Below are 72,089 nucleotides of genomic sequence, written 5' to 3' on the forward strand. Positions count from 1 at the left end.
AGATGAGAGCCTGCTCCAGGTTCCTTGTCCCTCCACTAGAGGTTTCTAGATGAGTTATAATAGTGAAAACATTAGTAAAGAAGAGTTACCATTTAATGAGCATCAAAACAGATCACAGTTTCAATGCACGTCATGCTCTAGTCCATTCTGGAAGCCCAACAGGGTCAAGTTGCCACGGACCCTACAACCAGGGTTAGAGCCAAGGTCCACCTGCTTCCATCTCCCTGGGGAATTCTGGGCATTTTTTCAGGAATCCTGGATGCTGGATGTCACTCAGACCCTCTTCCGGACGCAGACCCAGCAGCTGGACAGGTGGCTGCCCACGGCTTATAGCTGAGGCTTTCTGGGACTGCCTTCAGGACAGAGGAGCTGCCTTGCTCAAGGCCAGGCCTCTCTCTGTGGGAGTCCTGCATGCCCTGCCTCCTGGAGGCAGAGTTCGAGGCCGGGGCCCTTTGCCTCCATGGAAGGCACAGGATCCTGTGTCGGCTGAGGCCTCAGTGCCAAAGTATCACAGTCCAGTGTCTCCCTCCTCCTGCTTCCTGCTTCTCTCACATCATTTTTTACCTCCCCAGAATATGATTTAAATTCTGATTTACTTTGGACCTAAATGAGGGCCTGGTGGTGGTTTTGTGGTTTCCATTTCATTATGATTCTTCCTTCACAGGATAGGGGATAGATATGAGGTTCTGTCAGCTAGAGTATACTCAACATCGTCCCTCATTCTGGGGTCAGGGAAGTGGCTGCAGCTAGCGGGCCCTGTGTGGGGTGAGCTTCAATAGGGTATCCACTTGTCACCTGACCTCCATGAGCCTCCCCTCCAATCAGAGGGACGTGATAACATCTCAGGTCTCGGATGGGCAACAGTCCTTAAAACACCAGCACACAGTGCGGACGGACTGCAGGGGTAGTCACACCTATGCCGGGGAGGCTCTGCAGATCCTCCCTCAAGGGGCCTGTCCTTCCCATAGCCATGCTGGACTCGGTCTGCGAACTGATCACTAAGGAAACACTGAGTTAATTTCCATTCTATCCCCTGTGAGCTGTCACCACAGATCTTTGCTGGTCAGCATACCTGGTTGTCTTTCTGGCTTCGCTGCCCGTTATGGTAAATCATTCCCTACTCACTTCTGGCCTTGGCTACTCCACAAATCCTTCCACTGGCCCTCAGCAGTGTCTCTCTCCATTGACCCCAGCCTCCGAGGACAGCCAGTGCCACGCCAGTGTCTGCTCTCGGGCTCCCCTGCTGCTCAGTGGAGGGAGTGCTCTCTGGGCTTCCCTGGGAGTCTAAAGCCTTCCTCATTTCCATGCCAGCGCAGTTTCGAAACCTCTGCATCATACCCGTGCATGTCCTGGTGCCTGAGATTCAATGAGCTGTCCAAGCATGGGGCCAGGACTAACTCCAACGTCCCTGACTGAAGTTCAGTTCCAGTCCATGGGTGAGGACTGCATATTGACAAGTCCTCCCCTCTCCACTGCCACACAAGGAGAGGCTGTTCCCTTCCGTCAGAGCTGTGGACTTCATCTACCTAAATGAAGGATTCAGGGAGCTCTAGAGATCAGATTTCCAGGCTCATTCACATCAAGTTTTTATTCTGTGTTTCCAGTTCCCATTCATCTCTGCGAGGGCCCCGACCTTTACCCCAGGAAAAATATGGGGGTGTGTACCTTGCAGCTTCAGGGGATGAGCCCTCAGTCCTTCAGACATGCCTGGAGTTGACAGTTGGGGTATCTGAGCCTACCTCTTCCAAGGCTCCTCATTCAGCTTCAAAAAGCCAACTGACTACCCAAATTTTACCTTTACCACTACCCCACACTGCTTACCCACCCTCCTAACAAGCAAACCCGTTGCTCTGAACCTTCACTCTGCACCTCATGTCAATCAGCCACAGCCTTACTAAATAATGCTGCCTGTGCCAAAGTTATCACAGCCAATAACTACAAGCAGGATCCTTAGTGATGCCTGGGTAGTGACTTACCCAGCCTTAAAAACTAATCCCAAGACTGCTCTCCAGGGACACACCCGGTACTAACTGCCTGAGCTTATGATTCCCCAAAAGCAATGTCTGGGACAAAGGCTTATGTGTGAATAGTTTATCTGGAAGTGTGACCTTAGAATGGAGTGTCAGAAGTATTGGCCATGACTCGTCATGCACGGGGTAACTACTACTGTGGGTGGATGGTGCCAAATCTCTTTCTCAGGACAGCCTTCCAAGAGAAGGCAAGGAAAAAGATTTTCCATTGCTTTTGCTCCCCATTGCTCAAGGGTTACTTCATCATGTGTTAACTCCCTGTGGTAGATTTTATTTTCTAAAAGTGACACAGCAAAATTTCTGGGTCCACTCGCTCTTTCGAAACCTTGCTACTCCCCATCAAGATGCGGGGCCTATGTTCCCTCCCTCAAAACTCGGTGGGACGTTGTGGCTGCTTTGACCAATAGAATGCTGTGGAAATGATGCGCATGGCTTGTGAGGCCAGTTCATAAAAGGTGTATGTCTTCCTCTCTTTCTCTCCCCACCCTGGGAACCCAGCTGCCATGCTGTGAGGAAGCCCAACCATGCTCAGGTGCAGGTGTTCTGAGAGGCATCCCCAGCTGAGGTCCCAGCCGACTGCTGCATCAGCTGCTAGACTTCAGGCTCTTAAACATAATGAACATGGTTATTTTAAGCTACTATGCTTTGAGATAATTGTTACACAGCTGTAGTGACTGGAACACACCCCAGCACTTCTGCATTGCACGTGCTGAGGGTCTAGTGGGCGTCCTGTACATCCTGTACATTCCATGCAGCTGGGTCAGAGAATCTGGGGACTGAGGGAGGAAGTGAGAGGCACTTGACCCAGCTCAAGCCTGCACCTGGGTCGTCAGTTGAAGATTGTGGTCACGTGAGCAGCAGCTGAGGCAAGAAGTAATGCTGAGAAGATTGAAGAATGTCTGAGGCAACATGACCACTGAAACCAGGGGAACCAGTCACACTCTCTGAGCAGCTGTGTTTGTTTCCTCTGTGAAGGACCATGGCTGTGGCTCCAGGGCTGTGACAAGTGCTCTAGAATGTCTGGGAATTGTTCTTAAAATCCTGGATCAGGTAAAACTTCGGGAAAATACTAGTTCTCTTCTAGTCTTTATCCAGGCGATCACCAACAAATAAAAAAGAGGTGTGTGTACATTTTCAGGAAGCTTCACAGCAGCACAGTTCACAAGTGTGCTCTGAAATTGATCTTTACGTCAAGATGGCTGGATCTGGTGAAACTGATGGCTGGGCTTAAGAACCAATGCCTATACAGAATCAGGTTTTCGGGAAGAAGACTCTGGCCAGACAGCAACTGTGCTTGTGTGGGGAACAAATTTACTCTCAGGGGCAAAGAATCACACCCAGCAGTCTAGACTTGGTTTTTGGGGCTGGCTGGAGTTTGACAAGAACGGTGGGGTTTTCTTGGGTGCAGGGCTGGGTGCAGATTAATTTAGATTGTCCAGAAATAGGCTCTAGAAAGTTTGGTAAATTCTCAAGGAACATGAACTATGGAGGAAAAGGAAGTGAAACAAAAGCAAGAGATAGGAAAGGCTGAGCCCATCAGGTGAATCTGCTCTGAGGTGCATGAGCAAAGAAACAATGCTTTCCAGCAGCTGCACTCCCTATGGTGACCGAGGAGCAAGATCAAGAGAACCTTTGGTGCAATATAGGAGCCAGCTCCAGGCTTCAGATCGTAGCAGGGAAGGGCTGGGAGATGGCCAGTCCTGGCTGCTAGTCAGCACGTAGTCTGACTTGGACAGATGGGAGGGGACACTGGGTGAAGGGCTGGGGTGCCAGGGTTTCATTTTTGTTTTTGCTCTTGATGAATAGGGACCAGAGTTTGCTTGTCTTCATTTAACTGCTGTCGTATTGTCCCTACTGTACCAAGTGTGAGGTGGCATGAGCTACAGTATATGTCTCTCCTCCCCTTCTTCAGCAGGAAATGACCACTTCAAAATTCCATTCAGGGTAGGGAATCATTTCACCCAGACATCATTATTGTTTTTGTTGTTTTTATTGTTACTATTTCCTATATATGTGATTTCTAACACTTGGATGGGTAGCACTTTTCCAAATAGATATCAAAGAGTGTTGGAAAGACAATTTTCAAAAGCAAAATAAATAAACTAAGAAACAATTGGGAATGTTATTCTTTTGAAAAAATGGGGCCAAATGTATTTATACTGAGTAGCACAAATAAAAAAACATGACATGTTCTCACTCAGCATGGCTCCACTTAAGATATCACAAACTCAATGTACTGCTCTTTGAAGAAGCATCTATCTTCCTGGCTTTTTCTTTCTCACATTCTTGTACAATTTTTGTGTGAGCTCATTGAGGTACCTGGTTACTTGCTGTCTTGGGTTTTCCGTCTTCAAATGCTCCAGGACTTTCTTCTTTTCTTACCCAGACTATACTGAATTGTCAGTCATTTAAATTAATAAATCATAAGCACTTTTGATTCCCTTTGTACTATTTTCCTTCTGCCCCTAAAAAATTCCTACCCTGGGTTATGGTCACTAATTTTGGAGAAAACCCCCATAACTGTACAAATTAGAGCCACAAAATCACCCCCAACTTCAGCTAGGCCTCTAAAGCTATCTGTTAATTTTTCTGTCTTTTCTTATGCAGATTTCTCTTTTATTTTTAAATATTTATTTTTATCCCTCTAGCCTCCTACTAACTAGGCTCAATTAATTCTTAGTGGTCAACTCTGACTCTTAATTCGCTATGGAGTCGAGACACCCATGCATTAACTTCTTCAACCTCCAGCCCCCGACCTGAAGCCTCACCGCCAGTCCTTCCCTCCTCACCTCTTTTCCCTTGTCTTGGGCAATGGGGGTTCCCTGCTTTTCTGATTATCAATCAATACCATGTCCTTGCTGTTGGCCTGTTCTGACACACTCTGTTTCCAACACAGCAAAGGTCCAAGGCCACCTGAAAGGGTTCAAACAAGAGCTGATTGGCCAGCCTCCTGGCAGATAGTTCTAGAGAGGCTGCAAAAATCCGGGGGTTGGCAGGAGTTCCAATTTCCTTTCTAACTCCAAGACTCCATGATTAAGCTCTGTGGGCCAAAATTACAAAGTCACTGCATCACTGGGTGAGGCAGAATTCCATAACCCTGTGTTATACAAGTTGCTGGCAGCCAAGTGTTCCCATCTACACAGATACCACTTCCATTCCTAACCTCCTTCTCTCATGCTTTCCCCATCTCACCTTTGGAAAACACTGTCTAGTCTTGCCCTGAAGTTCTCAAGGAAATGAGTTCAATGCAAGTCAGTGTAGTGGGGTGACCCTCCTCACCCGCCTCAGTAGGGGAGGAAGAATATCTAATTGTCACCTGTCATGCACCTGACTCTCAAGGTAAAATAATGCTTTATACACTTCAGCAGAAGAGGACTGCCCAAAATCAAGAACAAAAACAAAAACAAGAAACATAAATAGCAATGACATGGCAAGTAATATAATTAGTGATTTATAAAAAGCAATCTTCTTTGTAGAAAACAAGTTAATGGACTCTGAGGCCTGACTTAGATGCTTGAAGAGCAAACTCATTCAGAGAAAATATTCCCAGAGATAGTTTTTAAGAAGGGTAAAAAATGAGGTTCCTCAAAATCCTAATCTAAGCTTTCATCATTGCAAAGAAAAAACATCCTGAAATTGCCAGGAGGGTGGGTTATAAATAACAGATACTAACTTTTTTAGAAAAAATAAAAAGGATGGCCCCAGAAGAGCAGAAAATCTGGAAGGTGGAGATAAAAAGACACTGAAAATATATCTGAGCAGAGCTAAGAGCTGGATAATTGAGCAGGTAAAGAACAGGCCTGTGGGACTAATCGGGGCAGGAAGGATGTGAGGCTGTAATGATAATAAGATAATTGCTGAGGCGTGAAATGCTGCTCAGGAGCTGCAAGCGCACACTGAAGAGGGAAGTTGGGCAGAGAATCTGCATATATTCATCATGATCAATAAAGTGTAATAAACTTGTATTGATGATGCTGAAACTGCCTTATGATTGTGTACTTAGTTGTTTTCATTTTTATTTTGAGAGATGGGGGAAGTCTTACTACATTGCCCAAGCTGACCTTAAACTCATGGGCTTAAGAGATCCTCCCACCTCAGCCTCCCAAGTAGCTGGGACTCCTACAGCGCCTGGCTTGCTGTATTGTAAGAACACAACAGACAGAAATAAATGTAGTGATATGGATGTATGGAGTGGAAGGATGGCTAGATTGGGAGTCAAGAGACTTCACATCAGCTCACTGACTGGGTGGTGTGGGCAGGCTCTTCTCCAACCCAGGCCTCAGTTTACCCATCTGTGTACTGAGCGGTTGGACTAGAGTCAGGGGAGTCAAGCAAAGGAACACCTCTGCTTGGATCTAAATGTTCCAAAAACACCCTGAAATTGTAGGCAATATTGTACGCATCACCAGTTTTCCAGGGGTGGGTCTGTAGCTTTCCTTAAATTTCCAAAGGGATATGAGGCTCAAACAAGATTAAACGTCACTAAACTAGATTATGTCTAGGAAACATTCTAGCTCTATGATACTATGTGTAATGGAGGACCATGGAAATAGGGACTTTTAATGTCTTTATAGACATCAGGACCTATGACAATTGGCTATTTAAATGCAAGTCAGCTATAGGGTAGTCACACACAATTTTAATATCATAACCAGATTATGTTTTATGTAGATAAATGTCTTAATTTGAATTCACCCAAAAGCAGACACCAGGATGTATAAGCAGATAGTTTCTTGGTGGTGAGGGTGAGGGGGTTGGGGGTCGGGGAATCCGGGAGTGAGGGGTGGGGAGAGTGAGAAGGGAAGGCTGTGTTGGTGAACCTGTTACTGCTATGGGCAATGAGGCCCAACCCTGCTGGGACCTCTGAGGAACCACATAAGATGCAGCTCAAAATCGTCCCAACAAGATGGGGAAGCTGTGTTGATTTACCCAAGGACTCCCGCTTATCCTCAGTTGAAGGTTGTCCCTGGCACGTAAAATCCAGGTGCTTTGCACATGTGCAGAGGAGGCTCCCTGACAGAAAGGCAGACAGGCAAGTGCAGCGGGTGGGGGGTGGTCAGCAGAGAGGGGTTGGTCCATCCCAGCTTCCTGTGGATGCTGCTGGCTGAGGGTTGGAGGTGGGGCAGAAACAGACTGCACCTGGCACACTGGCCGGATCCCCTCAAGCCCCTCCATGGTGAGTTCCCCCATGAGCCATTAGCCCTCAAGGCCTGAGATGTGTGTGTGGTGGGAGGTTGCCTGGGACACCAGCCCGCACTCACAGCCTTGCTCTGTCCTGCTGCATCCTGGGATGTCCTATGAGGGGGAGGCAGTGAGCACAAGACTGACCTCAGGGGCTGGGGCACTCAAAGGGACTAGCATGTGTGCCAGGCTCAGAGGAGGCCCACACAGGAGAACAGTCCTGGCCACTATCACTCTTACTATTGCTGTTGCCATTTTGTTTAGTCTTACTTGAACACCCTCCAAGCTAAGTCTTCACTTGCAAAACTACCGAACTGTCCTTTGAAGGTCGTATGTGGGGACGAAAGTGAAGGCTTTTCATGGCAGGAATCTGGGTTCAGCAGGGCTTGATGGTTCTCTGAACATTATTGGAAGAAAACTGTAGAAGAAGGCTAGTCACCTTTTTAAGAAGGCTGGCTTCTTCTTATCTCAGGGTGGGCTGGCTGATGTTTGTGACTTAGGGAAGAGGAGAGGGAAGCTGTCAGGATGCTGCCATGGGGGTAGTGCTGGTCCAGAGCGCACTCTCTGAGGAGGACTGTCCTGGGCTAACCAGTAAGCCCATCCCAGACCATGTCCCTCTGGCCCACAAGCCATCTCTCCTGGAATTGAGCCCAGGTAAGGATTGGCCCCTGGCACTTGTGGGTCTGGTGGGTTCTGCATCAATCACCACCTGCTCCCATCTTCAACAATCTGCTCTCTCTTGGCCAAGTCTAGAAAGACTTCCCAAGAAGGTCAACTTCACTTCCACTGCCTTGGTGAGGAAGAAGCTGAGCAGACAAGATCCGGATCCAAATCTACCTGCAGGATCCCCAAAGCAAAGCAGGATTAACACAATTGACAGGAGAATTCAGACAACAGGTGTTGTGCATTCACAGGCTGTCGGAGTAATCCTGCTTGGGAAAGACCTGAGTGTGCTTGCAGGAGAAATGCTGGGGCCAGCAGATGTGTGCAGCTGGCAGGAGAAGCTCCCAGCACAAATCTGCCATGGGGGAGTGCCAAGGAGGAGGGCAGCCCAGGAGACTGTGGGGAGCCACACCCCAGGACATGGCCCTGCCCTCACAGTTCTCGAGTGGGGTGGGAGGGAGCTCAGAGTCCGGTGATGGAGGCAAATGGGAGGGAGGTTTTGTGAGGTGCTCTTGGGACAGCCTACAGTGTATTGCGCTGACACCTAAACCCAGGGTGTGAGAGGATGTTTGTTTTAAACTTCCCGCTTTACTTTGTCAGGCAGGAACTGGTATTGATCCCATTTTAAAGCTGTGAAAACTGAGGGGGAAAAAAATGAAGTGACTTGCTTGAGGTCCCAGAGCTAGTGGCAAAAAGGAGCAATAAAGTCCATGATGGCCTGAGACTGCTGGATGTCAAGACCCTCAGTTCCAACGATTCGACCTCATTCAGCATCGTCTGCTGTGCCAATGTCCAGGGGCCAGAGCAGTTATTGCAAAGGAAGATTTCTCTAAGGCTCTTCCTATTTTTCTGTTTGTATTTTCATTCAAAGTTTGTAAACTTTTATTAGGATAGCAGTAAATTGCAGAGCAGTGACAATATGTGAAAAAGGTCTTGCTTCACTCAGTTAAATATGTTCTGGACAGTTAAAGGTTTCATGTAGGAAAGAGTTTGCCTCCCCTTCAGTCTCCCAGCACCTACCCAAATATGTGGAATGGAGTGAATTTATGTATAATGCTGGCCATGTCTAATCTTGTAGGTGATGTTTATTGAAGCACCAAATGCCAGACAGCTGAAATTCCTGCTACATATGACCTCTCATTTGATCTTCAGGATGAAGTGAATGGGATGTGCACCACCCCCTGACAGGCAAAGAACCTGGGGAGGGATAGGGGAGATTTGCTCAGGGACACATGGCAGCCAGAGGTGGGGACAGGCTTTCCCACTCAGTGTCAGTCCCCAGACCAAAGACCTTGTGACTATAGTGTGCTGCTTGCTTCTCCAGTTGAAGGCTGGTGGATTTTAAATGCATGCCTGCTTGTATGAATGTTAATTTACAATTAATAAAATTTAAAAAGTAGTAATTATGAAATAGGAAAAAAAAATAGAAGGAAAGGTTAGAATATACACAACTCCCCCAGATGAATTCCAGGGATACCTCCTTATGAAACCCAGCAGAGTGGGATATCACTGATGAGGGTGTTCTCTGGGGTTAGGAAGAAGAGAGGTGATGGGATTTATGCTTTAGGGAGAGACATTTTATCTTGAGACTTAGAACCTAAGTGACCTTAAAAAGTGTGAGAGAACTTCATGATTTGAATGGGAAAGAAAAAGATAAAAATCAAGACTAAATCTTTGTGGAAACTTTATTGGTTCCAGTGCAGGCAGGAGGGTGGCTCCGTCTGCAGGAGGATGGCCTGTTCAGGCACCAATGCTGACAGCAACAGGAGGCAGTCAAATGCCTAGGCAAACGGGTGGTTCCCTGGTGAAACCTCACCTTCAAGCCAAAACACCCTGGACTGCTGGTTCCAGATGAAACCCATGACCCAGAGTGAGAACTTCTGTTCCTGTTTGCCTACACTTCCCCAGTTGGTTCTTTCTGAATAAAGCTTTTAACCAATTGAATGTTGACTTTCCCAATACTACATCATTTGGCCCATGCCTCCTCCATCCTGTGCCTATAAAAACCTCAGACTCAGCCACACTAGGGAAGACAACCTGACTTCGGGTGAGAGACCACCTTCCCGTTCCCTCTCTACTGATAACTGTTTCGTTGCTCAATAAAACTCTCCGTCCTCATCACCTTTCAATTGTCAGCATGACCTCATTCTTCTCGGATGAGGGACAAGAGCTCAGGACCCACCAAAGGCGGGTATCCAGAAAGACTGTAGCACTGTGTTCCCCTGCCCTCACAGTGGAGGGCAGCTGCCCCACACAGCAGAAACAGGAGTGGGGCCCAGCCAGTCCCAGAGCTGTGGGTCAGAGTGGGCCAAGGGGCTGACTGAGCTGCTAACACACTGCCGTTCATCAGGCTGTGGACAGCAGAACTAAAACAGCTAATTAGCACACTGTAATACCCCCTCTGAGGCTTAGGGGTCACAGGCACCCCTGACTTGGCACCACCATGTTCCCCTAGGGGTGACACACTTGGTCTGGTGTGGGCTTTGCACAGAGCCTGCTCCTGTGTCTGTGCTCAGAGTGGCTGGCCAGACCCTGTACTCACTCACTCACATGTTCCCACCAGCCAGAGGCTGAGCACACAGTCATGGCAGCATGAGATCCACACTAGAGGCTTGCCTTTAGGCATGGCTACGTGGACTGAGTTGATGGGGCATCTCCTACCAGGAGCCCAGCAGAGTGGCTGAGAAAAATCTTGCTTTAGTGCAATAGGGAGAACTGGCCTCGAGCTACTTGCTTGGGGCAGAGTTAGCTGCTACTCATCCTCACTGCGGAAGGACAGGACAAGAAAGAGGAACAGGCAGCCACACATCCTGGGACACCAGCAGCACCAAGTACAGGCATAGCGCCCTTCTTTCTGTGGGAACAGCCCTGGCCACCACCCTCTCCCTAAGGCACCTTGAGCCTGATCAGCTGCATGGCCCTCCATGGGTCCCTGCATTTCATAGGCTGACTCTAGGTGTTTTTTGCCCTAAAATTAATACAATAAAATAGATACCAACCACTACGTATGTGGAAGCACAAAGATGAGGTGTGCAGTTCACTCCTGCATGGCAGTTCTAGAAGGGAAGGCATCAAGTATACAGATGGCTGCAATGCAATGGCATGTGCTGGGATTTGGGGAGAGGTTCAGGAGCAAAGGGCAAGGACAACTGAATACTTGGGGACCTGGGGACAGGATATTGGGGTGGACATGTCTTAGGGGAAGATATTCAAGTAGTAATTGATTTGCACCCACTCCCATTCCCACAAGCCCCTCGTTTCTTTGCTCCCTGAGACTTTGTCCCTTGTCCCAAATGCTTGGCCCAAGGACCACATCCTTTGGACCTGGTCAAGGAGGGACAGCAGTTCCTATCCATGCCCTGCCCAGACCCTTCACTGTACTCTGCCAACTTACAGCTACCACTGGAAGCATTTCTATGCTAGGAAGCTCCTTCTAGAACCACAGAGGCCCTGCCCTGGGCCTGAGCCCAAAGGTGCCTGGAAATGAGCATCCCCTCAATAACAGCAGTCAACCAAGGACTGGGGAACCTGGGGATAGACAGCCCACCCTGCACAGCCCTCTGTAACAGAGTGCCACTCATGAGCAGCTTAAACAACAGAAACTTGCCTCTCTCAGTCTAGAGGCTGCAAGTCCACAAGCAAGGAGTTGCAGGGCCGTTCTCCCCCAAAGCCTCTGGGAGTTCCTTCCTTGCCTCTTCTAGCTCAGGATTGTGGCCCCATACATGGCTTGCTACCTTCTGTGTCTCTGTGTCTCCTCTTCCTATAAGGATACCAGTCCTTGGATTTGGCTTACTCTGGTGATGCCATCTAACTTGATTGCATCTGCAAAGACCCTGTTTCCAAATAAGTCACACCCACAGGTACTTGGGGCTAGAATGTAGACATGGCTTTTGTCTGGACATCATCTAACCCATAACACTGTCTGACGAGAGACTTCCCAGGCGCGGCAGAACCTATACCTTTCCTAGGTATCCCCGAGCGATTAAGCTCCAGGTGTCCATGGTAATTGGCTTATCAATACGCCCTCCTTCCAGGGACTATTCCCTCACCTCCTAAATAAACCACTTGACTTTGAACTCAACCTGAGACACAGGCTTCAAGTTCATGGCTTTGGTGAGGGGGAGGGAGAAGAGGGACAAACCATGGGGACTGGGGCCCAATCAGCCTCCAGGCTTCTTCCCAGAACCTTTTGGGGTTGGCCACCTCCAGGTCCTAACCAGGGAGTGACCTGGAAGCCAGATGGTAACATCACATGGGGGCCAGCAGACCTGGGCCTTTTAGGGAGCAGCACTGGGTGCACAGTCCTCTTCTCAGCAGCAGCCAGCATAGCCTCCCGGGCCATCCAGCAGAACTGGGGGCCTCTGTGACCTGGGATTCTGCTCAGCCCCATCCTGTCCACCCCGTGTGGGTGCCCTGTTCCAGTAGCACAGAACCTTTGGAGCCCCTTACTGCAGGTCAGACCAGGGAAGCCCCACTCTGGCCCCAGCAAAGGAAGGCATGGCCAGTGCCCAAGGTCCCCTCAGTGGACACACCTTGTGTACCTCCTCTGTCATTAAATGAACTCTGAATCACGCCCTGCAAGGTGAAGACACATTTTCTAGGGGGAGGAACGGGAGTGGCTCTAGGCAAAGGAACACCATGTGAATGGCAGGGGAGGAGGACAAGCAGGGCTGTGCCCAGGGCAGGGGTTGCTTGCTATTCAAGCCCAGAACCAAAGCCCTGATGGGCACACACAGGGCCATGAAAGATCTTAAAGCCACCAAAGGACAGGCTGGACAGGGGAAAGCTGCATTTCAGAAGCCTTCATGGTGAGGTAGGCAGCAGGAGAGAGAGAAATGGGTGGCTGAGAACGTGAAGCTGGAGGCTCTCAAATAGTCTTGTGAGAGAGGATGGAAACCTGGAATGAGGCCGCAGGCCAGGCTGAAACAGAGGCCAGGGCTGGACTTGAGAAACAGGTCTGTAGTTGCATTTAAAGGGCTGGATTCCCTGTATGATGGAAAGAAGGAGACTGGCGTTCCTAAGTAAGTGATGGGGAAAATGATGTTAATGTCACTACAGGGATGCAGTTGGAAACTCCTTTGGGACTTGGGGACTGGAACTCTGTCATTCTGCTTTCTGCACTGGCAGGTTCATTGCAAGCAGTTAAATGGGAACCTTAGCAGGCTCTACCTGCAAGTGTGCTGCCAAAGAGCATTGAAGAAAACCACCAGGGACCAGCAGCCTCAGCACTGCCAGGGAAAGTGACAGAAATGCACATTCTCTGCCCAGCAGCTTACTGAATGAAGTCACAAACGCTCCAGGTTCCAGCTTGAGAATCACTGCCCAAGCTGGGGTTGGAATGAGGATCCTGTATTCTCTTCTCCCTTTCCATCTTCCCCACCCCCACGGGCTCACAGCCCCTCCTTCCAAGCACAAATATTGGCCACTCTTCTATAGAAATACCCCTTTGCCATTGAGCACTGTTTGCCATTGGCCTCATAGACGTCTGCCAAATTCTGAGGACATTCCTGAATACAAACCTAAGGAAAAGAAAATTCCACCTGGGGTGCAAGAGCCCCAACTTCATCTTGGGGGCATTGACGTTGCAATGAGGTCCTGTTGAGTGGCCCCAACAAGCAACCCCACTGCTGCCTGGCGCCAAACTGGACAGCGGTGAAATGAATAGAACTTATCCTTTAGTGTTGCCAGTCTGAGGATGGTAAAGCATCACCTGGGTGGGAGCCCTCTGGGGCCACGACGATAGTGGATAGTGCACTGCTGGCATCCACAGAGGGCAGGAAATCCTGTAGCCCTGCTAGTGAATCCCTTAATCAGACAACATCACACCAGACCAGGTAAAAAAGATAATGCCTCTAGGAGGGGTACCATCAAAGCCACCCAAAATGCCACCATGTTCATGTAAACGTAACCCACAGTATCAGGTCATTCCAGCTCCCTGTTCTTGGTGTGCACCCAGGAGGAATCCAGGAGGGATCTGTGAGCACGAGGAGCAGACTTCTCTTCTCACCAGCATTGGGATCACGCCTGCCAAGATTTCGAATTGATGCTGAAATTTACTAACATGGAAAGCACTCATACCAGTTCGAGGCAAGGTGCCAGATGCTAACTAAATCCATTCCACCTTAAAGAGCATTTTAAGGAATCAGATGCTTAGGGCCTCTTACCTAATTACTGTTTTTGTAACCATAAAGTTTCTCTAAGCATTTATAATGTAAGGATCTCTGGGCTCATTTTTATACTGCTGCTTTTTAAAATCTATAAAGGATACAATTTTTTTTTAATCTTAGGGAATTAGAAGAAGAAATTTATTCAAATAATTTTCAAAAAGAAAAAGTCTGAGGGAGAAGGGCTGCTTTGGGACAGGCACAGAGGGGGACGAGAGTGGAGACTTCAGGCTCCATGTCCCCGCATGAAGCAGCTGTGGAGGCCCTGGGGGTTGGGACAGCTCAGCTCCTCTGAGTCCTGCACTTACTTCCTTGTTTCCTGGGGAGACACCTCACCTCCCAGCCCATTTTTAATTCTGTAAACTGGAGACAGGCCCCACCACAGGCATGTGAATATTACACAAGATACAAAAAGGGGAAGGTACAAAATAAGGTCACTCTGATAATTACTATTCATCATGGTAACTAATATTCCCCGACACTTTACACTTTCCATGAATTTTTTACACCTTCCCTCCTTTGATCAGAACACAAGTAAAGATGACACACAGGTCCGCCCACAGCACAGGGCATATGGCAGCTCAGCACATGATCTCACTTACTAGTCAGCACACCTGCTCCAGGAGTCAACAGCTGGGCCTGATAAACTCTGCTGACATCTGCAGAACCCTACAGATGCCAGGCTTTCAGGAATGGAATCCCGGATACAGTGACAATGTCCCAGAAAGGGTCAGACTGGACACTAACGAGCACCTGTCATTTATACCCTGTGGGCTAGATCTTCACTGTTCAATATGGTAGCCACTACCCACACTCAACTTTTTAAATGTAAATGTGAATTAACTAAAATTAAACTAAAATCAGTGCGCCGGTCCCACTAACTGCATTTCAAGTGCTTAATAGCTACGTGGGTCTGGTAGGTAGGCAGAGGCCCTGGAGGTAGGCTCAGGAAGTTGAGACAGTTCTCTCCAGGCCACCAGAGACTCTCCTAAATTGCTCTTCACTGAGCCTCCTCTTCCAACCCTTACTACTTGTTATTGAGGTGTTCTGTCATGCACCTAAATGATATGGCTTTGTGGCTACTTCTTGATGGTGTATGAACAGCATCAGAATAGAAATGCCTGTCTCCACAGGTGACTGGACAGTACTGGTCCCGTTGCACCTTAACCCCGGGTGTTCCTCTCTGTCTGTTCCAGGGGTTATGAAGGAGACGTCCACACCCAGGAGGGTCCATTCCTCTGTAACCCTTTCCTGTTTGGCCTGGCATGTGGAAATGAGAAGCAAGCCTGCCCCGCACGGGTGGGTCCTGCGCAGCGGGGGGCCTATCACCTACACTACCTGTGAGTCCCTCAGTGTCCACAGAGCAGGTGTCACCATCCCCTTCATAGTTTAGGAAGGAAATGTAGCTGAGCATGGAGGGCTGGCCGACGCGGCTCTGAGCACGGCTCCCTCCCATACCCTGGGCCTTGTTAAATTCTTAAGTGAGGCTCTCATCCCCGATGATCACTTCTGACCCCAGTAGGCACACAGGAGACTGTGGGTTGACACGCTGTAGCCGAGGGGCATGTGGCTTCTTGAGAACAGAGGCATATCCTGTGAGTGTTTCCAGGAACTGTTGGTGCACGGCCGGGAAGCGGGAGAGGCTCAGGCTGCGTGGCTTCTGGGTAGGCAGCACATGTGCTCCCTGGTTGGCTGCTGAAGTCTGGGTAAGATACTTTCTATTGCTGTAGTTTAATTTCCCCAGTGATACCAGGCATCCATTTATTCCGGATTTCCCATAATGGATCCAGAATGTGTAAATGAGTTATTTGAGGTTCTGAGAAAAGCTATCTGTGTTGTAAAGATTACCCAAGTCACTACGGAAGTCACGCTGCCCTGACTGAAGAGGCTAATGAAAGCCAGGTAACAGGCAGGAAGCACAAAACAGGAGTGTGCTTTTTTTTTTTTTTTTTTTAACTTTCCCCTTAAGTTCAATGCCTCCTTCCAAAGGTAAGCTGCGGCTCTGCCCAGAGATGCAGCACCCGGATAGACCCCAGCTCTGCCCAACATTACCAAGTGAGGCAGTGAGGCTAGGAGGCCTCCTGGAGGCCGCCAGGGCAGCTGTGGAGTTGCGGAGTTGCTCACCTGGCCTTAGGCATGCTATTTAATCCTCTGAACCTGAGTTTTCTGATATGTAAAGTGACGACAAAATCCTGCCCAGGGTTTTGGGACAGAATGAAGGAGATACAGGTACAGTCCTGCCGCACCAAAACGCTCAAGCACATCTGTCATCTCTTTTCCAGTGAGCGGGAGAGACCCGCAGAGCACGGGGCTGCGTGAGCATTTGTGCCTGCCCCTTCCCCGGCGCCGCCACCTCCGCACTCATGTGTCCACGGACTCACCCCACAGTGTCCCTCCCTCGTACCTGCTTTGATCCAGAATCTGATCCCAGCTAACCCCAATCCAGGGCTGTTTCGCAGCCTCTGCTGCCGGGGTCCCCACGCGGCACTACCCAGGTTCACCGCTGCCCTCTCCAGGCTCTGCTCCACTGTCCCTGAGTCAGCTGGGTTCTCTCAGAGCCACCTCGGTGGAGACTCAGATAGAAAGGGAGGCCCTGAGAGCCGGGAGCGGACCTCCACCCTGAACCGGGAAGCACAGGCCAAGGATCTGCACCGGAGATGGGACCAGCAAATCTCCTTTTCGGAGCTGTGCCCTCGAGTTCTGTTCCAGTTGCCCCCCTCTGCCCACCGGCTGCTCCAGGCTGGGCTCCCACACTGCGCGGTGGGCAAAGGCAACATCTTTGCCCTTATGTAAACGGCAGGACCTGGTTTACACACATCAATAAAACAAACCATTAAATAAAATGTATCCTGTCTTCCTACCTTAGCAAATACCCCTTCAATTGTTCTAGAATTCATAGAATCCTAGGAATCATCCTGCTGGAATGTGGCTTTGCAAGGAGCGCCAGCTCCAGGCCAGGGCTGACTCCCTTTTCTTCTGTTCTAAATAACCCTTTCCCTTTTGTTTTTTATAGCCCTTTCCTGCTTTGCCTGGCGGTGTGGAAAACGAGAAGCAGGCGGCACCCTGACCACATGTCCAAGCTCCTTCCGCACCCCTTGGCAAACCTCCACTTTAGGAGTGTCATAGCGTGCTCTGCTCCCAGGAGGTCTGGTCTGGGCAGAGGCCCTGGAGGTAGGCTCAGAAAGTTGAGACAGTTCTCTCCAGGCCACCAGAGACTCTCCTAAATTGCTCTTCACTGAGCCTCCTCTTCCAACCCTTACTACTTGTTATTGAGGTGTTCTGTCATGCACCTAAATGATATGGCTTTGTGGCTACTTCTTGATTCTGCCTTCTGGGTGTTACCTATAGGCTTCCCACCACAGCAAACAAGAGTCATGCTCTTTCTGTCACCCCTCCCACCCCTCATGTACTCCCCACATGGTTATATCACAAACTGGGGTAGAGGAGTATTCAGTGTCTACATGATCGTGATTGTATAAAGATCATTCACAGGTGAGCCATGTCATATGCACAATTGCCTTGGTATTTTAGGGGAAACATTTTAAAAATTTTGTTTTCTATAGAGTTAAAAATTATCTTGGCTTTTTATATGCTTAGATTCCTATGAAATCACAACTAATTTATACTCTGAGTTCACTCACATTGTTCAAAACAGGACTCAGCAAACAATGCCCTGTATGTCAAATCTAGCTTGTTTACCTTTTCGTAAATAAAGTTTTACTGGAACACAGCCACACCCATAGTTTATGTTATCTATGGCTGCTTTCACTCCATATTGTAATGATAGAGTTCAATGGTTGTAACAGAGACTATACAGCCTGTGAAGCCCAAAATGTTCACTATCTGGTCCTTTAAGAAAAATTTGCAAACTCTGGTATAAATCATTTACCTGTAACAAGTATTCCACCAACTGCATTTTCTTAACATCTCTCCAGGGTCTCTGTAGGCTGTTTCATTTAAAACAGCTCATCCTCTGGAACTGGAGCCCAGCTGTTATCCTAGGGTCATTTTGTCATGCTGGGGATCCACTTTAACTCTCTCTCTCAAGTTATACCTCCTTTTCTGGATCTTTCGTCTTCCTGTTTCTCAGTTTAGCCCCTTGTTTTGGTGGAGCACATCCTCCAAGCTCCAGAACAGCCTTCTCTGAAAGGACATGTAAAAGATAATTTTTCAAGATCTGCATGCTATAAAGTATTTACTCTTGTGTTTATTGACAGTTTGGTTAGGGAAAGGATTATTGGTTAGAAATAATTTTCCCTCAGAATTTTGAAGACATTGTTTCATTATTTTCTACCATCCAATATTGTTGCTATATACCAAAAGCCACCCTGATTCCTGTTTTTTTGCACTCCTCCCCACATTTTAAATTTTTCTTTCTAACTCTTTTGGGAATCATTTAGCTTCTTCTGTCAGTTCTGATTTCAGAACTCTTTGTTTACCCACCTCTTTTCCATCTTCCTTTTTTTATCTGCCACCCAGATAATTTTTTTCTCTTCCAACTTCCATTAGGTGTTCCAGTGTGCTACCATGTTTTTATTTTTTCCTTGGGTTTATATGTGCTCTTTACTCTCTGTATGGCTCCTCTTTCCTTCAGAAATCTTTGTTGACCTCTCCTATTAGATGCTGAATTGAGCATTTCCCATGTGCTACCTCATATCCTCTTTGCCCACCCTTCCTCCAGCCGTTTGCTGGTGTTGACCTAAAGGAAGAAGCTGAGGCACAAAATACAATTTTAAGTAGTTTACTTGAGGCAAGGTGCTCACAGCTGCCTGGAATACTGAGACCCTAGATATGTGCTGCATTTGGTCTTTGTTACAAGCAGGTTTTTAAAGGCAAAGGGGTACAAGGAGTGGGAAGATACAAAGTTGTTTGTTGGGAGTTCTCATTGGTTTACAAAAATTATCTTAATTAGTGATTGACTAGACATTGTTATTTGTATCATGAATTCCAGGAACATGAAGATCGTGGGTGAGGTCACATTGTGAAACTTGCAGTGACATTTTAGGTCATTTATCAGCTAGTCTAGAAACCACAGGGAAGAAAAGAAAGAACTAAATGCCTTTAAATAATTGCCCCTGGCGCGGTGGCTCACGCTTGTAATCCCAGCACTTTGGGAGGCCGAGGCGGGCGGATCCCGAGGTCAGGAGATCGAGACCACGGTGAAACCCCGTCTCTACTAAAAATACAAAAAATTAGCCGGGCGTGGTGGCGGGTGCCTGTAATCCCAGCTACTCGGAGAGGCTGAGGCAGGAGAATGGCGTGAACCCGGGAGGCGGAGCTTGCAGTGAGCCGAGATCGCGCCACTGCACTCCAGCCTGGGTGACAGAGCGAGACTCCGTCTCAAAAAAAAAAATAAAAAATAAATAAAAATAAATAAATAAATAAATAATAAATAAATAAATAATTGCCCCTGGCCATGGGTGCAGGGCTGACTGAAGTTTCCTACTCTCTGGGCCTGATAAATTTTGCATAACTCACATTCCTCAGACTGCTCTGAGCTATTTTTCTTTCTCACTGCATTGATTAACTTTGCAAAGGGTGGCCAGAAGAGCCCACTTCCCTGAACCCTGCATCTCTTGCTCTCTACATCAGGGTCAGGGGAGCCATATAAGTGTGGCTGACATCAGGGTCAGATGACACCACATAAGGGTCACCTGTGGAACTCACCTGGCACGCACACATGTGCTACCTGATAGTGCATGGACATGGCACCACAGGGGCATTCTTGACGATTTGGGTTATGGGGGTGTTGGGGACATGATATAGTTTGGATATGTCTCCACCCAAATCTCATGTTGAAATATAACCCTCAATGCTGGAGGTGGGGCCTGGTGGGACGTGATTGGATCACAGGGGTGGATTTCTCATGAATGGTTTAGCACCATCTCCTCGGTGCTGTTCTAGTGATAGTGAGTGATTTCTTGTGAGATTTGGTTGTGTAAAAGTGTATGGCACCTCCTTGTTTTCTTGCTCCTCCTTTCTCCATGTGATGAGCCTGCTTCCCGTTTGCCTTCCACCATGATTGTAAGTTTCCCGAAGCCTCCTCAGAAGCCAAGTAGACATTGACACCACACTTCCTGTACAGCCTGCAGAAACATGAGGCAATTAAACTTCTCGTCTTTATAAATTAGCCAGTATCAGGTATTTGTTATAGCAATCCAAGAATGGCATAACACAGGATGTCAGCTTTAAATAATGAGATTCAGAGAATGTGATTAAGTATAGCAAACCAAAAATAAAATCCTAAGCCACCCAACCTGTTGGAGGCATTTAAGCCAGACTGATTCCATCTTGAATAAGGGCTAGGTACAGTAAGGATGAGACCTGGTGTGCTGCATTCCCAGGAGATTAGGCATTCTTAGTCACAGGATCAAACAGAAGGTTGGCACAAGATACAGGTCACAAAGACCCTGCTGATAAAACAGGCGGTGGTAAAGAAGCCGGCCCAAACCCATCCAAACCAAGATGGCAAGGAAAGTGAGCTGTGGTCCTCCGCACTGCTCATTATATGCTAATTATAATGCCTTAGAATGCTAGGAGACACTCCCACCAGTGCCATGACAGTTTATAAATGCCATGACAATGTCCAGAAGCTACCCTATATGGTCTAAAAAGGGGAGAGAACCTCAGTTCCAGGAAATCTCTGCCTCTTTCCCAGAAAACTTATGGATAACCCGCCCCTGTTTATCATATGATCAAGAAATAACTATAAGTATGTTCAGTAGAGCGGCCCATGCCCTACACTGCCTATGGAGTAGCCATTCTTTTATTCCTTTACTTTATTAATAAACTTGATTTCACTTTACTCTTTGGACTCACCCCAAATTCTTTCTTGCATAAGGCCAGAAACTCTCTTTTGGGGTCTGGATCGGGACCCCTTTCTGGTAACAAACTGACTGAATAGATTCCCCCATCTTGGCCACAGGAACCTTGGAGAATTGTGAAAAGCTGAATTCCAGACCATGTTGGAAAGGGATGTGAAACACACCTCATTATACCCATCCTTTAAAGGTTTAGGGACAAGGGACTGGCATTAACATTAAAATAGAGACCATAAGACTCAAAAAACAGACCCTTTGTGGCAAAAAGATACCAAGTTCCAACTTGACTCTGGTATCAATCACAAGTCAGAAGCAGACCCTCAAGAAAATAAAAATATTTTATCCCAAAATACATTTCTTTGACATATTTTGAAATGGTCCTGAAAAGATGTCTTTTGTGGGAGAAATTTGCATCTGCAGTGAATCTTCATGAGTATAATCAGGCATTTCCTAGATCTAGCAGAGAGTAACAACAAGTCTGATACCTTTTAAGATCTGGAAGGAGACATTTATCATCCATTCCTTCTGAAGCCTGTTACCTGGAGGCTTCATCTATAAAACTAGAACCTTGGTCTCTGCAACTCCCCTTTATCTTAACTCAAGCACTTCTTTCTAATGACTTTGAGTCTTTAGACAAAGCTTAACTCTTCAAACCAATTGTCAATCAGAAGATCTTTGAATCTACTTATGACCTGTAAACCCACCTTCCCCAAGATATCCCACCTTTTTAGGTGGAATCAATATACACCTTTATGATTTTACCTACAATTCCTATCTCCCCCCCAAAATGTATAAAACCAAACTGTAACCCAGCTGCCTTGGGAACACTTTCTCAAGATCTGTTGAGACTGTTTCCCAAGCCATGGTCACTCATACTGGCTCAGAATAAACTTTTTAAATATCTTACAGAGGTGTTTTTTGTTTTTCTGGTTTTTTTTTTTTTGTTTTTTTTTTTTGGCTTTTTTCTTCATTCCATCAAGAGTGTAGAGTTTATATGAGCACAAAGCTTGAGGGTGGCCACCCAGGAAAGAATTGACTCCAAATGAAAGGGGGTCAACATTTCCAGAGTGGGGAAAGTTATGGTTTCATTTACATAGGCAGAGACAGAAAGGTTCCAACAGAATCAAAACAGTTTCCTTACAAGACCAGGTGCAGGTGCCACAGCTATTTGGTTGGTTACAGATTACTTTATTATTCCATGAGGAGGGGTGCTGATCTGAGGGGGTCTTTTCTCTGGTGCACTTTGGTCTTAATCATTTATAGAAAAAAGGCAGAAGTCACAGCTGCTTGCACATGACTCAAGTTGCATAGCCACGTTCCTTCAAGGTCAGGATAAGTTAAAGTTCAAACTTTCATACGTTTGAATTATTTTAAGTTTGAATTTTTGAATTTTACCAAGAGGACTCCTTTCTTCTATATCTTGCGTGGAAAACTTTGAGGGGTATTCCACATGACCTCCCAGAGGAAGCCCAGCAAGAGTGAGCCCCAGTTGCCCACAGTGGTGACCTGCTCAATGCACAAGCTTGAATTGTCTTTATTCCTTTGCCTGCGTTGCTTCTCCCAGTTTTTACTCCTGTTCTCTAGGGTCATGTTCCCTGAATAAATTGTCCTCCACCGAACTATTTTCTCAGCATCTGCTTTCCTGCCTGGAACTCAAACTGAAACAATGGGTATCTGCATTTTTTAAGTGAAATTGCTATATAATACTAAGAGTTCTATATTAAACCAAGGTTTCCTCCCAAAACCAAGTTTGGGAGGATAACAAGTGGTGGGGATGTAGAGTTAGAAGTAGTCTGGCAAGGCCTCAGCCTGTTGTCCCCAAGGAAGACAAAGGGAAGCCCCAAGTTCCTTACTCCATTGGTGCAAGTTACTGTCATGGAGGGAAATGTCTCCTCATGAGTATGTGTATTAAAATAGAGACGGTTGCAGCAATGGTGATGCTGAATTCCATTCCTTTTTTATTATTGACTTCGGGCCCTAATAAAGCCCATTTGAACAGAATGAGTAGAGAACAGAATTAAATGGAGAAGGATAAGCCAGCTTCAAAGTGAACATTGTTAGTTCTTCCATGTTTTGCAAATTACATCTAGGTTCTAAAACATCTGTGGAAATGACAATCAGTAATTTTCATTTAAATAGAGGAAAAAAACCTTCAAATGATGAAGGAAAGTGGATCAGACTGTTTTCTCAACTATGTCATGCTAACTTTAAACACAGATTAAAGGGGAAAATGTCTTCAAAATTAAGCTAATATTTCAAATTGCATCTTTAATGTCATCTTGTAAATACAACTCTCTTCAGTGGGTATCAGTTTGAACTGAAAAGTAGATGTCTTTGTTCCTCAACTATTAGTTTGGTTATTTTATCCCCTGCAAGGATGTTTGGATTGCACATGGTTACAAGTGACATAAAACCTGAGACAATAACCTGAACAATAACAACACAAAAGGTTGTTTCTCTTCACCTGACAAGTCTGAGGTAGGCAGCTGTTGCCATTGGTTCAGTGGCTTGGCAACATGAAAGCAGGTGGTATTCATACTCTCTTGATCCTTCTTTCACGTTTGCAAAATGGCTGCTGCAGCTCTAGTCATCACAACCATATTTAAGGTAAAAGAAATAGGGCCAGGGAGGGGGTGGTGTTAAGTGTGTATGCTTCCTTTTACTGAGAAAGCAGAACAATTTTGAGATGCTCCACAAAAGAATTCCTTTGACTTTCATTGACCAGAACTGGGTCAATGCAGAGTAAATGCACCTCATAGCAATAATTTAAGTTACACGGGGAATGACCCAGTATAGCAGATGAACCTGAATGTGTGTTCTGAGCTAGGGAACCTGGATGTGGCCAACCCGGTGATTAGTTCCTTGTCTATGAGAAACATCTGAGCCCCTGGCCTGTCTCATGGAACATGGGCCATACAGAAGATTGAGGCCCCAAGTTTTGGGTTGGATGAAAGTTGTCAGCTGGAGGTCGATAAGGTGAGGGTATTAATTGAAAATACTATGTAAATTGCATGCTGTTTGCAAGCACTTGTGGCTTTACTGCCCGGCCTGCTGCCACTGGACCGTTTCTGCATGTAAGGCAGTTTTCCTCTCCCATCCACGGCCACTAGACTCTCTCCTGTATGTAGCCCCTACTAAAACCCCATGTCTCATTTGCTGGCTCTGGGTCTCTTCTTCAGCCTCTTGAACCTGGTGCTTTCCCTACTGAGGTTAATAGGGATTCTGCACAACAATCACATGACCCCAGCTGCCAGGGAAGCTGGGAACTCTAGAAGTGGATTGCCTGGGGCTCCATTAATAAACTTCAATAAGATTGTGCTGCTGCTGGCAAGAAGGACAAGGGATGGGTGTTAGCTTGATGGTGTGGGTCCCTAGAAGCAGAGTTTGAGATGAGGATTCTTGAGAAGCAATTTATTGGGGGACAGCTCTCCAGAGAAGAGCACAAAGAACAAAGCAATCAGGATGGGGCAAGCACCATGTGATTTCTTCAGAAGTCTAGCCTCAGTCTGTATGGAGGACCATATTCTTTGATGCCTCTGCCATTGAGACGTGAGGTATATGGCCCCTCCTCTTGGACCTGGGTGGCCTGGGACTACGTTTTTATTTCTAAGTTGTATTTTAGGTTCAGCGGGTACATGTGCAGGTTTGTTACATGGGTAAATTGCATGTTACTGGGGTTTGGTGTACAAATGATTTCATCACTCAGGTACAGAGTACAGTACCTGATAGGGAGTTTTTTGACTCTCACCCTCCTCCCTCCTTTCCTCAAATAAGCCCCGGTGTCTATGGTTGCCCTCTTTGTATCCAGGTTTAGCTCCCACTTTATAAGTGAGAACATGTGGTATTTGCTTTTCTTTCCCTGGTTAATTTGCTTAGAATAATGGCCTCCAGCTGCATCAGTGTTGCTGCAAAGGACACAATTTCATTCTTTTGTATGGATGTGTAGTATTCCATGGTGTATGTGTACCACATTTTCTTTATTTGGTCCTCCATTTGTGAGCATCTAGGTTGATTCTGTCTCTTTGCTATTGTGAATAGCACTGTGATGAACACATGTATACATGTGCTTTATGGTAGAACTATTTATATTTCTTTGGGTATATATCCAGCAATGAGATTGCTGGGTCGAATGGTAATTCTGTTTGAAGTTCTTTGAGAAATCTCTAAACTTATTTTCACAATAGCTGAACTAAGTTACATTCTCACCAGCAGTGTATAAGCATTCTCTTTTCACCATAGCCTTGCCAACATCTGTTATTTTTGACTTTTTAATAATAGCCATTCTGCCTGGTATGAGATGGTATTTCATTGTGGTTTTGATTTGCATTTCCACATTGTCCTTTGCCCATTTTTAATGGGGTTGTTTGCTTTTTGTTGATTTAAGTTTTTTATAGATTCTGGATATTAGACCTTTGTCAGATGCATAGTTTGAAAACATTTTCTCCCATTCTGCAGGTTGTCTGTTTGCTCTGTTGACAGTTTCTTTTGCTGTGCAGAAGCTCTTTAGTTTAATTATGTCCCACTTAGCCTGTGACTACTTTGACAATAGAATATAGTGGAAATAAGGCTGTGATGGTTTCTAGGCTCAGGCCCCAGGAACTGGCAGCTTCCGTTCTCTGTTCCTTGGACCACTGGCTCTTGGAGCCCTCAGCTGTCATGTAAGAAGTCTGGCTACCCTTCTAATAAGACCACACAGAGAGACCCTGAGACAACCTGAGGAGGGAGAGGAGGCCAGCCGTGTCTACCTTCCTACTTCCCCACCAAAGTGCCAGGTACTTGAATGAAACTGTTGGGATACTCTGGGCCCATTTAGCTGCCAACCAAATGCTGAAACCACAGTTAATACCCTGTGGAACAGAAGAACTGCCCAGCTGAGCCCTGCTGAATCCCTCACCCACAGGATCAAGATATATAATAAAATGTTTGTTGTTTTAAGCCATTTAGTTCAGGGCTATGTGGCTGTTATGCCACATAGATAACTGGAATCCATAGATAAACTGGGAACTCTGGGACACAAATGGCATCCAAGGGTTGCTCCACCTGAGGCAGGAAGCTGAGCCCTTGTGTCCCAGGATCAGTCAATCTCGGAGCCAGGAAGACTCTGGGGGTGTGAGGAACAGCAGGGGGCATTTCCAGGTAAGGCATTTCCCATCAGCCAAGAGCAATTCTCCATCACCCAAGGGCAGTGTCCCAGGGAGAGTATGGCTGAGGGACTGAGCAGTAAACCTCCTGGCAGCTGGACGATGGGTGCACCAGCCCAGTAATGGTGATATGGGTGAGATGCACCACTATCTTATTTCACAGTGGACAACTAAGTGCCAGCCAGAGGTGGACATACCCACACATGCGCGCGCACACACACACACACACACACACACACACACCATATATATTTAGGTAAGCACATAAGTATCTCAAATATCAATAGAAATACTTCACTATTTTCTTTCAGTTCCGAAAATTGAGCAGTATATTTTTAGACCTCATTGAATTCACCACCCTGTTGCTTTATATAAGACCTCTCTCATCCTTACTCTTTATCTCACTCCTTTGCTTTCTGTTGGCTGGCTATGGCAGCTTTCTAGATGGGAGGTGGAGATTGTTCATGAGGAGCAAGCCATGGTGGGCCCAGTTTTCCAAATGCACCTGCTTGGTGAACACAATGACGGGCTCTGCGAGTGTGTAGATCTCAGGACACAGCCTGAACTACCGCATAGAAAGAAAGGAATGGTGCTCCAGCAACCGTGACGTGTGGTCCAAATGTGCCATCAACAATGCAATGGAATTTCAAATGTCTATTAAAATGTAGGAAATTGCCAGGCAGACTGACTACACATCTGATAACAATGTTACTTAAACTCAGTCATTCACATGCTCATGTATTCTTTCAGAGATCATTACTGAGGGCATACCTTGTACTAAATACCATTCCCACATAGGCTCAGGGTAATGCCCAAGGGCAGATTCAGAAGACACCATTCTATGGTTGGACGTTAGCATCTGCTGAATGTGTGAGGCTCCTGGGGAAGCTCTGCTGCTTTCAGGCCGTGCAACCCAAATTCTCTCTGCCTTGCAGGGTTTTGTGCAGACTTACAGTATGTATGTGGTGGCTTGTATGGTGCATAGAATATGAGAGGGACCTCAGCGGTTCCTCTGCTCCTCCTTCCTAAGAGTGTCATTTTTTATGAAGCCAGTTCACCCACAAAAATTAGGAGAGTTAAGATCTCACCAGAAACCTAGCTGCTATCCATGATTGACAATAAGTTTATAAAGTAGATTGACATTGTTTCTACACTTTATATAAGATGAAAGGTGCTGCATAGAAGGAGGCCAACATGACGATGGTGGAAAATAGGGAAGATCAATAGAGTGTCAGAAAGTCAAACTTCTCATATGGAACATGGCTTTTAGGTGTATATTCATTGACTTGGGAATTTAAATGTAAGTTTGGAAGTGTAGCCTGTGGTGGCGCTTTGTTTTATCTTCAGAGCAAACTTTGAGTTTAAATTTAAGAAAAAGAGGTTTGCATTTGAGGAGAGGAATGGCAAGGACTCCCATGCGGTGTGGACTGTTGAAGTATGGCCCTCCTCTCAGAGAAGCACATCACCTCCTAGAGGAACCCCTCTCGTGGGTCAGAATGGTTTCCTAGAGGCACTGGCTGTGCTGAGGAGTCTCCTCAGGGCTTCTTCTCTTAGGTACTCCGTATGACAAGCCCTAGCAGTCACAGGGTTCCAACAGAGAGCAAAGACTGGCAGGTGAGGAGCTGCTCTATAAAATCCACCTTTCTGCCTAGGCATCTGCACATCTCTCTTCTTATCTCACAGAGAAGGTCTCAGGATCTCTGTGGGAAGTCCTGTGTCAGTCACCATGGAAACACAGTCTTGATCCATGCTTCTTACCAATTACACGGACTCAGGACATTCAGCAGCCCAGCCTGATGCCAGAACACACACACAGTCAGAGAAGAAAAACCCACTTCCCCAGCGTCTTAGGTACAAGGAAAAACCCACTACCGCAACACCCCAGGTATGAGGAAAAACCAAGTCTGGGTGTTTTCTTGATTCCTGACCTCTTTTTTCTGGCTCCCTCCCCCAATTTTCAGCATGTGGCACCTTGGCCTCTCAAAAGTCATGAGTTCGATGTGGCAGTTCTTACACACCCAAGCCTGCATAAGCTTTGGGCTTGGTCCCACATAAATTTCCAACAAGCTGTTGCCATTTCAGATAACAACAGAGAAAGCAATTCACCTGGCCCGTGTATGAAAACCACGTGCCTGCCACCTTTATCATTTCCAGCCTTGTATCTCAGTCATCTCTCCCCAAGTCATTCACACTTTCTAAGCACCCTTTCACCTTCCCTCCCCTCCACTCCCACCAGTCCCAGGTCAGGAATAAAGCCTTTTCCAAATGTTTAGCTCCTGTTCAAATAACACCTAGACTCAATAATGCTGAGGCCCATGCAGGTCACAACAGGTCCTTGTCTGTTGTCTTTGCTTGGTTGCATGTGTGGTTTAGCCCATCACTGCTCTGTGTCTTTCACAAGTTAAGTGACGTTTAGTAAACCGGGATGGTTCTGATTTCTAGCCAAAATGAAATGCAGGGTATCGTCTCTCTGGAAAATAGACACAAATTTCCCTCACCGCTGTCCCTGTGCCCTGTCCCATTCTTCCCATGCCCTGTTCAGAGAACCAAGAAAATTATTGCAGCAATGACAAATCCTGGTATCCTTCCTGCTTGCTCTGTCCAGCCAATAGCAGATTTCACCCTCCATCCCCACTTCCTAGAGACTGGGTGAATGACTGTGATGGTGGCACCTGCTCAGATGGCCCTTTTTGCCCACACTCCAGCAATGACAAGAGGGAGCAATGACCCACTTGGTTTGTCAAAACACAGTGTGGACTTGATCTTTACCCAATGACTATGTTACTGCCTTGTTATTTTAAAAAGCAGTGCTTATTTATTCAAAGAAATCCATTTCCTCTTAAGTTACAAGCTATAATATTACTTTTGCTTTGGGCAAATATAAACAGAAGGAAACTTAACCTACGTGGTTTAAAGGAGAGAGGAGAGCCAGATTCTAAGATCAGGCTAAATTGCTTTCCTGAAGGGCAAAGATTAGAACAGGACCTTCAAGATTTAAAAGTGATATCTCTCTTTGGGCCAAAATGATTGGACACCAACTTGCATTTAAGAAGAAGGGACACATGCTCCTATTTGGCACCTACTGAATACCTTGTATCCTGCTCCAATTACCACATGAACTTCCTGCTGTTTAATGAGTTCCCTTTTCCTTTCTCCCTAGTACCCATTATTTAGGCCTCCACATCTCTCATCTCCCCCTTCTTTCCTTCCTAAAGAAAGTGAGGCAGCAGATTAAAAGACCTATCATTTGTGAAGTTCCTGCCATGCATGCCAGAGATGGAGCCAGCTCCTTCCTGGGGTGGGACTTGTTACTGGAAGCTGATGTGTACCGTAAAAGGCCTCTCAAACGCATTATAGTTTAAGCAAAAAGTATGTGTGTATGATATATTATATTGAGTAATGAATGTGAAATTTATAAGACAGGTTGATTTTGGAACATGCCTGTCCAGCATGAATGCTTTTACTCCCACAGTCCTATCCTAAAGATGGAAGTTTAGGGGTAGAGAGGGGGATAATATTCCAAAGCTTTGTCTATTTTATGTACAGCTGCTTTAAATCCATTGATATTTGAGCCATAGTCTTTTGAAGACTGTGCGGTCAATCTCAGCAAGTTTTCCTACTTTTTGCCCTGCCAGGCTAGTTCCTCCAGAGCCAATGGTGTGTTGCTCTCCAGTCAGCCCCCAAAGTCAGCCTCCTTAGCTTCCTGAAATCTTGCAACTTCTTCAAAACTGATGCTTTCACTTTCACAGTTGATTTGCATTTTCTTTGCTTCATCCCAAGTTAACAACTATCAACAGAGGGATACTGACAAAGGTATTAGTGGATTAGTAAAGGCAGATGTCAGAGTTAAGCAGAGAGAATGAGACTGAACAGAGACTAGTTACACAAGTGGCTTGCAGCTTTTAGAGGAATATTTTCATACCAGGGTGGCTCCCTGTGAAACCACACAACTGTGGAGGATCAGGGAATGGCACTCAGGCAAGAAGGATGCTTTGAAGATGCAATTCAACCCAGAGAACATCTAGTGGGACTCAGGCGTCTGTTCCCACTTCACAGAGAGAAAACTGAGGCTCAGAGGTGGAAGAACTTTCACCAGTGTGCCCTGCTTCACCAGCACCACATGGAAGTCCAAGATTATAGTCCCTTCCACCTCTGCATTATATTAAGTGAGGTCCTCCTTTCCATCACTAAGTGCTAAATGCTCCCCATGAGCACTCAAAGCCACACCCCACCCAGATCTCCCAATTATTTTCCATTCCAGAACACATTCAATCTTATCAAGCCCAAAGGCTTCTGGAAGGAACATCTCCACCCAGATACCCCAAATCACCCCAAACTGCAAGTGTCCCAAATAATAATCAGTATCCCTCACCTGAAATGAACACCCACCCTTGATCTTCCCAACTCCCTGTTAACCAAATGGCATCAACATTCACCCAAATGTCTGACCCAGGATCCCAGAGCTGTCCCTGTCTTCCCCTTTACCAGCCAACCCAATAGATTACCTTCTCTCTCCAATCTATTCCTTCTCCTCCAACACTATCCTCACTACCCTAATCCAAACTAGCACCACCTCTTATCTGGATGATTATGATTGTTATAAACAATTAGCTAGCATGCCTTGGGTCTTATACATTCTTAAAGTGGCAGCTAAGGTGGTTCACTAAAATGCAAATCCAATCACTCTTAACACCCACCCCCCACCACCAGAGATTCCTTGTGCCATAAAATAGAAACCAAACTCTTATGCAAAATATGCAAATGTTTCATTTCCCATTGCAGCTTAACCTTTAAACCCCCCTTCCCACCAGTTGCCTTAACATACCTCTCTGTCTCCTGAGAGAGAGCCACCTCTCTGACCAGGGCCCTCAAAGCATCAGTACAGTCCATGCCCCCCTGCCAGAGACCACAAGTCAAAGTCTGGTCTATTACCTGCTGCAGCTCAGGAGAGACTACAGGCCATGGAGAACCTTGATGTTCCCAGTAAGAGGTGTAGAGGAAATTGTGATGGGACCCGGGCTAAGGTTGGGTGATCCTGGGAGCAGTCAAGGAAGCAGGGCCTGTTGTGGTTATCATCAGTACATGGAGTAACTATGATTGGCTATTCACTGATTTTTATCCAAGAGGTAGGAGGAATAGGGAGACTGGAGCTACAGTTGCTAAGGATGGGTGGTCATGTTCACGGCTTGTAGGGTTCCTGTTCTTGGCTGTGCTCAGACACAATGATGGAGGGTTCTTGGTTTTGCCTACTTCATCATGGCTACAGAATGGTCTTTTCTGATGCTGGTTTCCTGTGAATGGTTTGGGTTCAGCAGGAATTTTCCCTCGGAAGGCTCTAGCTAGTTGGATGAGGAAACGGGTTCTTCTTCCTTCTCTCCCCACCGCTTCCCTGTCCTTCTGAACAGCCTCTGAGCAGTTGCGATAGTGGTAACAGTGTGGAGTCCATCACAGACACAGCTGTAGTGTCACATGGGGAAGGGGGAGCTCCTGCCTTTCAGTGAGAATCGTGTAGGGGCCAGCCCCCATCTTCCATAGGGTGGTTCTGGAGGAAATGCCTCCTCTCTCATGGGTTCCTTCTGAGAGACCACTGTGCTGATCTCGTGGGGCAGGGTGCACAGCAGCGGGACCATGCAGGCGAAGTCATTCACTGTGTCTCTGGGGGTTTTGTCCTCTGTCCTCTGAGAGCTGGGGTAAGGCGATCCCCATTCCCTGCCCTCCTTCAGCTTCCCTTGCATAAACTGTCCCAGACTAAAGGAAAGGAGGTGGGAGGCATGTGGCTTTGTCTCAAGCTCCTTGTCCAAGCCATGATCTCCGGAAGCTTCGCTCAGAGCTGCTGCCCCAGGATACTTCAGCCTGCTCAGTGTTAATACAATGGCTCCCCATTCCCATTCAGCTCTGTCTGTGAATTAGGTCCCCTCAGACAAAACACAAGAAGTGGGCAGGCAGACATTGGCCCCAACCCACCACTGAAGCCCTAACATGGCACATAATGAGTCCCACACAGGCCCCTGACATTTGTGCCCCATTTATTCTTCCAACAGCCAAGCCAATCCTGGTTATCCCCACTCTCCAGACAAAGACATCCAGAGCGAGTAGCTCAGTGTCTTTCCCATAGTTCCACAGGCTGACAAGTGGTAGATTTAGAAGGCCCAGCCTTCTAGTGGTGACACTGTGACACTGTGCTGGTCTGTGGCTTGGCCTCTCAGTCCTCTTTGCCACAGTCATTGGCCAGCATGAGACCCAGCTAAGCTACTGGGCCCTTGTCCTGTCCAGGGACATGGCTCTACTCTACAGACTTTGCATTTTCTTGTTTACGGTCGCTGTCTTTCTAAGATGTAAACCTGTCTTCATTTATGGTCTGACATCTACTGACACTTCAGAGAAGTTGGGGCAAGGCCATTTTGGGAAATGTTGCTACTTATCCTCTGTCCTGGGATGAGTGATCAAGAGCATGTGGCCAAGGGGATTGCAGAGGCAGCTGCAGCTGAGTTTGCTGTTCTCTGATTTCCCACTAAACTCCACTTGCATCAATATCTCTTTGCATTCCATTGTCTCTGTAATTGCCAAAACAGCTTTTATTAAGAAACAAAACAAAGAAGAAACCAACTAAATTTCCCCATATTGCTCACAACTTGCCAACCTTCAGTCACCAATAATATACTGGTTACTTGTGTAGCACTTGCTGTGTGTGGGGAGGTACTCAGAGTTCACACAGATTGCTCCAGTGAATTCTCAGAACAGCCCCATGGGGTAGGTGCTGCTAGGACCACTATTCCTACATATGAGGACACAGAGGCACAGAGAGGCTCCATAACTGGCCCAAGCTCACACAGCCAGTATGCGGAAGACAGGCAGTCTGGCTGCAGGGCTTCAGTCCCAACCACAGCACGTTCTAAGTCAGCATCTGGTGACTCAAGGACCAGTGGGATCCCGGCACCTGCTTACCTCTCCCATCCAGGCTAGTCCCTGATCCATTGCCTCAAACTCCTGCAGTTCCCAGAACAAACCAGGCTCTTTGGCAACGTCCTCCTTGGCACCAGATGTTTCCTTTTCCTAATCTGGGCTTGGCGAGCCCCGACTCCTTCTCCAAGACAATGACTCATCTGTGTCCTCGCCTCCCGGGGAGGTCCTTCTCAATCATCTGATAACTGTTAACATTGACCTTCTTTCATCAGGACCAGCACTCCTCAAACTTCAATGTGCACAGGAATCACACAGGAAGCTTTGAAAGGTGCAGGCTCTGGCTCCACTGGGCAGCAGGGCCTGAGCTGCATTTTCAATAAGATCCCAGACAAGACCCTTAGGCTGCTTGGTTGCTCCAGGGACCACTCCCTGCAGCAGCCCGCCCATGGCTCCTGCTTGCCCCTGCCACCCACCACAGTGCTTGGCCCTCCGAGGGGTGATGCCTTCCCCGTGAGTCTGTCCCACACCATCCATGCCAGCCTCCATGGCAGGTGTCACAGCCACCCCTTTCCCTGTTATTTATCCCAGTACTCGACACATCAGAGAAGTAAAATACGTGCTTTAATTTTTTTTCCTTCAATTCTAAAGGACATCTCAATGCCAAAAGCTAGACGTCATCTAGATGAAATGTAAATAAGGCAGTGAGCATAAGCCACTTGCATTTAAGCTTATTTTTTTTTATGAGAGCCCCAAATATGAGAAGAGACAGAAGCCTGATAAACACAATACATCAGGAATCGGAGCTGAGGAAGTGAGCAGACTTTCAGATGAAAACAGTCCAACTCGACACATCTGCCTTTGATTTTCTCAGCCAGCAGCCCATGAAATAAAAGTCCTCTGCTTTATAATTTCTTCTATTTGTTTAACTTAAAGGCCTACATACAGCCACACAGTGTATTAAGTGCTGAGCACCCGGAACTGATAAAAACGACAAACAGGCATCGTAACCACTCAAGCTGAAGAATCAATTTTAGCCAACTGTGCTTCACCGGCCAAAAAAATGATCCCACTGCTTCCCCTTGAGGTTCCCCAAAGCAGACACTGGGAGGAGGAATGGGCCAGGACCCTACACTATGTGGAAGTGAGCACGCCGCATGGGAGGAGAAGGCAGGAGAGAGTGTGGCTGTGCTTCCTGGCAGCGATGTGACCCGTCCCCCACTGGGCAGATGAGAAGCGCAGAGCCCGGACATTCGCAGGAAAAGGGGCAGCAATGTAGCCTGTCATCTGAGGCCAGGGTGTGAAGGAAACTTTGGGAGCAATGGCTCTGGGAGAGCAAAAAGAACCCAAGACATCAGAAAGGACTTCCTTGAGCATGTCTGTTGTCAAAAGCTGCTTTGAAAATTCTGTTGACCCACAGGCATCTGTTTCCAGAAAGACTTTCACTGTCCTATAGTGAGTGATAAGATTGGTGTTGAAGGAACCCTGGGGTTTCCTCCAGGGGCAGGAAGCATCACTGATGGCCCCATGAGCACAGCATTTTAGCTGCATGGAGTCATCATACGTTCCAAATAGAAGGGAGCAGAAATTATATGTTTCCTTCAAATGAGAAAACAAATCCTCAGGAGAGTTAAGAACTATCCCCAACGTCACACCACTAGGTAAAGACAAAAGCAGAAGATGGACCTAAGTTTCTGAGCTAATCCCTGCTCTTTCCATTTTGTGAGAAACTGAACATGGAGTCAATCCGGGAGGGGAAGGAGGCCTCAGAGGCTGTGAAAGCCACCTGTGTGCCTGCTGCCAGTAGCTGGCATGGCCACCCAAGCAGCAGTGCCCCTCCTGGCCTTCCTTCTCCCCCTCTCTCATCAGCACAGAATGCTGAGGCTGGCGGTTATCTAATTTATTCCTATCATGTTATAGATGAGATAATCACCAAGGTCCTAGGGAGAGCCCCAGGGTAAGTAACTAGAAATGGGCAGAACTGAGACTCTGAAATCAGTACCGAAACCAATAGGATTCCCACCTACTCATGAGGCAGGAAAATAGGGTCTGGATGCAGGGAACTTAAGGCCAATTTGCTCTGCCTCCCCAAAGCTGAATCAAAGGGAAAAACCAAGATCTGGGGGCAGGGAATCAAAAGCCAATATGCGGTAATTTCCTAAAGCTGGATCCAAAGGCAAACAAGGATCAAAGGCTACTCTCCCTACAATTCTCCCCCTTCCCCCACATCTCAGATGGAAAGGGACAGTGCCTTGGATTGGCTGCCGGCCAGGCAGGGGCCATCCCTGCATCTGCATTGGCCGCAAATCCACTCCAGCCTTGGGCTGACTGCAGGCAAGTTCACATCAGCTTTTAATTAGCCATGAACCAAATCCTTCATCCAGATGAAGGGTAGCCCATAGGGACCTCAAAAGGAGTACTTAAAACCCAGAAAACTGTGTAACGGGGCCCTTGAGCCACTTGCTTGGGCCCACTCCCACCTTGTGGAGTGCCTTCTCGCTTTAGAAGAGCCCGGCTTTCGCTGCTTCCTTTCTGCGTTTCATTCCTCTGCTACTTCCTTTTTGCGTTTTGTTCAATTCTTTGTTCAAAATGCCAAGGACCTGGGCAATTCACATGCAAGGCTTTCCTTCCAATAACACTCACTGTCATTAAATTTAAAAAATAATAATGGGGAAATACATGTAGATACATATTTCATACAGCCCTCCCCCTCCGCAGTGGGCTGCCCCGTCATCGCACTGTCCTGTGGCACAGCCCCACAGCAGCCCACGGTCTGCTTCATGAGGTCCTAATGACCCCAAGCACTAACCATGCATATGGAAGCTACCCATGAGGTGCTGTTAATGCAAATCTAATAGCCATGTCACAAACTGGACATACTGTATTAGGAAATTTTTTTCTTTCTTTCTTTCTTTTTTTGAGATGGAGTTTAGCTCTTGTAGCCCAGGCTGGAGTGCAATGGCACGATCTTGGCTCACTGCAACCTCCGCCTCCCAGGTTCAGGTGATTCTCCTGCCTCAGCCTCCCGAGTAGCTGGGATTACAGGCACTGCCAAGATGCTAGACTAATTTTGTATTTTTTTGGTAGAGACGGGGTTTCACCATGTTGGCCATGCTCCTCTTGAATGCCTGACCTCAGGTGATCCTCCCATCTTGGCCTCCCAAAGTCTTGGGATTACAGGCATGAGCCACCGTGCCTGGCCGTTGTATTAGGAAAATTAAACCCAGGTTGCCTGGCTGGATGCAGACATCAGATTTTATTCAGTTCCAACCTTTTATGAGAATGCTACTTTGCTTCCTGAGGAAGAAAATAAACTGAAGATAGATAATGTCTAAAAGAAGTCCAGAGAGGTTGTGTGAGGGTGTGTGTGTGTGTACATTTGTGCATGAGTGTGCATGTGGGGTATGTCAATGGGTATATGAGTGTTGGGGGGGTGCGAGGGGTGGATGCAGGGCTTTTTCCCCTTCCCAATTCCTAACTGAAGCAACCCTGGATTGCATCAGCTCCTGAGGGAATTAAATGCAAACAGCAGTGCCAGCTCAGTTTCCTGCTTCCATCTAAATCAGTGACAGCTCAGTTTCCTGCTTCGGTCTAAATCTTCCTTTCTTCCAACATCTCACACATCAGCAACATCCTTTGCAGCACTATAAACATTCTCTGGTTTTGTTACCAGAAAAGGGTCCAGATCCAGACCCCAAGAGAGGGTTCTTGGATCTCATGGAAGAAACAATTCAGGGCGAGTCCAGAAAGTGAAAGCAAGTTTATCAAGAAAGTAAAGGAAAGTAAAAGAATGGCTACTCCATAGAGCAGCCCTGAGGGCTGCTGGTTGCCCATTTTTATGGTTATTTATTGATTATATGCTAAATAGGGGATGAATTATTCATGCCCCCCTTTTTAGACCATATGGGGTAACTTCCTGACATTGCCATGGCATTTGTAAACTGTCATGGCACTAGTGGGAGTGTAGCAGTGAGGACAACCAGAGGTCACTCTTGTGGCCATCTTGGTTTTGATGGGATTTGGCCGGCTTCTTTACTGCTGTCTGTTTTATCAGCAAGGTCCTGTATCTTGTGCCAACTTTCTAGCTCTTCTGTGACTTAGAATGCCTAACCTTCTGGAAATGCAGCCCAGTAGTTCTCAGCCTTATTTTACCCAGCCCCTGTTCAAGATGGAGTTGCTCTGGTTCCAACGCCTCCGACAGCTTGTTCCAAAAAATGAAAGTCAAATATCTCTAGAGGTGAACATTTCTTAACTCAGTTTGAGTCGAGTACAGGTGAAATATTTCAGAGGTGGTCCTGTATTCTTAGTCAACAACAGCATGCTCCAGTTAGGTGCCTGTTACATGCCACGTGCTTAATTTTGAACTCTCTTCTCTATTCTTTGAAGTTGTCCTACATGTGGGACCAAATCATCTTGTACATATGAGGATACTAAGAGAGGCAAGAGGCCAAGTTGACCTATGAACCTAGGTGTGTCTGATTCCAAAATCTGGATTTGAAAATCACTGGTTTAGTGGAAATAGCTGGACAGACCTGAGATTAAATCCTATCTTCCCTGAGTAACCCTGTCCTTGGCAAAGTACTCTCAAGAAAGTGGAGGAAATGTTTGTGAGGGCTAAAACTGACACCTGTGATGATGGCCCAAATTAGCCAGTTTTGAGGTCCTCCACATTTGATGCATATTGGAATCAGCTGTGGAGTTTCAAACCTCAAAACTCCAGGTCTTTCAGACTGGAGAAGGCCAGATGTGGGATTGTGGTAACTGCACAGGTGAGCTGGATAGAGATCAAAGATTGAGCATGGTGACCCATGTCAGTGGTCCATGCTCCTCTCCAGCTTGAATGTGAGAATCACCTGGAGGGGTTGATAAACCCAGAGTATCTTCATGAGCAGGCCTCAGAATGTGCGTTTCTGACAAGTCCACAGATGCTGCTGGTCTAGGAACCGCTGCTATGTTGTAGCAATGGCATGAAGAAAGGCAAGTGAAATACTGGGCCCGGGTCTGGAAGAAGCCAGTCCTCAGTGACACCCGTAGTCACTGGCTCCAGGCCTGGGAGGTCTCTCCCTGCACAAACTCAACTGTGTTGACCACTCCAAGATGGACAAGACCCATCTGTGAGCCCCATGTGTTTACTCCACATTGAAGAGAGACTTTTGAGCCACTGATTAATTCAGAAGAACTTATATTTCAGGTAATAGAATATTTGTGCTCAAAAGGATAGCATTTATTGTTTTTAAGCTACATTTTATGAGTAAGCCAGTAAAGTCAATCGAGGCTCGGAAAAACAAAGTGACTTGAAGAAAACCAGACAGCTAGTTAGCTATGGCAGAACTGGCCTAAGACCCAGCCCTCCTGCTTTCCAGTTCTCGAATTCAGGTTGGTACCAACAGCACCTCAGATGCATCAATATAGGCACTGGAGGAGCAGCTGCCCTGCTGCTGCTGTCCAGCTCCAGGAGCCTCACACTTCCCTGTGACTTGCGGAGGGAGCTTCCGTGCGCGTCCTTCAGACCTGTGAGTTTAGAAGTTGGGAGCAGGCTCTCTCTGCTGGGCTGCATGCCCTGAACCCTCTGCTCTGAACTGAACTCCTCATCTCCTCTGTGCTCTGCTGGGCTCAAGAGAATCTGGGCTCAGATGACTGTGACGCTGCCAGTCTCTAAATCTTATTAACTCACTCCAGAGTACCCCTGCAATGTCCTCTCTTCTTCCACTCTGCCCATCTTCACCCACGTTTTGAATTAGGCTGCCCAGAGCTATCTTGGCTGAGCCTGTCTGGCCAATTTGCTGGTGATTACTTCTGCCTCCTCATTCACTGACCACATGGATGTGAAACCTGTTAGTTTGATTAGGAAGTGAGAGGCAGCCATGGAGCCAAGTGTCTGGGGAGAGATTTCAGGCATTCACAGAACAACCCTGCGAAGGTGACTGGGCCAGGAAAAAGGCAGTTAACCATTTGGGCACGGGGAGGTGGAGGAAACAGATCTGTGAATGCCCTGAGACAGCAGACGGCCAGGGGAACAGCGACGCTCCCTGGAGAGCCTGTGCAGGCTTACCGCTTGCTCTGGGGGGTCACAACCCCTGGCCATGCTCCGGGCTTGATCTCCCCATGGGGCTCCCTTCCCTGACTGCCCCAGTCTGGACTCCTAGAGACAGAGCTACACGCCTTCTCTGTAGGGCAGAGAGGCGATCTCACTCTGCACTGTCCCATCACCTCTTTGAGCCTCAGTTTCCTCATCTGTCCAGTGAAGCTGGTGACTCATGCACAGGGTTGCTGACAGGCCCCAGGGCAGTTTCGAGGGTGAGGGGCAGAAACTTTCCAGGGGAGGGGTTGGTGTGGGGCAGGGCAGTGTTGGCCCAGAGGCTGCCTGCTTTTTCCCACAGCATTTTTCTGAAAGGTGAACCCCACGGGTGGTTCCCCTGTGAGCATGGGATGGACACCACCTGCTGGTGAAGAGAGTCCTGTGTGGGGAAGGGAAGGGGTGAAATGGGTCAGATAATGGTCTGAATTCACCTAGAATCCCCCTGGCTTTCCTCTGGAGTGGAGGTCAGAACCACCATTGGTTTCTACCTGCTAAAGCCTGAGAGCTTCGACTTAATCCTCAGGACACTGCAAGGGGCAGCTGGGTCCCTGCCGTTTTGTGACTGAGGGCACCTATGCAGGGAGAGCTTAGTCACCCACGCAGGGTGCCCAGTTGAGGGGAAAACTCATCACTTTTCTTCCCCACAGAGACTTAGCAAAGTGAGAGAAGGGCCCCTGGGCCCCTCAAGTCTGAGAGAATCTGGCCCTGGAGCACCGTGGCAGATTCAGCAGAGCACAGAGGAGGCCAGGCTCCTCCTCAACTGGGTGAAACCAGCTTCCCCACCAACACAGCACCAGCCCTGGGGAGGGAACAGTGCCCGGAGGAGTTGTAGGGATGTTAGTGGACATCTGCCACGTGCCCTGTGTGCCACTGGGAGGCATGGGTGGAGATCAGGTTCCAGGCACACCTCTGGGGCACACCACAGGGCCAAGCTTTTGCAGGTCAGGGGCAGAGAAGTGAGACTGATTTCTGCCAGGACACCTGTGAACAGGTACCAGCTGCCTGGAGTCTGTCAGTTGCTGAGGAGGCGTAGGAAGAAACTAGTTCCCCCATGTCTCTCTTACACACAGGTTAAAATCAGCCTGTCAAATCTCAGGAAAAACCTGGTGAAGTTTTGTTGTAATTGTATTATACTGGATGAGCAATTTGGAGAGATCTGACAGCTCCAGAATATGAAGAATTTCTGGCTACAAATAGGGTATGTCTCTCCATTTTTTTAAGACTTGTATAATGACTTTCAATAAAATGTCATACATTTTCATGTTACGGTCTTACATTAAAAATTATAGGCCGTTTATATTTGTTGGCCACCATAAGTGAAATATTTTAATTATATTTTCTAACAGTTGTTTGAGTACAGAATACCACAGATGTTAATATACAATCTTTATATTAAACAATGCTAGGTTCAATTATCATTTCTTATAATTTGTCTGTAGAATCTTTGAATTTTCTATATAGACAATCACATTCTCAGATAATGGCAGTTTTGTTACTTCAGTCCATGGGGCCTGAGCTTGTCTTGTCACTCTGGCTAGAAGGTGCTGCACAGAATAGAAATGGTGGGTGGTATGGATCCTTACCTATCTTTTTCCTATTTTAACAGGTGATGCTTCTGACATTTCACACTTCAGTGGGATTTGTTTTTCATACCTTTCTGGTATGTATCTCTCATGAGATTAAGAATTTTTCATTGATTTCTCATTTGCAAAGAATTTTTGCCTTGAATTTTTTATCAAATTTATCAAGTGATTTTTCTGATTTCATTGAGCTAACTATATGGTCATTTCCCTTTCATTATGAAAGTGGCAAACTATATTATTTTTAAGTTATAATTTTCCAATGTTTGACAAAATTGCTTTCTTCAATAATCTCAATCTAGTTGAGTGCTATCTTTTTTATACAATGCAGTACAGTCATATGTCACTTAATGACAGAGACGCATTCTGAGAAATGTGTCATTAGGTGACTGTCATTGTGTCAACATCGTAGAGTCCACTTACACAAATGTTGGCAGCATAGCCTACTACACACCTAGGCTAGAAACCTGTACAGCGTGTCCCTGTACTGAGTATTGTAGGCAATTGTAACACAATGATATGTACTTGTGTATCTAAACATATCTAAACATAGAAAAGGTACACTAAAAATATTGTATTGTATTCTTATGGGACCACCATCATATACATGGTTTGCTCATTGACTGAAACATCATTTTGCAGTGCATGCCTGTATTTTGTTTAAACACATTTTGTAGAAAATGTATTTATATATCTGTTCCTGATAGAGATTGGTCTCATTTTCCTTCCCTTTCTTTATCTGCTTTTGGCATCAGAGTTAGAGATCAGCCTCAATACGAGGAGAGCTGGTCTGGAAAGCTTTCTGTAAGTCAGAAATTGTCTTTTCCTAGGGAATCATCTGTGTGTCCAGGGCATTGTGGGAATGGGGAATCTGTTCACAGACTGCCTGAGTTCAGATCCTGCCTCTGCCATTTGTGTGACCATGAGCAAGATGCTTAGCCTCCCCATGCCTCAGCTAACTCATCTATGGATTAGAATAACTACCTGCAAGTGGAGTCACAGTGACAATTAAATCAGTTAATGCACATAGGCCAATGAGAATAATGCCTGGCACATGGCAAAGGTACACATGGAAGAGCCCTTATGAGTCTTAAAAGAACTTGCCTGGGAAACTAAGCAAAGCCTTTGTGGGAAAGCCTTAAATACTCATGCAGTTTATTTAATAACAAAAGTAATAGGATTTTGTTCAGTGTTCTTTTTCTTCTTGATTCAGTCCTTTATAGTTTTCTAATAATTTGTCAATTTTACCTGTTTTAAAATTCATATTTTCTTTTAAGTCTTTGCTATATCTGTATTATATACTAGTTTTTATTCTTAATATTGTTTCTTTCACTTTTTCTTCAATCAGGTTTGTACTGTGGTGGTTCAACTTCACTGGTCAATAACCAACTTTTGATTATGTGGATTTCTCTTTCATTAATTGCTACTTTTATTTTTATTACTTCTTCCCCTGTTTTCTCTGAGCTTAGGTTATGGCTCCTATGCGTAGCTTTTTGGTTTTCAGTGTTTCTTTTTCCCTAGTAAAGACATGTCAAACATGCACTTCCCTTTAAGTACTGCTTCGGCTTCTTTCCCTTCGGTCTGACCGTTCGCCCTTTTGTTGGTTTTCATTGGTTTGCAGCGGTTTGTAGAGATTTCAAGTTTTCATTTTCACGAAATAGTCATTTCAAAGAGTATTGCTTTATAACTTACACATATGTTTGAAAATATGTAATTATTTCTAGCAGTGCTAGGGCTGCCAACCATGTGGCATTTTTTATTTATAAGCGAATCCCATTATGATCAAAGATTGAATTCTATACAACACAGAAACACGCAGTGAGCTCCAGGTGTGGACAGGAGGCTCATTTTGAGAGTTCCCAGGGAAGTGGGGCAATAGTCTTGGCAGTTCTGGGGAGAAGTCTTCATCATCTCCCAACCCACAACCCCGGAAGTCCCCTGGGAAGCGGGTGGCCATTGCTGGGCCCCTTGCTGCCCCTCACGGCCCCATTGCATTCCATGCTCTCTGTGCTCTTCCTCCTCCCTCATTTCTGCTACGGGCTGCCCGCACCCACCTTCCTGAAAGCAGGGTTCTGGTTGGCTCACTGTGCTGCCACCCAGACACCAGGATTGTACAGAACCTTTGTAACAGGCTGTCTCATTGGCTCCTGGCTTTGCTTTCTCCTGTACTAGGCTGGATTCTGATCCTATCTGGTGCCTAGGGAGACAGGCGATCAGATTGCAAAGGGTGTGTCCTTTATGCAATCACTTAGTCTATCGCAGATTTCTAGGTGCCCTGGCTATGACAACAACTCAGTCTTCCAAGTCAGGGGCCAGTCATGATCTGGCTTGGGGTGTGTCACCTTGGATGAAGCAGAGCTCCAGGATGACTGAACACAAATGCTTCTCCTCACTTCCCTAGCTCCTACTCCAAGCAGCTAAACCTTTGGGCCCTGGGCATATGTAATGCACAGAGAGACTCCCTATCCCTGCCTGCAAGGAACTCCTCACCCACAGGGAGAAAAGTATAAGGAGCTCAAGTTACTATTCTTATGTCAGGGGAGACAATGTTTGAGAAGTTTCCAATTTGTAGAATCAAAACCAGGGAGCAGGACTCTGGGATGTTTTGATTCTTTGGACCACACCAATTTTTTCCCTGTGGGAGGAGAGAAGGTGAGGACCAGAGCCTTAGGATTCATTTCAATAGACTATGTAGACGCTCTCTTCTCCTCTCCTTCAGCCCCAGACTCTTTCCCTGATGCCACCTTAAGAGATAGACACAAGCCCGTGCTGAGGGCAGGGCTACAGTCCCACCTTCCAGGCAGCAGGGACATCCTTCTCCTTGTATTGATTGTTGCTTTCACAAGGAATACCTGCTGGGGCAATTCAATTTTTGCACCTGGAAATTGGCATCACAATGCTACTTGCCATCAGAATCAAAAGGGAAAAATAAAAGACACTATCTGCTTTGAAAAATTCCCCACTGTGATATCAATCTGACTTTTGTATCTTGAAAAATTGTGGACCATCTTGCAAGAAACTGTGTTAGAGGGAGAGACAATCTTTATTCCAGAGATTTGGCTTTCCTTGCTGTGTTCAGTTTAGGATGGGTCAACCTCAGACAAGATTTAATAAAAGATGCTATTTCTGGTCCCAAATGACATCATCACAGAAGGCACCATTGATCTCCAGTTATGGTGAAGAATATAAAATCTTCTTTGAGAGGTCATTTTTCTTCCTGGGGAAATCTATATTTTGAAATGACATTTTATTATGGCCCAAAAAAGTGTTCGTTTCTGCTTCAAAACATTTCCTATACTTCATCAGATAATGCATTAAAGATGAGTTTTGTTTTTTTTTTTTTAGATAGAGTCTCACTCTTGTTGCCCAGGCTGGAGTGCAGGAGTGCAGCGCAGTCTCGGCTCACTGCAACCTCCATCTCCTAGGTTCAAGCAATTCTCCTATCTCAGCCTCCCGAGTAGCTGGGACTACAGGCACCCACCACCATGCCCAGACAATTTTTGTATTTTTAGTAGAGATAGGGTTTTACCATGTTTGCCAGGCTGGTCTCAAAATCCTGACCTCAGGTGATCCACCTGCCTCAGCCTCCCAAAGTGCTGGGATTACAGGTGTGAGCCACCACACCCACCCGAATGAGTTTAATTTCTTGTACTTAACTAATTGATTGGAGAAAGTATTTCTAATCATTTAATAAGTATTTTCTGAAATCATTGCCTGTCATGAAGAGACCCAAATATCATGTTCTGTCCTGTTAAAATTGTTTCTGGTATTTGGCAAAATATATCAATACAGAACAACTATATGTGTGGTAATATTAAAAAAATACATTATTTCTATCAGCTGTGGGGGGGAAATCTCTATGTTGAAAAGGAGAAAAAAATGCTAATGGCATTTCCTTGTCAGGAACAGGATCTTCTGGGGACTAAGCAGAAATGAACCTGGCAATAATCAATATTTCAACTCAGAAGGAGACTGGGTGTGATTTAATCACTGGGGAAGTATTTGATCACTGCCAGCATCTAACAGAGAAGACCTATCCCATTAGCAAAGCGGCTCTCTGGCTAAGAGGAACAGGAAGCCGAGATGAAGTACAAACAGAGGGAAGCTCAACGCCTGATTAGGAAAAGTGGAGACAGAAGCCGCAGGGCACATCCGTTGCCCTCACTAATTGATCAGACACCACAGTGCAGGGATACGAAGTCATGTCATCATAGTTTTCTTTAATAATAATATAATCAAACACATTTTAGGGAGTTTTACAAACTAACTTGATTGAGGTAAAATGTACCTACAATAAAATGCATCGATTTTAAGTTGAATTTGATGGGTTTTGACACATCTGTGTACTATGCAGTCAACCTCATAATCAAGGCATCTAGTCACATCCAAAATTCCCTTGTGCTTTTTTTGCAATCAGTACTCATGCCCCCAGCCCAGACAACCACTAAGCTGCTTTCTGTTACAATAGTTTAAATTTGCCTTTCTTAGAATTTCATATAAACAGAATCATACAGTCTATATACTTTTGTGTTTGAATTATTTTACTCAACATGTTTTGGGCATTTATCCATATAGCTGCCTGTGTCAGTAGTCATTCGTTTTTATTTACAAGTGGATACTTAGTTTATTCCAGGTGTTTGGCTGTGGGCATTGTTTGCTGTGAGCATTTTTGTACAACTCTGTGTGCGCATACACTTTCATTTCTCTTGGGTAAATACCTGGAGTGGAGCCGGTAACTTTTATAGTAAGCTTATGTTTAATTTTATGAGACACCTCCAAACACTTTCTCAAAGTGCCTGAATGCCAATTCTTGCAAATTTTAGCCAACACTTAGTATTGTCAATCTTTTGTTGTTGTTAATTTCAGCAATTCTCGTGTGTGTGTGTCTGTGTGTGTGTGTGTAGTGGTAGCTCACTGTGATTGTACTCTATGTTTTCCTAATGACTAATGAACATTTTTTCATGTGTTTATTGGTGACTCATGTATCTTTTTTAATGGTGTCAGTTTAAATCAAATTTTTAACAGAGCATTACTAAAACTCAAAGAATTAAGATCCCCCTAGCGAATCAATCAGATAGATAAGTGGTATCTGCATATGTATTTTTATCACACAGACTATGATATAAAGTATATTTTTAGATCTCCTATATGAGTTAAGTTTCATATAGGAGAATTTTATATATGCCTTCTATGTGTTTAAGTCTCCTAAACTGTGTGGCTTAAACCCCCAACCCTGCGGGCTAATTCCCCAAAGTCAATGATGAAATCACCAAATCAAGGTTTGCCCTGTGGATATCAGCTAAGGATTAGAACAGGCCCTCACTGTATGATGATATTCATGGCTGCTGGTGCTCTTCATTCCATGACAATTATTTAATCACTTTGGGACTGTCACAAAAACTGCACTTTCTGAAATTTCAAACAGTAGATATCACCTGGAAGGCTTTTCTACAAGTCCAGGGAAACGGCTGGCACATATGAAACGGCATTAGCAGAACTCCTAGTAATGAAAGCTCTGCTCTGCACAACTTAGTCTTATGGTTACCGCTGTGTTCAGGTCTCTGCCACCAGGAGTCCGCTTCATAGTTCTAGACTCAGGAATCTCCTGTTTCTTTGTAGTGTAGTCAGCTGTCAGTAAAAGCTCTTTTTAGCTTTTCACCATCCAAAGGTTTTCACCTCCTCCTGACCATAATGGGTGAGAATGCCCTGCCTGGCTCAGGAGTCAAAAATATGTGGTCCCATGGGATCCCTGCTCTGTCCCTCGGCTTGGGGAATGTGTGGCTGTCCACCGGGGACTGCCTCCTTTCACTAGTCTTGGGGTTGCAGCAAGAGGACCCCTCACCTATGCATCACCAATGCTTCTCTAAACTCCATGTTGACACCCAGGGCTCCTGCAAGAGCTCCCTGCATGGAGGGTTTTGTGCCTGTGCATCAGTCTTGGGGGCGTATTAGCCCCTGCACTCCATCACTCAGCTCAACTACCCCTCCACAGCCCACAGCCCACTCATCAGCACAGGATTACTGGTGTTGGGAGCACGGCCTCTGTGCAGGCCCAGGTTTCCCAGGATGAGCCTGCTGCCTGTTTGTTTCTGTGCAATGCTGACTCTCCATGCTTAGGTTCATATATTTCCACCAGGAGTGAGGTGCCCAGACACCACATCCATGTGTCACCACAGAAAATAAGAAGCCAGTTCTGGAACCCCACAGTCTTTTATGGGATATCATAGTATTTTCCCCAAGATCCCAGTCCATCCTGAGAGGGCCACTTTCTGCAAGCTGCACCTCCCCACCCTGTTAAAGCATCGTGAGATCACCAGTCATTCAAAGGCAGCGGTCCTCATGCCACACCCCAGCAGCACACTCTATACCCAGGGAGATTTCTTACTCCAAAAGCATCAGAACCAGGTGATTTTGGACTAAGGGCCACTGGTTTCCCAGCGCTTCTAAAAATCTAGAAGATTTCACTTTTTTGTTTGTGATGCCTTACACACACAGATGCACTTGTTCTCTGCATATGGCGTTTTACAGACTGAGAGCTCAGAGGAGCTGGAACCCACAAGTGGTGGCCATAGAGGATACGGGCAGCCTGGGCTCCTTCAATGACTCCATTCATGGATGTAGAGAAATGCTCCCTTTCATGGCAGCTGCAGGTGGTATCTTTGCCCCTCTTCATCCCACTGCCTCACAGCCCTGCCCTGGCCTCACTGATTCCAGCACTGAACTTTCCATCACAGTTCTGTCTCCCGTCAGTCTTTTCCCGAGGCACTGTGGGCCAACCATGTTTCAGGATCAGGCTTAGGATGAAATCGAGTCTCCCCTCACCAGTGCCCGTGAGCACATCTACACGTACATGTCTCAGGACAGTCTCTGCTGCAGAGCAAAGGTAAGGGCTTTTCTCTTTATCTGCTGCTTTGTTCCAAGCCTGTTGCCTTTATGGCAACTGTCAATGTTACTGTGAATCTCTCTAATTTTGTCTCAGTCTCAAGCTGGCACTAGTCTAGATCAATACAAGTTACTTGTACTGATGTGGTCTGTGCTGTGGCGGGTCATCTGGTTCAGGACCCCCCATGAGTTCCATGGCCTTTGCAATGCCATGCCTCCTATTGAGAGAAGAAGTCTCTTTCCCAACCCCTGAACCTGGGCATTCCCGTGCCTGCCTTTGATGAATGGACAGTGGGGGACAATGAGCTGGGCAGGCTCCTGAGCCCCAATATAGGTTACAGCCCCCACCTTCACTCTCTTGAAACACTGAGCCCACCTTCACTCTCTTGAAACACTGAGACCACAGTGTTGTGGAGAGTCCTGGATCAGCGTCCTGGAAGATGAGAGGCCACGTGGGCACATGGAGGTACCCCGGCTAACAGCCATACCACCTGCCAGCATGGCCATGGGGCCAACTTGGGCCCTCCAGCCTGGTCAACACCAGTGGCTACAGCACAAGTGGGAGCCAGGGGATACCAACAGAAGAACTGCCCAGGCTGTCAGCCCTCAAGACTGTGAGAAATAATAAATAATTGTGAGTTTCAGCCCCAAGTATTGGGGGCTTTATTACCTTTTACTGCACAAAAGGTTTTCAGGAAATATGGCTCTCCTTCATCATGCTGGCTTCTACCCAGTTAGAAAGGAGTTTAGGCTGGGGGTCCGGCCCTACACTCCCAGGCATTGAGATAAGGACATTTTGGATGTTTTGTGACAGCAAACCGTGAAAAGGAGACTCGGACTCAGTGGTTCCTGCCACCTCATCTGTAACAAAATGAAGCAAAACTCCCAGCTTCTGCAAATGCTGAGAACAGATCACAGTAAACTTGAGGTCATCTAAGATGGAGAACTTTGGATATTTGGCTGAAAGCAGAAGAAGAATTTGGCTATTATTCTATTTCTTTTTTTATCATTAATTGGAATAATGCATCTCAAAAATTCTACGCACAGAAATGTCTTAATATTGAGGCTTCCATCTGTCTTTACCCCCCTTCCTTTTTCCTGTACTATAATCTCATTCTAACACAGCAAAAAACATCTTTCTAAACTTCTAGTGAAATAATAAAGTACTTTCAGAGAATCCATTCATTCATTTTAACAGATACATTTCTGCATACTTATGTTCCAGATTGAGTGGTAAAGTTTGTAGAAAGAGCTTTGGACACCATCTCTCCCTATGCTGAAGAATCTGTCAGCCTAGATTGGAAAAGAGATGATTAAAGAGCCTGAGAATTGCTGTGACAGAAGGATATTTATATAATAACAGTCATCATGAAAATGCATAGAAAAGGCACAGAGGGCAGCCTTCAAGGAGGCCGGGGAAAGGTTTTTTCCTGAGGAATTAATGAGTGAATTTAGTCATTCATTAGTCACAGTGAAAGAACATTTTTTGTAATGTAATGTTAGGTGAAAAGGTTATCACAGGAAAGAAGTTGGGGAGAGAGGAGAGAGAGAGAGGCATTTAGGATGGCTCTTATTTCAGGGTCATAGGAGTTTTTGGGTGCTAGTGGGGATGAGGAGAGTCATGAGGTTGAAGTACCTTTATTTGCTCAGATAACAAGTTTAAAGCACATATCGAAGACAGCTAAAGCCACTGAAAGACGAATCTGAAGAGCAGCATAGTCCAGAATGCCTATTAGCAAGCTCACTTTGAACGCGGCCTGTGTGGCCACGGGCAGGAAGGGCTGGGGAGGAGGCCCTTGCTGGAGTCCAGGTGATCACTGATAAAGGCCTGAACTGGGGTGGCGGTGGGGATGGAAGAAGGGGACCAGGAAGGGGACGTGTAGAGCAAGACTGCTGAGGACTCGGTGACTGGAAGGGGAAGTTGAGGAGCTCCCCTCTGCTGGCTACTGCCAAAATACCCTTAGCCTGAGATGTGTGCCCCAATAGGTGTCCAAGGTGGCCTTGCATCGAGCAAAATTTCACCTAATGACAGTCACATCAGTGGTTTGCTTTCTTTTGTTGGTATAATATGGCTTATGATTTCTGCACACACAGATAAAGACACGTCCTACAAAAACCAGTCACACGGGACTGTGGCGCTGATGGTGGGCTCAGACAGTCACAGATGGTCCTTCTATTTTTGTTAATTCAGACATTTTTTTTCCCAGTGCAGGAGTTGTTACAACATGAATTAGGTATAATGAGATTCATGAATTAGATAAGAGGATTTGCTAAGACTTGACTGGGATTGGCTCTAACTTGATTAGAACCAGGAACCAAAGCTGAAAGTAGGAAAAAAGGAGACCTGTGTTCTTTTGTTTGCCTTTGAGATTTTATTGTCATTTTTGTTTTTAACCTTCCAAGTTCACTTGCAGCACATCTCACCACCACCAACAAAGATGACAGAACACTCCAAAGAGCTACTGAGCACATGAATTTAAGGACAAAGAAGGAAGCTTTTGGGCTTGTTTATTTGTTTTAGCATTGATAAATTAGTTTCAGAATTTTATTTTACAATAAACAAAACACACTTACAGCTATAAAGCACCTGATCATTGAAATTCTTGCAGGAGATGGCATCTTTATTGTCTTGGGACTTCAATCCCTAACCCTGCTTTACCTTTGAAATTTTTTTGTGTGATAAATGATGTTTTGATAATATAAAGATACTTAGTAATGTGATAATGCCATATTCTCCAGGTCCTTTACATGACCCCCGAGAGGCTGGACCAGCAGAGCTGCTTTTCTTTTAACTTCCCTTGTATAACCATTTTCTGCCTTTCTCAGCTCCCTGTAAGCCAGCCCCACTGGTTGGCCCAAGCAGGATTTAAATGTATAAGCCTTAGTCTTTCCCACTTGGCCCAGGCTCCCAGATTTGACTTAGAATTAAGTCTCACTTCTTAACCTGGATCTGATTCAGGAGACCCCTAAACTCCAAGTCTCTGAGCTGAGGCACCCGAGAGAAAGACACACAATGGGATGTCATAGTCTTATAGGATATGCTGCCTTAATTAACAAATGCATGATTTAAAAAAGTCAGTAAGCCATACTATGGAAAACTATTCAGCAATACAATAAGTAGAGAGTTAACAGAGGCAACATTTGGATGAACCTCAAAGAAATTACAGTAGTCCCCTCTTATTCTTGGGAGATGTATTCAAAGTCCCTCAGTGGATACCTGAAACTGGATTGTGAAAGTGATCAGTCAGAATTGTGTGAGTGATGGTTTATTAATGGTTGACACTTTTTTCCTGACAGGTAACTGGAGACTGGCACAGAGGAGGTACCCACTGGCACTGATTATTCTTGGCCAATATGGCTGGAGCCATAGAAGGCTGATCTTGCCTAGATTTGCCCTACTTGGTGTTGAACAACTTCTCCTACCTGCTTTCTGGGCCTTGTCTTCCTTTTGAATGATCAGAACTTTGCAGTCATATCAAGTCCATTTTGATGGTCATTTGACTCCAGGCCTCTTTCTTACTCAAAGCAGTTTATGTCACTGTACAGTGCATGTACTGCACACTAGGGGGCTCCATAATGGCATCCCTTGGAGTTGTGCAGTGCGTAAGCACAGCCATCCACGGCAACCCTGTTAACACTTGCCAATCCACTTTCCAAATCACATCGTGACCTGTGTCCCCCAATTTCACACAATCAACCCTTCCCCCTTTCTGCTTCTTGGGTGTTTGGTTCTGGCCTGGGTTTCCTGCTTTATCTGATAGACTGATTAGGCCGCCTCATGCCCCTAGCATGTGGAAATTAAGCAGAGACTACTCCCATCAGTCACTGTGACTGCACACCCAGCTGCCCTTATTGACTCATCCTCCAAGGCTGGAATAGGCCCCAAGCCTGGCACACATGTAATGCAAAGCTCTGAAACTCACAGACAACTCATTTATTTAACATGTGCCAATGGGTGCCTCCTCTGTGCCAGTCTCCAGTTACCTGTCAGGAAAAAAGTGTCAACTATTAATAAACCATCACTCACACAATTCTGACTTATCGCTTTCACAATTTTTAGCCTTCGGAAAGTTTTTATGAAAGTAATTATCATTTTCATAGTTTTAGCTCATAACAAGCAGAGTAGCAACTATACAGAACTTTGCTTAAATGCTGCCTTAATTAACAAATGCATGATTTTAAAAAGTCAGTAAACCATACTGTGGAAAACTATTCAGCAATACAGAGAGTAGAGAGTTAATGGAGGCAACATTTGGATGAACCTCGAAGGAATTTACTGTAGTCCCCTCTTAGTCTTGGGAGATGTATTCGAAGTCCCTCAGTGGATACCTGAAACCTTATGTACTATGTTGTTTAATGTGTAATTTAGGCACAGTGCTCTTGCACTTTTGAGCCATTATTATGTAAAATAAGGGTTATTTTAACATAAGCACTATGATACTGCAACAGTCGATCTGCTAACCAAGACATCTACTAAGTGACTAGCAAGTAGATAGAATCTACAGTGTGAATATTATAGACAAAGGGATGATTATGCCAAATTTTATCACACTACTCAAAACACTGCATGATCTAAAACTTAAGAATTATTTCTGAATTTTTTAATACAGTGTTTTCAGACCACAGTTGACCACAAGTAACCAAAACCACGGAAAGTGAAACCACAGATAAGGGCTCAACTAATGTAATGATATGAGAAAGCCAGTGTCAGGCATGACACCTTATATACATGGTAAAGCTATTGATCTCTCCACCTATCTATCTATCCATTTGTTAACCTAAGAAAAATGGCACTAGAGAAAATTTTCTCTAATTATGTTGGATTTACTCAGAAATAGAAATAAGGATTATGATCTGGAGTGCATGGAATGGCAAGGCACCAGCACATCCAGTGAGGGAAGAGTAAGGAGAGCTTTCATTAGCAAAAAGAGACCTACATAAGATGCTTGGAAACAGAGTTCACTGGTTCCAGAGGTTCGAAGCACAGTTGTTGTTATTTCATTGGTAGAAATGCCGTTACTGGGAAAGTGTTCTTCTGAGAACATCTTTTCTGAATCACTGCAGTCCGAAAGGATGTCTAATGCTGTCAATGTCACTTGAGAGTAAAAAAAAAAAAAAAAAAAAATTAAAAATATCTGGTAATAAAACTTATCAAAGCAGATGATACACGAAGGATCTTTTGAAAGTCCTTGTCTTATCTTGAACAGGTAAGCATGAGCCTCCTCTCCTTCTGGCCTTCCTGGCCCTATTTTGTCTGGGTCTGATAAAAGTGATTCATTCTGGTATCTTCAGCTTTCACACATGCATCCCTGTGGGAGGAGGGTGTTTACTGAAATCATAGCATGAGCTGCCAACAAGGAATTCAGAGGAACAGTCTGCTGGTTTGTGTATATGCAGTGTCCCTTTTGCTTCTTCTTTTTCCATAAAATTTCTGCCTCCTTCTGTGAATTTCCCAGGGCTATGTCTACCTTCTGTACCACAATGTACGAGGAATAAACACAAAACTGTTCAGTCATATTCCCCAGACCTTCTGATCCATTAGCCTGGTATTTGTTGTTTTAGTTATTCTCCTCCACACCCACCCCCACCATCAACTACCCAAAATGTCCAAATTTGCATGCTAACCTGCCTTCGAATCCTTTGGGAATGGGCTGGGATGCCCGAGAAAACTTTGATACATCTAAAGGAGATGCCTGCACAAATGATAGAATGGAAGACCGACATAAAACTAGGTCAGGGAAGCTACTGACGTGTGAATTTTAACATCTATTGTTCTGCATTCACTCTTTTTCATTAAAAGATTCCAAGAGTCAGGCAAAACTGGGGGCACGGCATTAAAGTCAAAATGCAGAAGGAGGCTGGGCGTGGTGACTCACCCCTGTAATCCCAGCACTTTGGGAGATCAAGGCAGGAGGATCACTTGAAGGTGGGAGGATCACTTGAGGCCAGGAGTTTGAGACCAGCCTGGACAACATGGCAAAACCCTACTAAAATACAAAAATTAGCCAGGTATTTTGGTGCACGTCTGTAATCCCAGCTACTTGGGAGGCTGAGGCAGGAGAATCACTTAAATCTGGGAGGTAGAGGTTGCAGTGAGCTGAGATTATGCCACTGCACTGTAGCCTGAGCGACAGAGCAAGACTCTGTTCCCCTCCCCACCAACCAAAAAAAAATAATAATAAAAAATAAGATTAAAAAAAAAGCAGAAGTTGCTAGCCAGATCACCTAAAATAATGAAAAACTCATTCCAGGGATTGGAGCTGAATTAGGAACAGAAAAGGCCAATGTGGGAAGTGTCACTTGCTAAGCAAGTAAAGTTATTTCTGCTGGCTTTTTATGGCTCATTCATGCATGTGGTGTTTTCACCTTGAGCAAATATTTAAAGTCAGTCTTTGATGGGAGGTACCAGCCAGGTGGCTCTGATGTCTACCCCCTCATTTCTTTATGCCCTACCCCCTAAGCCATCTCCATCTTGCAAATTCTTTTGTTCTTTTTTTAATATCTCTTTTATTCATTATATCTTATTAAATGCTTGGAAGTGTGTGTGTGTGTGTGTGTGTGTGTGTGTGTATATATATATATATATATATATATTTCATTTGACCTAGTTCTTAATGAAGGTTTGCAATGTGGCAGGCACATACCTAGATATTTATCTGGTATTAGATTATCAGATACTCATGGGCAAGGCATGCTCAGTTCACAGGTAGACAACCAAAACTCAGTGGGTTTAAATGACTTGGGATGTGTCACCCAGTCAGCCACTGATTGATGGCATGTGGACCTAACCCATTCACTGGCCTCTTGTGCAACTCTCAAATCCACATTTCCATCCTTCTGCTTTAGTTTAGGTTCAAGCCCTTACCATTCCTTACATAAATTATTGAAAAAGCCTCCTCACTTTCCTCACTGTCTCAAGGCAAGTCACTTTTCTCCTAAAATGGCTGATTTCTACTAGTTGTAGGTCATCACTTTCCTTATTTTCATCATTCTTTAACCTTGAGTTATTATATCCATACAAACATATTCAGTGGGTTTTAATTCAGCTGGCTGCTAATTTCACATTCCAGGATGTAGAACAGTGAGTAATAGCTGCATCCATACAACAGCCAATATTCAACAGCTACTTATCAACCACGTCTGATGCTCTTCCGGGCACTGAGTAAGATGGGAAACCTCAGCACAAAGACAGAGCAAGTGGCAGAAGAGCAGGAACAGTGGCATTTAAGATCTGGGCCTGGAGGAGGATTTCAACACGTCCTGGGAGTGGGGGAGGTGGAGAGAGGCTTTGTGTTTGGATGCCACAGGAGAGGTGAGAGGCACGACTCTGGGATGCGAAGGGAAAAGAGGAGTGTGTTGTTAGGTGCGCTGGAGGGAGAAACAGATAATGCCTGGTTGGCCCCGCTAAGGAACTTGAACCCTGTTCTGAGAGTCCTAAAGGGCTTCACATAGAGAGATGTGATTAGATCTGTATTTCTCCAAGAGCGTCTGCTGAAGTACGACCTGGAGGGGCAGCTGGAGGTCTGCAGTGTTCAGAACAGAGAGGGGTGACCCACATGCTGCCAGCTCTGTGGATGTTCTGCTCCTTGTCTGCTCCTGACAATGGATTGTAGGCAGCAAGAGTGGAATTATTCTTTCGTCAGAAAACTCCACAGTCCTGTGTTAAAAGAAAAGGACTACGTTTCCTTAGCAGTTTCAGCAGAAGGATCACCCCTTAGGACATAAGATCAAACCCTCACTCCACTGTAAAATGCTCAACTGGAGCAACAGAAGCAGCCACAGGCCCCCAATCTCCGTGTCTATTGTTTGCTGCCCCGGCAGTGAGGGTCCGACAGGTGGAGGCTGAGAATGGAAGTGCTCAGTGGCAGGTGCATTTAGCACAGGCACTTCCTCAGTCTGTAGCTCCTGCCCCTTTTTAATCCAGGGACTGTCCATCGCAGCTTCACACTGGCCTGACGGGTCCCAGCTGCCAGCAGGCTTCTCAACATCTTCATTAAAGCCCTGGCAGGATCGACTTCATTTCAATTAACTTGTGCTCCCTGAGGTCCTTGATGGCCTACATTCAGTTTGAGGATGATTCCTGAGAGTGGCCGCCCCCTTTCTGGACAGAGGCGCCTTTTAGATACAGATCCTATAAATCCTCTTGCCACTTCTCACCAGGTGCTGCCTTTTCCATATGCACTTTGGATTCCTTTTAAAGGACAGCACAGTCAAAAGACTGACCTTAGTGAATGAGGAGTGGGAAGCGTGGAGAGGGGCACAGCAGAAGGAAATGTGGGGGAAATGGGCTGGAAAGGCAGCTCTATCACCGGCTTCTCAGAGGCATGTGCCATCTGCGTCCCATTGTCCCTCCTGAGAAATCTCGTGGGTCTTTGTCTTTTTAACCAACAGCAAGGAGCTATGTCAGTGTGGAAATTCACCTGCCACGCTAGGACATTTCATTTTCATGAGTCATCAGATTTTCATGTCTACGCTTGCCATTTGAAAGAACACCAACAGTGAAGCGGCAGGCACATTTATTATCACTCATAAATTATGAAGAAAAACTTGAGCAGCCATTAGTTGTCAAGGCCTACCTTGAAGGCACAAATATTTTCAGCAGAGCCAGTGGGAAAGGGAGGGTGTTTCAGCCCAGGGTAATCAAGTTACTGCACTGTGGAACCTCTGGGCTGAAAGGAAACTTGGTAGTCATTTTTCTATTCTCTCCTAGAAGTCCCTCTTCAATATTCTTAGAGAGTTTAAGTGATTGATATCCTCACTCACTTACAAGGTTTTGAAAAACAACTTGCCAGAAAATGTGCAATAATTTTTAAGTAAAATAATGTTCAAAATAAAAAAAAACCCACCAACCAATTAGACAATTGCCAAAGTAATGGTTTACAGAGGAGGCAGAGTTTGGGCCAGTGTCCATTTGAGCTTTCCTGGCAGCCAGGCAGAGGTGGGGCACAGCTTCTGTTAGAGATAACGGGGCTGGCCCTTCAAGGGGAGGGGTCCCTCCTGAGTCCACCAAGGATGCCTATGATCCCAACACGCTTCACGGGGAAAGCAGCGGCCACCTGTGTGCCATCTGCCCTCCACAGCATTTCCATATCAAATCCTGGAATAGACCCATATCTGTCTGGGTGAAACCACTCTCACCGAGTTAACAAGAATTACATGCCAAGTTCTACACAGAAATAGAATTAAGCATTAATCTGCTGTGCCCCTCTCCACGCTTCCCATTCCTCATTCACTAAGATCAGTCTTTTGACTGTGCTGTCGTTTAAAAGGAATCCAAAGTACACTCATTTCCTTGTAGCTGCTTGCTACCAAAAGTCATGCAGCACTAGATATTGACCACTTGCATCTGTGTTGTTCCTGTAGATAGGATTTCTGATGCTAGAATAATAATGTTTCTGTTAAACAATGGCTTAATATGGTTTTCAGATCCTGAATTCCAGTGGAATGGCTGATACCAAGCAGCATGAAGACCCCCCCAGAGGAGCCCCATCAGCATGAAGACCCCTGCAGAGGAGCCTAATCAGGATGAGAATGAGGTTTCTTCATCTCCTTCTCTCATGACTTCACCCTATGCTCTTTGACCAGTCAAGGATCCCCACACCTCAGCCCACTATTCATCCAAACCCCTTAAAATCCCTACTTCCAAACTCCTTGGGGAGATGGAGTTGAGGTGTCCTTCTGTCTCCTCATTTGGTTGCTTTACCATGAAACCTCTTTCTCAGCTGCAACTGGGTGACTTGGTGTATTGCATTGCTGTGCATCGTGAAGCAAACTTGGTCCTGTTACATGGGTTCTCCTTGAGTAAAACCAAGGACAGAGCAGGCAGGGAAGCCTGCCTTAGTGAAGGAAATTCATCAGGGGCCCCAACTGATTCAAATCAGGGCTTAGACTACCTGAAGAAATAGATTAACTGAGTAGTTTTTAAAGAGTCCTCCTGAAGCGGCTACATTGTCTGGGGTAAATACCCGGGGTTCGTTCTCTCAGTCCTCTCACGCCAGGAAAATTTAGGACAAAGACACTCATGAGGAGTTTAGGAATGGAGGTTTAATAGGCAGAAGAAAAGAGAAAGAAAAGGCCGGGTGTGGTGGCTCACGTCTGTAATCCCAGCACTTTGGGAGGCCGAGGCGGGTGGATCATGAGGTCAGGAGATCGAGATCATCCTGGCTAGCACGGTGAAACCCCATCTCTACTAAAAATACAAAAAATTAGCTGGGCGTGGTGGCAGGCGCCTGTAGTCCCAGCTACTGGGGAGGCTAAGGCAGGAGAATGGCGTGAACCCGGGAGAAGGAGCTTGTATTGACCAGAGATCGTGCCACTGCACTCCAGCCTGGGGGAAAGAGGGAGACTCCATCTCAAAAAAAAAAAAAAAAAAGAGAGAGAGAGAGAAAGAAAAACAGCTCCCTCTCTATAGAGGGAAGGGTCTTCCAAGCAGAAAAGTCTAGCTGGTAGGGATGCACCAGATTTTACAGTCCCGCTTGAGGAGGCAGTGTCTGATTTATGTAGGGCTCACCGATTGGTTCAATCAGGTGTGACGTTCACATGGAGGGGCAGGGCAGATGTGAAGGCTGGTTACCCCACCCTTGTGCAAATGAACGCTCCCCTAGGCCTGTGCCATCTTGAACACGTGGGGTGACAGAGAAGGGAAGATGGAGACACCATCTTGAACATGTCTAGTCTCTAGTTTCTGCCTGCATTCACCCATGCAAGCTCGCAGCTTGCTTGTCCATGTCTGGAACTCGACTTTACAGGCTGCTCTTTGTTAGAAAATGATTTGAGGCTGCTTTTTATTAAAAAGTAAAAGCCTTACTGAGGACTCCCTTACCCTCACTATCTGCCTAAGTGATTTCTTCTGAACTCCTATGTCATTCCCAAAAATGTCTTTTCAGTCAGGCTTTGTATGTGTACCATCAATCAATAATTGGAGGTTGACTGCCCTGGAAAAGCTGGGGCTTGCACTGAAAACTGGGGCCTGATTCATATGCAGGAGATGGGATAGAGAAGCTGAAGTTCATGCACAGGAGCCTATATATCCTTCTCAGAAAGAAGGTGGGACGTCACAGAACTTTTTCACGAAAGTTGTTCTTTGCCTATTCTAACTACTGAACAGAACCATCAGTGAAGACTCCATAGATCACGAATATGACGATTATGGCCTAGGAAATTTTGAGTAGTTATTTTCATGTGCCGGACACCACAGGAAGATCTCAATGATGCTTCTACTGAGAGTCTAATTTTGAAGGACACCATGTCACTTCCCGCTGGAATGAGCTCATGGCTGACCATGAACATCTCTAGGTAACTAAACAAGCCTGCATTTTGGAGCTAGTGAACATAGACCCATGGAATTTGGAAGACAGCTGTGAAAATGCTGCCTCAGCTTTAGAATTGCTGGTTTTGATTTTTTTTTTTTTAAGGCACATGTTAGGGTGCAGATTCTTCTACTTAATGACAACAAGAACATATTTTCAACATGCAAACACCCAGGTGTCTATGGCAGGGACATCAAGATAACGTTCCAGATATTAAGATATTTGTTATGAAAGAAGAGCAGGATCCCAGCCCTGCTTTCTTCATCCCAGGTGTGAGGGGGCCGACAGCTGCTTTGTAGCCTCCATTCCAGGATGCAGGCTGCCCTTAACTCTTGGGTCTCCATGCTTACAGAGGCAGCAATAACTAGGTGCCTCTTGTAACACTGTTTGGTTTAACCTGGACACAGAGACAAAAGACAAGAAAGGATCGATTACAGCTACACAAAGTGTTTCTTTAGTTGTAAAAAACTTTTCAGTGGGATGTTAGGAAACTTGGGTGCGGCTCTCTCCCAGCACACTGGGAAGCCTTGGAGGGTTTCAAATGGGAAAACGTAGGACTCTTGTTTTTCAAAAAGCGTTCTTGCTGGTAGGTGAAGAGTGAACATGGTGGGGGCAAGGTCTCTAATACTGCGTAGGCGTGGCTTCCAGGTCCCAGAATGAGAAGCATCTAGGGTTTTTATAAAATTTGAGGCTGCTTTATTAAGACAGAGCTGGAAGAAATGTCTCAGGGGGTCACTCGGGGGTAAAAGAATGTATCAGAGTCATAGTATTCACAACTTTTTTTTTTTTTTTTTTGACGGAGTCTCGCTGTTGCCTGGGCTGGAGTGCAATGCCACAGTCTCAGCTCACTGCAAGCTCTGCCTCCTGGGTTCGAGTGATTCTCCTGCCTCAGACTCCTGAGTAGCTGGGACTACAGGCGCCCGCCACCACACCTGGCTAAGTTTTGTATTTTTAGTAGAGATGGGGTTTCACTGTGTTGGCCAGGCTGATCTCAAACTCCTGACCTCGTGATCTACCCACCTCGGTCTCCCAAAGTGCTGGGATTACAGGCATAAGCCACCACGCCCGTCTGTATTCATGACTTTCTTACCAAATCCTTTCTCCCCGTGAGTCAGCAGGCCCCTCTCTGGGGTTTATTCTCCAGAGTTGGGAGGAGCTGGAGGTCAGTAGGGACAGAGTCATCACCAGGGTCATCAGGGAAAGGAGAGGGAGGAGGATCTGTGCTGTTGGCCAAATAAAAGGAAAACTGTTTGATGTCATTCAACACAGATAGGTTCCTGTGAGGCCACAGAGTATATGTCCTCCCAGCTGGAGGAAGAAAGCCTGCCCCTGACACCTGCAGGGCTCCAAGCAAGAACATAAATGGAGACCCTCATACCACAGGCCAGAATTTAGAGATTATACATCAAAATCTCAAACTGCTAAATATACTACATTCTAACCTCTTACTACTTCAGAAATGTCTTCATAACAACAAATCCGAAAAATATTAACAAGGCTTTGTGTGTGTGTGTGTGTGTATGTTGTTGTTGTTGTTATTTTTTGCTTTTTTGGGACAGGGTTTCACTCTGTGGCCCAGGTTGGAGTGCAGTGATGCAGTCATGGCTCACTGCAGCCTTGATCTTCTGGGCTCAAGCAATCCTCCTTCCTCAACCTCCCAAGTGGCTGGGAACACAGGTGTGCGTCACTATGCCTGCCTAATGTTTTTACATTTTGTGGAGACAGGGTCTTCCTATGTGGCTCAGGCTATTCTGGAACTCCTAGGTTCAAGCAGTCTTCCCACCTTGGCCTTTCAAAGTGCTGGGGTTACAGGTGTGAGCCACGGCACACAGGCTATGGGTTTTATACAACTAAAAGGTGGCAATATTTCAAAAATGACTGAATTAAATTCAGATTCTGAGTATTCTGTTTATGGATTGTTTTTGTTTATAGTAGAGTATTTTGTTTATATATGGGTAGGAAAATTAAAACGTGTGATTCATACATTATTATATATTTAGTCTATAAAATTTATTGTTCTTGTATTCATTTCAACAAAATCATGAATTGGCTATTTTTAATATCATCATATAATTCATATTCTAGCAACGACGTTGTTTAGTGATGAAGATATTAAATGTATATATTGCAGGTGGTATGAAAAAACATGTTAAATAAAATTGTATTCAAAATGCTCAAAATTTGGATGCATTTTTATAATAAATGTAAATCACAATAAATAAGAAAATGGATTTTTTGCATTCAAAATTTATATTTCTTTTAAAATGCTTTACGATTATTAAAACCTAGTGGCAACAGGCGGCCAGATTGACATAAGTATCCATGTTTAACTTAATATAGGTACAGATGGTTACATATGAAAATATATTATTGGGTTAGTATACACACATCTATCTCTTTACTCTGTCAGCAGGGAGAGCCTGAAAATCGTACTTTGCTAGCAACGAGCATACCTAGTACCCAGATCTTGGTTTTGTATGCCATTATCCAGCAAAAGGAACCATGGGTCCTTGGAGAAATGGCTGATTCTAAAACTGGGGCAGAAAATATTCAAAGTGAGCTTAAAACATCTTGTAGTACCAGAAAGTAAATATGTGCTCAAAAACTAGACAAAACAACTACAACAAAACCACATGCAATGATGTGATAGCTCAAAGGGACACAAACACCAAGCAAAGGAGATCCCAATGGCTAAAGCTAGGACAACTTCCACACCAAAATTAGGTTGTCTTTGGTTATTACTCAATGTATAAAATAAATAAATATGTATATAAATTCATATTTATATAAATAGATGATTGAATAAATTATTAATTAGGTATGAGGAGGCAAATCTCCCATGCAGAAGAATTCCAAATAAATTATGTAGTTAATCTACCCTAAGGGGAGGGAGCATAAACCTCTACTCCTTAATTGTGAGCTGTGTATGTTGACTTCCTTTCAAGGAGAACAACATAGAAAGGAGCAAAATAATAGCTTTAAAGTAGAGAAACCTGACTAACCTGACCTCAGCTAGGTAATCAGGTTCAATATCAACAGTCACAAATCATGCTGAGAGTGTGATATGATGGGAAGGACACTTCTGAGGTCTTCCTCTTCAAAACCCATGATCCTTATCTAAGCATGTAAAAATCAGCCAAATTCCATTAGATGAGAAACCTACAATAACCTGACTAGTACTCCTTACAATTACCAGGGTCATTACTAGAGAATCCTGAGAAATAGTCACAGTCTGGTCCAGCATATAAGAAGCCTGGGAGCCATCACTCCCATCCATGAAAGAAAAACACTGAACAAACTGAAAGTTAACAGCCTTCTCAGATCCATCAGACAACTGAGGTCACAGGGCAAACTGCTGCCCCTGCAAATTGAAAAGTAGATATGGAAAATCACAATTTAACAGAGTGGAAGCCCAGGGGCAGAAAACTTTACAATAACTGGTACTGGGAAAACTTGAACTGTAATTGACAAATCTGGTCTGTGCAGACAAGCCTGAGAGTTAAACACTATGAGGGGCCCCATCTTAGGAGCCCCCCACACTTTAGCAAGTATTGCCCCAGGAGCTCTACCAGCCTTTCACAATGGCAATGGGAGAAAAATTCCCTTGTGCTTGCAGCAGGAAGAGTGGAAAAGGAGACACTTTGAAATATGCACAGAGCCTTCTGTTCTTGACAAGCCTGTCCCCAAGAAAAACAGTTTTACCTGCTGGGGTTTTATCAAAGCCCAAGTGACCTGGGAGGAGGAAAATATTTAAATTCTGGGCCACTCTATCCTTCCTGTCTTATCTAAGGAGGGAAGGACTGAGAAGCACTTGTGAAGGTCACAGCTAGATGCACAGGGTCACCAAAAGACAGGCCTAATCATAGGAGTGTCAGGTGATTCTCCGCACCACACCACACCATGCCACAGCATTAACAGGGCTCCTGGCTGGGCGCGGTGGCTCACGCTTGTAATCTCAGCAGTCTGGGAGGCCGAGTGGGGCAGATCATGAGGTCAGGAGATTGAGACCATGATGAAACCCCGTCTCTACTAAAAATATAGAAAATTGGCCTGGCTTGGTGGCGGGTGCCTGTAGTCCCAGTTACTCAAGAGAGGCTGAGGCAGGAGAATGGCATGAACCCAGGAGGCGGAGCTTGCAGTGAGCTGAGATCGCGCCACTGCACTCCAGCCTGGGTGACAGAGCGAGACTCCGTCTCAAAAAAAAAAAAAAAAAAAAAAAAAAAAAAAACCAAGAACAGGGCTCCTGTATGACAATGGCGAAATACAACTGAAAGACCCATGTGACTCAGACCTTATTTAAGAAGTCTCTAGGGAACCCAAGGCAACAGAGGTGATAGAAACCAGAGCACCCAAGAAATTTTATCCTCAAACCCTTAGAGCTATAGTAACTGTAAACACAGTCTAACCCCTAGCTAGGTCAATATAACATTTTACACTAAAGGCTACCTGCCTCAGTCTCTATTATCCACTACATTATGTCTGGCTTTCAACAATAAATTGAAAAGTCTATTACAAGATCAAAAACACAGTTTGAAGAGACAGAGCAGCAACAGAACCCAATTCAGATATCGCACAGACGCTACCATGTAATGTAATGTCATGCTGAATTTCTTTATTCCGACCCAATGATTAGTGGTGAAACTGGAGTGAAGGAGGGGGGCTAAAGGGCCAGGTAGTTGTTATCCTTTCTGTAATTTATATTAATTTATCTTAGCTTCCAACCACTGTGGCCACATTAAACATGTATAATACTTATGCCAAACCTCCAAACCGCCAATAATTGAAAAATCACTACAAGTTATTAATGGGTGTTCTGCCCTTGTTGCTGCATATAATTTTGCTAATTAATCACTTGCTAATTGATCACTTGGTAATCAAGATACTGTATGAATAGACAAATAGATCAATGAAACAGAATACACAGCCCAGAAATAGACGCATATAAATATAGTCAATAGACTTTGACAAAGGGGCAAAGGCAATGTGATGGAGAAAAGTCAACAAATGGTCCTCGAATGACTGGGCATATACATGCAAAAAAGTGAGTCAACACACTGGCCTTACACCCTCTGCAAAAATTAACTCAAAATGCATCATAGCCCTAAATGTAAAACACAAAATCATAAAACCCCTAGAAGATAAGATAGTAGAAAATCTAGATACCCTGATTATGGCAATGACTTTTTAGATATAACACAAAGGCACGATTTATAAAAGAAAAATTGATAAGCTGGATGGCTTTAAAATTAACTTCTGCTCTGGAAAAGATAATTTCAAGAGAATGAGAAAACTAGCCCCAGACTAGGATAAAATATTTGCAAAAGACACATCTGCTAAAGGACTGTTATTCAAAATGTACCAAGAATTCTCACAACTCAACAATAAGATTAACAGTCCAATTAAAAAAATGTGGCACATATACACCATGGAATACTATGCAGCCATAAAAAATGATGAGTTCGTGTCCTTTGTAGGGACATGGACGAAACTGGAAAACATCATTCTCAGTAAACTATCGCAAGGACAAAAAACCAAACACCGCATGTTCTCACTCATAAATCATGGACGCAGAAGGGAAATCACATTCGGTACTTGTGGGGTGGGGGTTGGGGGACATTAGGAGATATACCTAATGGGCAAAAGACCTGAACATACAGTTCACCAAAGAAGATGAGCACATAGCAAGTAAACATATGAAAAGATGCTCAGCATCATTTGTCGTTAGGAAAATGCAAATTAAAACAAAAATGAGATACCACTACACACCATTAGAGTGGCCAAAGTAAATCCAGAACACTGACAACTCCAAATGCTGGTGAAGACATGGAGCAACAGGGTCTCTCATTCATTGCTGGTGGGAATGCAGATGGCACAGCCACCTAGGAGGACTCCCTGGCAGTGTCTGACAAAGTTAGACACACTCTCACCCTATGATCCAGCAATCTTGCTTCTTGGGGTTGACTCAAGTGAGTTAGAAACTTATGTCCTAACCTGCACACAGCTGTTTACAGAAGCTTTACTTAACGTTTGCCAAAATTTATAAGTTACTAAAATGTTCTTTAGTAGGTGAATGGATAAACTGTGGTACTTCCAGACAATGAAATATTATTTGGTAAAACCCGAAAAACAAATGAGTCATCCAGCCTTGAAAAGACATGAAGGAGATTTAAATGCATATTAGTAATTAAAAGAAGCCCAGCAGAAAAGGCTACATACTGCATCAGTGCAATTATATGCCATTCTTGCAAAGGCAAAACTATGGCCACAGCACAAAGGCAAGTGGTTGCCAAGGCATGCAGGGAGGGAAGGATGAACGAGTGGAGTGCTGGGGACTAGGGGGGCAGCGAAGTGACTCTGGTGATGCTATAGTGATGGATACATGTCGTTACACATTTGCCAACATCCACAGAATGTACACTGAAAACAAGCCCTAACGTAAGCTGTGGACTTTGGGTGATGATTATGTGCATCAGTTGTAACACACGTGCACTCCGGTGTGGGAAACAGATCATTGGGGAAGCTATGGGACAGAGGGCAGGGGTCTATGGGAATTCTCTGTACTTTATACTCTAGAAACTTCTCTAAAATATAAAGTTTGCTAATTTTTTTTTAAAAAAGCATTTGTTCCTCTCCTGGTAGATTGACCCACTTTGGTATTTTCCCAGACTTTTCTGCACGTAAGAATTATCTGGGATGCTTATAAAAAGTCAGATTTCTGAGTTTTGCATAGAACAATGGAATCTCCATAGAAGAGACCTGAAAATCCACATCTTTCACAAACTCCCAATAGGCAGTTCTTATCAGTTGGAAACTTTGGGAAATGTTTACTTTATTCTAAACATGAGCTTCCCTAGACAAAAGGATTTTTTTTTCAATTTAAAGTATTGGGTAATGAAAATACTTTCAAAGACATTCTCATTTACTCCTTATCTTGACCTCCTGAAGGACAATCAGTGGGCATATGTCTTCTTGAAAACTGGGTGACGCTGTAGGAGAATCACACCTCTCACCAACATTCTGAGCACATGGATAGATGAGGCACTCTTGCAGAATCACAGGATCTGTTTGTCATCATCCACTCATGGCCAGGAGAGGAATGAGAGGGCTCCACGCCAGTGAGGGAAGACAGGTGTCCTTCATTTGCCATGGGCACAGACTGGCTGTGCCAGGCAGACTTCACACCAACAGCATCATTAACTTCTCTGATGAAGAAGATGTGATCCCAGCTCTTTGGGATGCCGAGGTGGGAGGATCAGTAGAGGCTAGGAGTTCGAGACCAGCCCAGGTGACTTAGGGAGACCTCTTTACAAAAAAAAAAAAAAAAAAGCTGGGCATGGTGGTGTTTCCCTGTAGTCCCAGCTACTTGGTGGGCTAAGGTGGGAGAATCACTTGAGCCCGGGAGTTTAAGGCTACAGTGAGCTGTGTTTGCACCATCGTACTCCAGCCTGGGTTGACAGAACAAGACCCTGTTTCTAAATAAATAATAACAGTAATAAATGCATACTCCAAGTCTAATATAAACGTGATGAGTATCCTTTTCTGTCTACTCTATCTCTGTGATTTGGAAGAGGAAACCTCAAGGACCATTTTTGTTTGTTCCTTATCAAAACAAAAATCACAAAATATTGGGCCTGAAATAGGAAGGTGAGCCCAGCTATACTTTCAGGATCCAAACCTCCCCTTTGGATATTTGAGAAAAGGGGCCTTGAAGAGACTGAACCTCCAATATTAGATGAGGAGGGGAAGGGGGCAGCTCGTCCACTCAGGAGGAAGTTCAAAGAGGTCCTCACAGTTGCCCGCCAGTACCTGGTGGACAGGGCACCTGTGTGCAGAGCCGCCTCCTGACCAAGGTGAGCCTAGGCCTGTCTTCACACCTGTGCCCTAACACAGAGTTCACAGGAATATCCCACAAAAATCTCCTCCTTTCCAGATTCCTTAAGACCCAATTCTCCATTACTCAGCACTTCAGGGCCTCCTTTCTCTATGGACTGTGTAGTAAGGCAGGCTAGGCCACCACCTCTCTTTCCCATTTGTATTTAACATCTGTGTAAAATAGAGGAACTCAGTAATGAGAGCACTCTCCAGTGGAGGAGGATGTGAGATTCTAGAATCTCAGGGCTGCAGAGAACCATGAATCACTTCCGCTCAAACCTCCACTTCTAACAAATAAGAAAACATACATTTATTAAGTGGGCCCAAAATCAAATCACACGTGCAGTCAAGATTTCTTTGAGGAGAATACTGTGAGGAAGAAAGGTATGGGATATGCCTGATAAAATAAAAGCTAAATAAAAACTTGGAAGTGCTTCTCTGAGCAGTTGTCCAGTGCTAACTCTGTGCCGAGTATTTCTAAGTGTTTTACATATATTAACTCATTAGTACATAATTCTCCAAAGAACTCCATGAAGTAGGAAATTTTATTATCTCCTCTTTACAGAGGTGGAAATTGAGGAACAGAGAAGGTGAACAGCTTGCCCAAGATCACACAGCCAGGAAGTGACAGAACTGGGATGTGAATAAGGCTCCCAAATGAACCCGGGCTCCTAATCGGAAGCTGGAAGCTTTTAGCTGGAGCTTTAAAGACACAAAGGATAGTAGGACTCAAGACAGAAAGGGAGAGAGGGCGGGGGGCACCCAACGCACCAGCACCAGCATAATAGCTGCTACCCAGCAGGAGTGTTTGCTGTGTGTTTTCCTTCCAGGCTGGTCAAGGTGCATCCAGAGAGCCAAGTTCAAACAATGTGCTCATTTGTTTAACCCCCATTAATAGAGTGCTCAATGCTTTGATGAGAGAAAGACCAAAGAAACAGGTACAATCTTGTTCTCATGGGTGTGTGGGCACAGTGGCAGAGAGATATGCACAAGTTTCCACCTGAATCCACGTGAAATGATGACTGTAGCCAGAGTGGGAAGGAAGCACATGCCAGGTGTTATTTCTTGCATACCTCCTATTTTGAAAGTAAAAAGGCAGGACAGGCTCCCTGAAGACTGCTGCTGGAGCTGAGATCTGAAAAAGGAGGAAAAAAAGACACTAACCAGGCAGTGGGGAGGGGACAAAAACCTAGCACTGGGTAGGGAAAGCAGCTGGCCAGAGGTGGCCAAGGTGAGAAGAGAAGGGATGGGGGCAAGATCGGATTTGCCTCTTGAAAGGATCCTCCTGACTGCAGGGAGAAGAATGGACAGCCTCTCAAAGGCAAGAGGGCAGACAGAACGATATAGTGCGGGATGGTTATGTCTGCTGGGAACGTGTGGTGGGTAGAATGTGGCCTTGCTTCTAGGCACTGTGCATGGACCACTGTGGACACCTGCATCTTCTAGGAGCCTTAATCTTACCAGATGTCTCCAAAGGCACCTGTGGTCATCAGGAAGAGTAATTATCGGCATAGAATAAAGGCCATGAGTGAGAGTCCTGGGCAGTTTTAACCCCAAACCACATTGATCTCGATGACATTGTTCAGACTCTTTACAAATAATATACCAAGTTTTTCATTACCCAGTGTGTCTCACAGATGAACAGAGTTGCCAGATGAATGTGTGATGGCCATATCGCTTGGAATCTCAGTGGCTTATGTGTTACATGGCATATGAGTTCGTAGTTCTATGAACTATGTCTAGTTCCATCACTAAGACAAAGAAAATTCCCCAAACATGCCAATCATCCACCAAAATCCCCCTCAAAGTGCTGCATTCACTTGCTTGGGTGATTTTCTTTATGAATGGCTCAAGTTTTCATGTGTTTGAATTTTCACAAATAAAAGGAGGGCAGTTCCTCCAGCTCATCCACTCACATATTGCTTGCATTGATGGGCTAACTTTCCTTAAAAGGTTTTCAGGCAGAAAAATAAAGTTCTATTACTAAGCTACTTTCTCTCAGTCATGATTCTTTTTATTAGTTTTTCTTCTTTCCAGCAAAACCCACTATTAAACTGTGGTCACCAAGGTCACCTCTGGACACAGAAGTCACTTGTGTGGGGTGGCTGGGATGTGGCCAACAAGGCGCCCTGGCCACATGCTCTCCCCACTGAAGCCAGGATACACACCACACGTGAGTCCTTGAATGATGTGAAATTATTTCTCGCACACCTCCTATTCTGAAAGTAAATACTTAGAAATGTGATACATTTATTGAACAAACACTAATATAGAATATTATGTCAAGCACTGTTTTAACCACTTTATAAATATTAAGCTATCTAGTCTTTCTGATAACTCTGTGAGACCAAGGGAAGCCATGTAACTCATCCAAAGTCACACAGCTGGAGAGCTGAGCCTCGTGGCTCTGAGCCTGTGCCTCCAGCCAGCTCTCTGTGCCCTGATACTCTCGTAGTAAAGGGGTGTACTCGCTGACATTTCCAACTCAGTGGGGCAACCAATGAAAGGGAAGAAATAATGATAAACAAGAAAGAGGATTCAACCTTCGTCAAGGGCAAATTTGCCTACCTTGAATGTTTGCTATGCAGGATCAATCAGAGGAGACTCAAAGATCACTGGTAAAGAAGGGGTGCGAGGCCAGGAGCTTGAACCTTGGCCGTATTTTCTAACTGTGTGAACCATGGGTGTCACTTTCCCTTACATAAAATTACATGAGATTCTTTCAAAGTCCAATTCTCCAACTCTAAACCTCGAATCTAGTAATTAACATAATCTTTGTTTGCTAAGAATTCTTTCCATTTATCTTAATTCTCTGCTCTTTGTGCTGTTTTATAAAAATAAGTTGCAGAAACATTATAGGAATATTAATTTTTCTTTGATAACTTTAGAGTTTCACAGTCCTCAGGGTTATCATTTAAACATCAATTATCCTTGCTTGGTTGCTAAGGAAAAGACTTCATTAATAGACACTGTTTAATAGATGCCAAACAGCAGAGTGCTTTCTATAATTGGATGAGCTACAAGTTAGCAACTTTCGAACCTCTGGGTGCCTCTTGTATATTTATCCAGTCCCTTGCAGCCAGGGCATGAGAAGACCAGGTTGGGAATCGCAGATAGGGGGGCAGGAAGGATACATCACTCACTCATGCAAACACATGGGGCAATGTTGCCCCCTGAGAAACCCTGCTCCTCCCCGGATGCAGAATGTGAGGGAAGTCCAGGGGCCTCTCCCCAGCCTTATCACTGTAGGTCAGAAACCCATAACCCAGAGACACTCATGCTCCTATATGGCTCTCCACATCGTGAGTCCCCTCTTGTGGTGTGTGCAAGTGAGAGGATTGTGTGTGCAAATGCACACATTTGGTGGTAGACGAAGACAAAAGCAGAACTAACAGATTGATGAAGAAATCTTTGGTTTATATTCAATTTATTTATTTATTGCAATTTGGTATATTCTGTTTATGAATAATATGTGCTCATTGTAGAAATTCTGGAAAACACAGAAAAGCTTAAAGAATAAAATAAAGAGCATCATAATCTTAATGACCAAAGACACTGACATGCATATACATAATACACACGTGTATGCGTATCAGTATCTTTTTGCTATAGAGATCTATTTATAAAATTGAGATATTGCTATCTTGTTAATTTACTTATTTTATCCTGAACAATTTTTCATGACAATCTGCTCTCTAAAATTATAGTTTTAACAGATGAGTAAGTTTTGTATTACGGATATATCGTCATTTAACTGTTTTACTGTTGATGTGAATTTTTACTATTGTAAACATTAGTGTAACCACCCTAATATATAAATATGTTTCATATCTCCGTTTCCTTAGGGTAGACATAGGATAGATTTCTAAAAGTAGCATTAATAGATTATATATGGCTTTTGGACCTGTATTTCTTTATTGTTGACTTGTACCAAATTATAAGTCTGACTCTGAATATGGAAATGCCCATCTGTATGTGTATTTATCTGTGTGTGTCTTCAATTTAGAAGTGAAGCTAAGGAGAGATCTTTGCCTCAGCAGGAGCTTTGGGTCATGCCATGCCTGCAGATATCACTCTGGACATTTCAGTGTAGCCAAGGCTGGAGAAAGGACAGAAGCGTTGGGGACCCACACTGCACGGGTTCTGGCCAGGGCTTTCTGTGCCATTCATCCAGTGTAGAAGAAGCTAGCTACAGGACGCTCATGTCCTTTGACCCCGTCAGAGGAAACAGCACAGTAAGCAGGGAAGCGGCCCTGGGGCAGAGCACGCAGCAGGCCAGGCATGTGAGGGCCTTGCTGTCCATCCTGCTTTATGTGGATGCCAGGGGGCACCAAGAGCTGGAATATTCCCTGACCTCACGCTCTGTGAGAAAAAATACAAAATATGTACTGAACCCCTTTGACTGAGATGAAGAGCCATCACACAGGAGTTACTTAACTCTGGAAAGAGATATTAATTTCCCTGAAAATCTGTCTGAAGATTTTACCTCTGTGCCTGTCATCACCTGCCCTGCCTGCCGAAGAGCATGTTCTTGCCCAGAAGGCTCAAAGTGCTTTATCTTATTTATACCTGAAGAAAGGCCCTGCTGACGTTCATTGTTTAGGCTTCATGTGACTTATTAATCAAGTCATCCTCCCTGCTATGCAGGCATTTCACACATACTGATAAAATGTTCTCCAGAGCAAGAATGCACAGTGGGAAGTCATCAATATTTCAGCAGGCATCTTTTCTTATAGCTAAGCTAAGTCACCTGTCCCTGCAGATACATCGTGCACATACATTCCCTGCCTCTCCAATCAGTTACAGTGATGCATAGACTGGAGCTCCAGTGATGTACAGGCCTGGAGCTACACCTAGCCCTGTGGGAGGGAAGAATTGGCAAAGAAATAGATTTGAGAATGAATGTTGTACCGAGCAGACACTGTGCTATGCCAGGCCTGCGTCAATGGATGGAATCCATAGTGACACACACAGCCTTGATCCACAAAGAGTTTACTTCAGTGAAGGAGAAATAGATATAAAAACAAATCACAACTCAGTATTTGCCATAGCTAAGAGAGGAGACCTAGGGAAATGCACACAACTCACATTATTCATGAATATATCCGAGAAAACATAAATACCTTTAGGAATTTGCTATAGAGCTCAGTTTGGCTTTGAAAGTGGAAGGAGAAGGCATTTGCCCAGTGCTGGGAGTCAGCCCCTTCAGGGACAGCCTGGCCTGCACAGAGCCAGATCCAGTGATTCACTGTTGCAGGAATATGAAGACCTGGCCACTTAGACCCAACTCTGTACAACTTGAAAGGGCCCATTCCAGCTCCGGAGCACCCTGTGGGGTCAGCCTATATCAGGGCTCCACTTTTCCTCTGCCCGGCCAGCTTCCTGACCCTTCCACATGAGCTGCAGGGGCTCCTTAATAAACAGTCTGCATGCTAAACCCCATGTGAGGGTCTGCTCACCGGGAAAC

Source organism: Hylobates moloch, unplaced genomic scaffold (assembly GCF_009828535.3).
Source record: "Hylobates moloch isolate HMO894 unplaced genomic scaffold, HMol_V3 SCAFFOLD_21, whole genome shotgun sequence".
NCBI lineage: Eukaryota > Metazoa > Chordata > Mammalia > Primates > Hylobatidae > Hylobates > Hylobates moloch.